This window comes from Ursus americanus, chromosome 33 (genome assembly GCF_024610735.1).
Source record: "Ursus americanus isolate L20-20 chromosome 33, mUrsAme1.1.p, whole genome shotgun sequence".
Taxonomy (NCBI): Eukaryota; Metazoa; Chordata; class Mammalia; order Carnivora; family Ursidae; genus Ursus; species Ursus americanus.
Genome location: NC_142159.1, coordinates 18,595,820 through 18,657,208, shown reverse-complemented (window position 1 = coordinate 18,657,208; position 61,389 = coordinate 18,595,820). Strand labels below are relative to the sequence as shown.

At 56.5% G+C, this 61,389-nt stretch overlaps 2 protein-coding genes across 2 annotated transcripts; one reads left to right on the top strand and one right to left on the bottom strand.

The window, feature by feature from the left end:
• Positions 1 to 2,387: 2,387 nt before the first annotated feature.
• Positions 2,388 to 22,880, top strand: PADI6 (peptidyl arginine deiminase 6). Its single transcript, XM_045804259.2, has 16 exons — positions 2,388 to 2,527; positions 3,329 to 3,512; positions 5,254 to 5,326; positions 7,763 to 7,830; positions 8,287 to 8,401; positions 9,205 to 9,330; positions 12,855 to 13,033; positions 13,283 to 13,386; positions 16,455 to 16,566; positions 17,828 to 17,935; positions 18,151 to 18,305; positions 18,856 to 19,012; positions 19,125 to 19,248; positions 20,315 to 20,385; positions 21,488 to 21,649; positions 22,411 to 22,880. Exons 1-16 carry the CDS (start codon positions 2,436 to 2,438, stop codon positions 22,654 to 22,656), a joined length of 2,076 nt encoding a protein of 691 aa, XP_045660215.2. The 5' UTR covers positions 2,388 to 2,435; the 3' UTR covers positions 22,657 to 22,880.
• A 1,253-nt stretch (positions 22,881 to 24,133) lies between these two features.
• On the bottom strand, positions 24,134 to 49,864 carry RCC2 (regulator of chromosome condensation 2). Its single transcript, XM_045804257.2, has 13 exons — positions 49,681 to 49,864; positions 48,353 to 48,641; positions 42,858 to 42,951; positions 39,390 to 39,533; positions 36,240 to 36,371; positions 35,531 to 35,619; positions 34,180 to 34,294; positions 32,056 to 32,222; positions 30,412 to 30,592; positions 30,048 to 30,153; positions 29,084 to 29,156; positions 27,265 to 27,342; positions 24,134 to 26,552 (listed from the first exon to the last, which is right to left on the bottom strand). The coding sequence occupies exons 2-13, from the start codon at positions 48,632 to 48,634 to the stop codon at positions 26,448 to 26,450; spliced, it is 1,566 nt and encodes a 521-aa protein (XP_045660213.1). The 5' UTR covers positions 48,635 to 48,641; positions 49,681 to 49,864; the 3' UTR covers positions 24,134 to 26,447.
• Positions 49,865 to 61,389: the final 11,525 nt, after the last annotated feature.

The following is a 61,389-nucleotide window of genomic DNA, read 5'->3' as shown; positions in this document are numbered from 1 at the left end:
CAGGCACACCTCTGCTGTGTGTTTCGTGAGAAAGAAAATTACAGGAGGCACACTGGGTTCAGAGCACGTCGGCAGGAAGAGCAGCAGGGACAGTCATGGCAGCCTCGGACTTCTCGGGAGACCCCACGGGGATGTGTACAAAGTTCCGAGGGCAAAGGTGGGGCCAGGAATTGCCTTTCTGTTCGTGCTGTCCTTCGAGAAAAAGGCAACCGACAGCCAGTGCTAGAAATCGAGGGGGCGTGAGCGTGGGGATTTGACTGTTACGTGAGATCTATCCAGACACCTGCAAATTCTGTGTCCCTCAAGTTTGCCATTCCCATTCCAAGCCCCGAGATAGGGCTTGTTTGATGCTGTCCCCAGGGTGCCTAGAGCTGGGAGTGGCTCATAGCAGGAAGGAAACTTACTGAGGAGCCGAGGGGGACCGTCTACACCGAGCAAACATGCAGGGAGCTGTGGGAGTCTAGGTAAACTTGCCTCCTGGTCACAAAGCCCTTGGTTTGCTTGGAGAGCCTGATGGAAGCCCACTGGGGTATCTTTTTGAGGGGTGTGGAGGTCATGTCATTTGCACCCCAAGAATGTATTGAGCACCTACCATGTCCAGGACCCTTTTGTGGGTGCTGGGGATTCAGTGGTGAGCAGGAAACCCCCTGGAGAAGGAGCAAGACCCACTCTAAATCTCTCCAAGTCCCTTCCACGCCCAGAGGGGTCTCCATCCTCCAGGTTGAGAGTGCTCCTCCCCCACTGCGCTCACAGCCCTGAACAAGGCAGGGCTGTCCGAGGTCAGGGGGGACAGAGCTCCCAGACTGTTTGGCTCCAGAAGCCAGAGCCCAGCCCTCAGCAAGCCCTCCCCAGTCTGACCGTCCCCTCCCTCCAGCCCACCTCCGGCGGCTTGTGTGCGAGCAGCGGGGCAGGCCGGTGGCAGGTGCGGGCGGAGACCCTCCAGCCTGCTTAATATTTGTCACTTTCAGCCCAACCAGAAGGGCTTTTCGGGTCTTCCTGGCCGACCCGCTGTCTCCAAGGGCCCCCTAAGTAAAGCCACCCCTGACAGTTATGTTGAAGGCTTAACGCTTCCAAGAAGGGATAGTCCTACTTTAATCCCGAATTTAACAAGCCTGGCTGAGCAAGCAGACTTCACTCAGGACCCAATTTACGTCCCCTGTGCGGTGACATACTGGTTACCCATCACAGCGTGGGTGTCAGGGCCAAAGACCGAAAACAAACGTGTCTACATATTACGGCGCTGCTCTGCTGGGAGCCTCGTGCAGCCGTTTTTAAAAAAAGGATAGGATGCTTTTCACATGCTACCGGGAAGAATTTCTCTCCAAGCTGTACTAAGAAATGCAAACAGCAAGATACAGATACTACGCAACCTCTGTGCCACTTACCAAAAAATAAGGAGGGAGGATAGGCATACGTGTTTGCTTGGTCATGCATTACGTGTCTATGGAAAGACACAGAAGAAACCAACGACACTGACGGCCTCCTTAAGGAACTGGGGGGTGGTGAGAGACAGAGCAGGAGGGATGCTGTTGCAAGCCCCTGTTGAACTGGGAACCATGGGAATGTGGTATCTGTTCAAGAATAACCATAAACCCTCATAAAATTAGCACTGCTTTCAAGTTAGCTGGTGGGTCCCTTGGGCTGGAGCCGTTCTCATTTCTTTGCCCAGTGAGCTCAGGGACGATGGGAAGCAGCTGGTGAACTGGGCTCAGCGGGGGCTCCTCCGCTCATTCATTCCACCAACACTCACCATGCCCTCTCTGGGAGCTGATGCCACCACGGTGAACAAGGAGTGCCCCCTAGTCCCCTGAGGATGGGATGCAGGTTCCTGGACCACACCCCAGACCTGCCAGGCCCAGGAATCTATAATGTTAACAAGCCTCCCGATCCGTTTTGCAACCACCGCGCGTGGAGAACCGCTGGTCCAGCACTTGGCCTGGCTCAGTGCCCGACGAGGCTGCCACGCTGCCATCCTGACCCCCACCCCACACGGCCCCTGCAGGTATGTGCTCCTGACAGCAGCTTCCAGCCAAGTCAGTCCTACAGGGTCATGGCCAGGTTGCCCAGCCGCCCCCCGCCCCCAGCTCCCCAGAGCCCCTCTTGCTCCCAGCTGAAGGCCAGAGGCCTGAGCAGTCAGCCTCAGATGGCCCACATCTGCAGGAACAAGCTACCTGATAGATTCGTGACCCCGGGGCTCAGACCCTACCTGCTCCTCCGTACCTCCCCCACCCCCACCCCATGCCAGCAAGTCTCAATGGAGAAAATCAGTCACACCTGGGCAGCTGCTGAAGCCTCCTTAACAAGGGGGTGGGCTGGGGAGGCCCTGAGCCCATAAGCGGGGAGGGCGCACGTGAGTCCTGGGGTTATTTTAGGCTGCCGTGCTGAGTCAGGGGCGTTGCGCAGGTCTGAGGGTAGTCAGCTTGGAGGGCCGCGCCATGTCTTTCCAGAGCCTCGTCCACCTGTCCCTGGACAGCCCTGTCCATGCCCTGTGTGTGCTGGGCATGGAAATATGCTTGGATCTCAATGGGTGAGGAGCTGGGGGCTCTGCTGGGGCTGGCTGAGGGGGCGAGGCTGGGCAGGGAGGCTGGCGCCTGACTCCCATACTGGGGTTGCCCCTAGGCTATGGGGGGGGCTCGGGGGTCGGCTCCCTTCTCTGCATCTGTGGCTCCTGCCTCCTCTCCAGGAGTGTGGTTGGGGTCTCTAATGGGCCTCCCAGCCCTGACACGGCAGGAGTCTGACCTAAATCCTGCCTCTGGGCTGTGGGACCTTAGAGAAGCAAATGCCTTGCTGAGACTGTCCTCTTACCAGTGAAGTGGGGGTGAGGCTGGCTCTCTAGGAGGCCATGAGGATTCGTGGAGGGGGCTCCTGTAAATTGGAGCCTTAGTGGGGCGGGGGGTGACTTGTTCCTGAGGCCGGATCTTCCCCAGGGTCTCTGCATGGACCTCCCGAGGCCCAGGTCCTGTTTCTCCCTTCTGGCTCAGACAAACAGCTCCTCCCTCCATGGGCTTACAAATAAGATGTAGCTTTGGTAACTTCTGGGGCCTCGGTGGGAGGGCGGGATCTGGGCGAGAGCTCAGAGTCGGGGGGAGGATCTGGCTAGAGCGGGAGCCTTCGTGGGAGGGACGACACGGGGGCTTGGAGAGGGAGAAGGTAGGAGCAGTCTGAAGTTGTGTGAGGACCACAAAACTGTCCGGACCAGCTGGCCTCTGGCTCAACACCTGCAGGAGAGCGCCGGTCAGGGCCCATCCCCCACCAAGCCAGCTGCCCCATGGGCCGAGAAGGGGAGACTCTTGTGCCCTAAAGTCTGTCTCCTCGTTGGGCCAACCAGGTGTGCCCCGGAGAAGTGCAAGTCGTTCACCGTCAGTGGCTCTCCGGGGGTCTTGGTGGATATCCTCCGCACGGTCCCAGCAGTGAGCAGGGAGGAGGCCGCCCCGACCCGATGGCCTCTCCAGCATCCCATAGATGTGCTGGTGAAGATGACCTCCCCCAGCTCTGCCATCGACAGTGACAAGGTAAGCCCAGGCATGGGGGCTGGGGGAGGGGGCGATACAACCCGAAAGCTGTTATTTCCCGGCCCCAAGTCTGTGAAATATGCAGGTGTTTTGCCTGACGTTGAATGCTCAGTGCTTTGCACTGAGACCTTGAGGGGGGCGCTCCGTGACCCCAGGATACAGACAAAGAAGCAGGCAGGGAGGGGATGAGCATCAGCGCCAGGATTTAAGCGCGAGGCCCGTCTGTCTCCTCCCTGTGCTCCTGACCACGACTCCGGGCTAGCTTCCCAGCAAGCTGCTTTCCAAGTCTGGCTCAAAGGTTTTAGCAGCAAAACTGAGATGGGCCTTTTGACTAAGGCTGGTCTTGGGGTGTGGAGATCTTAAGGACACTGAGGCGCTGACGTGTAGGGAGTGCGTATGCTGCGTATGGGGTTTCTGGAGTTAAGCTTCAAGAGGGCGGCCTGACCCCCATCTCCCATCCGCGGAAACTGAGGCACAGGATGGCGTCTCTCAACCTGAATGACGGCACTAGAGAGGGGGCAGATCTAGGATTTGAGCCCAAGGCGTGTCCTTTCCCCCGGGCGAGCTGTCTCCCTAATGGGGCACCGGTGGTAGTGGGAGGGCGACCTCCGGGTAAAGCCGGCTCCTGGGTTTGGCGTGGGTGGTGGTTCTGGGGCGGCAGCTGATCGCTCAGACGGGGTGATTGGAACCACCGGGGACTCGCACACGCACCACCCAGACCACACCTCCTGCCAATTAAGTCAGCCTCCGGGGTGGGCCCCCGGCTTCTGTGGCCCAGAGCGCTCTCCAGCTGACTCCAGTGTGAAGTGGGGGGGAGAACACGGAGGCTCGTTCAGGACGAGGGCACCGGGCCGGCAGAACCTGCTGGAATGGTCTGCTGGTGACAGGCAGGTGACAGATGGGTAGCCCTCGCCCAGGGCAGGTGTCTCCCTGGGGGGCAGGTAGCTCGCTGAAGAGCGGCAGAGCTCACAGGTAAGACTCACAGCTGTGAGCATCCTGGCTGGGCCCAGAGGACCGGAGAAGTGTTCTCTACCCGGGGGCTCAGCCTCCAGCACGGTGGGGAGCGGTCCCCTGAGGGAGATGCTGGACCTCGGAGCACAGAAGTTTCCATTGAGGAAGAGGCGGTGGGTCCCATGCCTGAGAGCGTGGCCCCAGCGGCTGGCTAGTTCTCTGGTTTGTGACGAAGGCTTTGCGGTCCAGGCCAAGCTGCTGAAGGGCAGGCCTTTGCCTAAGGTCTAAAGGCCTCTGGAAGCCCATGCGGTGCAGGACCCAGGAAAGACTGCGTTCCGATTCCAGGCCCCACCCCGCTGTCCTCCTTGCTTTTGAGTGAGCAGCGGAACCATGGGGACCCCCCCTGCTTCCCCACTGCCCATCTCCGGGACAACAGGTGGGATCCCAGGAGCGCAGGGGTAGAGTGGGGAGGACGTGTAGCGTGGTCTACTCTTGACCTCTAGAGCCAGACAGCCTGGATCTTAAATCTCGTGTCACCCCTTCCTGGTTGAATGACATAGGGCAAGTGCCTTGATCTCTCTCTCCCCTTGGGGTAGAGCCCACCTGGGAGGGTTGTGGTCAGGCCTCCATGTGGGGGACCCCGCCCCAGCTCACAGTCCGACATCAGAAGCTCAGAAGCTGTAACGTGAGACCCACAAGTCCAATGGCCGGCTGTGGGTACTTAGTCCAAGGTCCTGTTCCTGCCCCCTCAACCCCCCACTGCCACGTGTGCTGGGTGCTATCTCCACAGGTTTTGGTCTCGTACTATCTGCCTGACGAGGACGTCCCCGTGGCCACGGCTGTGCTCTACCTCACTGGTGTTAGTGAGTGTCCCCCCTACCCCGGGAGGGAGGGGGGGGGGCGCTGCTGCAGGAGGAGGAGCTGAGGGGCTCTCCCTGTAATCTACCTCCTGGGTCCTGCCCATTCACAGTCCCTTCTCTGCGCCCTCACTGCTGACCTCGTCCCCCGAGAGCAGGCATGGGAGCTTCCCTGAGCTCCCGTTGTCCTACCTACTGACCCTCGGCCCCCCTGCATCCTGCCACCTCTGTTGTCACTGGTGCTGTGTCTATGCAAAGTTAACCTCCTCACATTAGGTCCTCTCCCCTCTCCTTCAGAACCTTCCTTTGGCAACTTGCTGATGTAGGAAGCCACTACCCCTCCCCCCCTCACTCCTTTTCTGGATCTTTCCAGAATAAGGCAGAACCTCTCTTCTTCTAATAGGAGCTCGCTTTGCTGCTTATCTAAGGAACAAGATACAACCTCTGGTCTCTTAAACCTGATTCTGGATGGTCTTTGACCCCCTACTCCCCTAACTCTGCACCCTCTGTTCCTCTTCCCTTTCCCTCCTACTGTCTCAAATCAGACCCTAGCGGCACTGCCCTTATGGAAGACCCTAACGGCCTCTACTGCAGTAAGCCCAGGGTCCTCGGGTTTCCCCTGCCCTGACCTGGCCGGAGTGTTTAATACAACTGCTCACCCTTTCTGGATGCATTTTACCCGAAACCTTTCAGGGACCCTGCACCCATTTTTCCTCCTACCCAGCCGGCTGTTCCTTCTTGGGCCCCTTTGCTGGATCCTTCAGCCCCCGCCCCCACCCACCGCACCTGCTGGAAGTGCTTCAGGCTCAGGCAGCCGGTCCTGTGGCTCTGCAGGGAGAGGGCTCCCCCAAACTCTTCCATCCAGGCACCTCCCACACACTTGACTCGGGTATCTGCTGACCCAGCATAACTTCTTAGGTGTCTAACCAACGTCCCCATCTTCAGTATGTCCCAAACAGAGCTGGCTCTACTTCCGGGGAAGATGGCTGTGGAGTAGGAGGACCCGAACTGGTTTTCCTTTCCTCCAGCGCCTACCTTCCTGATGGTCTTCCCATTGCAGTGGACTGTGGTCCGCCCTTCTAGCTGGTCAGGCCTAAACCCTGGGTGTCCCTCTTCCCTCTCCCTCCACCCACGCCCCTCCATAGGTCTTGTTGCTGTTGCCTCAAAGTCGCCTGGAATCCAGCCACAAGCCACCTTGATGTTCTCGGCTGGTCCGAGCCACCGTCCTCTTACCTGGGTCACTGCACAGGTTCCCCGGGGTGGGGGGAGTCCCTGCTCTGTGCTTACTGTTCTACCGTCCACCGCTCCCAGAGCGGCGTGTCTTTAGAAGGATATCTGATAAGGTCTCCTCAGAGCAAAGCCTACACACTTGGATTAAAGCTGGTGTCCCTTTAACCCACAAAAGCTACGTGAGCTGGTCTACGAGCTCTGCCCATGGCCCGTTTCTCTCCTTTCTGTGCTCATTCTGCTCTGGGCACGCTGGCCTCTGGACCCTTGACCTTGTCCCCTTGCACTTCCTGTTCTAATTGCTTTTACCCCAAATATTAACACCGGTCACTTTTTTGCCTCCTTCCGGCCTCTGTTCATATCGCAACTCTCTAGAAGACTCCTCTGGTCATCCGAAATGGAAACAGCCCTCCCCATCCCCTTCCCTGTTTCCCACGGCACTTTTACCGTTGGACGCAATGTGCATTGTACTTATTTCTTTACCGCTCGCCACTGTTGGGTGTGTGCGTGCTCACACGCTGCTCCCTAAGGTTGAAGACCGGGCCTATCTCGCGTGCTGCCGTATCCCTGGGACCAGAGCTGTACCTGGTTCACAGCAGGGATCCTGTCCCTGAGCTTCCGTACTAGGTGCTCGGTACATGCGGCGACTGTGGTCTGTTCTCCTGGCCCCGGCGTTCCCGTTGGGATAAAGCACATCAGGTGATAAGCGCTCTGAACAAAAATAAAACCAGGGCAAAGCCGCACGGTGGTCAGTGTGCGGTGGGGAGGAGTGGAAGGTGGAGCATAGAGACTGTAGGAGGAGCCTCTGTGCGGCGACTCGGGCAGAGCCTGGATCCTTCGGCTCTAAGGGGCTTGGAATTGCCATGGATTGAGCCCTTCTGAAGTCTTAGAGTGCCAGGAGCTCTCCAGAAGGCTTGAGAGCTGGTGCCTCCAGGCAGGCATCACCTGGGTAGAGTCCAAGAGGCACGAGCTGGCATCAGGACCCCAGTGGACTTGTTTTGTAAATTCCCAGGGGGTTGCGGGGGACCCGCGGATATTGGGGCCTCTCCAGGCTTGCTCAGAGAAGCAGTCTGCCTTGGAGAATCTTCGAAGCTGACAGCATACCTGGAAGGCTGGGCATCCCTGATCCCAGCTTTGGGCAGCACTGGGATTACCTGGCGCTTTGAGGCTCCGTCCAGCTGGTGTGCGTGGTGGAGACCTTCCCTCTTGTTTCAGTGGTCTCCCTGGACGTGGACATCTACCGCAGTGGGCAGGTCGAGATGGCGAGTGACAAGCAGGCGAAGGTGAGGCTGCCTGGGGAAGGGCACGTGCCCACGGACTGTCTAGATTACATAGTGTCTCTGAAGTCCAATGGCCCCAATACAATCGGAACTGATGAAGTCCATGTCTAGCTCTTTAAAAAAAAAAAAATGTCTGGTGACGCTAGGTCCCCATCTTAGCCTGGCCATGCGGTCAACCACAACCGGCCCCCTGCGTGGGACGGGTCTCCTCCTCCTATTTGCCTCCAGCCCTGCTGCCCCAGCACTGAAACTAGGTGGGGAGCTCTGACGGCACCCGCTTCCTCCCTGCCTCTCCACCCACTCCCCTAACGTGGCCTGCTTCTTTTAGGTGCTTGAGTTCCCCAAGAGGTCCCTGCCACCCTGGAGAGAGCCTCGGCTCCGCTCCTGAAGTGCCGTAGCATCTGGGAAGCAGGATTCCCCTGGCTTCTTCCGTAATCAACGTTCCTGTCTTCTTTGCAGAAAAAATGGGTCTGGGGTCCTAGCGGTTGGGGTGCCATCCTGCTTGTGAACTGCAGCCCTGCTGACAAGGGCCAGATTGTAGACAAGAAGACCGCAAAGGTGTTCTTTCCAGAGGGTAAGAGCTGGCCACTGTCCTGGGACTGTTGCCGCTTTTTCCCCGCGATCTACCCCTCCTGGAGCTTTGCTGCCACACCCCTCAGCAAACTTGGATTCCAGGCCAAGGTGTCCCCGCTCTGAGCCTAAAGTCTCTTGTCAGAGGCTTGAAGCTTGTAACTAGGAAGAAAGAGGCCACACGGCTCCGTGGGAGTAGCGTGGGTCCTGGTGTCGGATAACAAATTTATTTTCCTGGCTGTGGACTCGAGCGTGTTAGCTTCGCTGGTCTCACGTTGCCATCTGTAAAGTGGGGACGATCTAGCTGGCTTCACAAAGTAGTTGAGGAGGCCAAACATGAGGGAGTTGCGAGCATCTTCCTAAAAACCCCCTGGTGACCTGGGCCAGGAACCCTGACTGTCTTAGGCAAGAGCAGTCTTGGATCTGGTCCTCACTTGTGGTTGGGACCAAGGTTCTGGGTCTTAGCAGTATAAAGGGATGTCCTGGCTCACACCAAGGCTGGAGGGGGACGTTCCCTGAGCTGACCGTGCCGGGCCCTGTTCTCCGTGTTTGGGGGGGCTGTGTACTCTCCCCAGCCGTATGGCGTAAGTGCCGTCCTAACTCCCAGCAGACCCTGGGGATGGCACGTTGCCTGTGGCCGTGTGGGGAAGCAGGTAGCAGAGACCGGTTGTGGGGCTGGGCCAGAGCGGGAGGCAGAGGGTCCCCGGGACCCCCATATAGGAGCCCCACCCCTAGCCCTACTGCTTCTCCCTCCACCCCTGGAGTACTGGGCTTTGGAGGCCCCTGAACCTTTATTTTTTTGCCCAGAAATAAAGAGCCTGTCCCAGATGACCCTGAACGTTCAAGGGCCCGGCAACACTTTAAAGAAATACCGACTGGTTCTCCACACCTCTAAGGAGGAGGCCGAGAAGGCCAGAGTCTACCGGCCCCAAAGTGAGTGTTCCTGCAGCAGCTCCAGCTTTGCCCACTCCTCCAACGCGCCAGGGGGAGTGTGGCCACGTCGTTCCCAGCAGGGACCCTGTCGGAGGCCTGCTGGGACCTGGGGCTGCAGGTGGGGGCCTGGTGTGGCCACACTTGCGTCCCTGGGACTGTCTGGCTGCCACCTCCACTGACTAAGCCTACACATGAGGGTGAGTCACTGTACCTCCCAGCCACTTCCCCGGTAGGGACGACAACTGTGCCCATCCTGCAGGACTTTCACAGCTGGGAGACAAGGAACGCATACAGGCGGAAAGCTCTTGTCTTTCGCAGACCAGCCAAGCTCTCCTCCCAATGACTCCTGCCAGAAGGGGCCGTCTTCACCCTTCTACAAGGCCCCACCAGATGGAGTTTCCAGAACTTGGGGGCCAAGGGGCGGTGTGCTGGTTGTGCCAACACGTCCATCCTGGGCACCACACCACACCCGCCCCTCTGGAGCCCTAGCCCCCTGGGAGGCGGCTGCACATTCCTGTTCTATAGAACAAGGCACGAGGGCCGTTGGTTTAGGAAGTGGAGGTGGACGTGTCCAGCAGAATGTTCATGAACGAGTACGTTTTGGTGTATCTAAACTGGCTTAGTATTCAGTACTTCTGAATTCCTCAAACTGACGTCGGATGCTGCTTCTGGAGGCATGTGCCATGCTCCCTTCTCTTAAAGGCCAAGTTCAGCTTCAGCTGGGCGACCAGGGAAGGCTCTGGTATAGAACGACCGTCTCGGTGTCCAGCGCTGGAGAGCGTGCCCCGGCTGCTTCCGCACCTGTGCGTAGGGGCCCTTGTGCCGTCTTCTGCCCTGTCTCTTCTGCAGACCGCAGCTGAACTGGGGAGTGAGGTGGGACCAGCCACAAGAGGCAGCCCAGGCCTGTCGTACGCGGCCCTTCCAGGTGTGGGCTGGGAGTGCGCCTTCGACCCGTGGGTTAAGCCTCTGGTTCAGCCGCGAGGATGCTCCGGGCCAGCGTGGCCCCTTGTGTGCAGATAACAGAGGCAGGGACTTGCGTAGCTCGATACAGATGTTGTACCTCACCCTTCTCTAACTGTCGGGTTTTTTACTTAAAAACGAAAACTTAGAGGGGCCTGGTTGGCTCCGTCAGAAGAAGATGGGACTCTTTTTTTTTTTTTTTTTAAAGATTTTATTTAACAGAGATAGAGATAGCCAGCAAGAGAGGGAACACAAGCAGGGGGAGTGGGAGAGGAAGAAGCAGGCTCACAGCAGAGGAGCCTGATGTGGGGCTCGATCCCATAACTCCGGGATCACACCCTGAGCCGAAGGCAGCTGCTTAATGACTGCGCCACCCAGGCGCCCCGAAGATGGGACTCTTGATCTTGGGATTATGAGTTAGACCCCTTGGTGGGTGTAGAGGTTACTTAAAAATTTAAAAACTTAGGAATACAGGACAGCCAGGTGCCCTGGCCCAGTCAGTGCCACATGTGACTCCTGATGGCAGGGTTGTGGGTTCGAGTCTCATGTTGCAGGTAGAGCGTAATTTAAAAATTTTTTGACTTATAAAAATACAGGGCAGGGACACACAGCGCACTGTGTTTTCACAAGCCCTCCAGATGATTCTGAGGCAGGCTAACGTTTGAGAACGCTGCTCTGCAAGATATAGCAAAGGAGTCCGAGGGGAGATTTCCAGAGGAAATAGAAAGCCAGAGGCATGATCTGATGGAGGTGAGGAAGCGCCCCTCGGAGGAGGAAACTAGGGAAGAGAACTTCCCACTCAGAGGACCCGAGAAGCAGGGGCGCTAATGGACGGGAGTGTGACAGTGGTCCCTCCCGAGTAGTGGTGACAGCAGCTGAGGTTTGGTCCCCTCCTGAAGTGGGGTGTCTCAGCACGGTGGTTGCCCTGGCTGCTTGGGTACAGGAGAGCTCTACAGACTTGGCTCGGTCAGAGTGGAGATCTCGGTGTGGGGGCAGAGGGCGTGTGTGCAAGAGAGGAGGCGTGGCTGTGGCTACAGTCAACCGCAGGGCTGAGGGGCTGGGAAGGGGCCCGTGGCAGGCAGACCCGGGCTGCTCTTGCCTCCCACCCCCACTCCAGGGTGAGACCCCTTGGGCTGGAGCGGCCATGAGGAGCCCAGGGCCCGGGCACAGTTGAAGGTGCTAGATGCTTTTGGGGTCCCAAGCGGTGGCCAGCACAGTCTAGTCTGGGTAGTTGGGAACCCCACAATGCTCCAAGCATACCAGCTGTGAATCTCTGCGGCCCGTTGAAAGGGCTGTGTCGCTGTGCTGGGCAGCTTCGGGGGTCCTGGTGTCCAGGTTTATCCCTTCGAGGCCTGGCTCCGGGCCAGCGAAGAAGCCTTCAGGCCGACTACAGGCAGGAGTCCCCGGGAGCTTTCCTAGCTGGAGCCGTCCAGCCGGTGCAGCCCATACGTGGCCAGCAGCAGCCGGGGCCCCCTGAGGCCGGTACCCGCAGTGCCTGTAAGGCTTTCCTTCAGAGAGCGCCTGGGAGCTAGCGTGTGTCCTGACGCACAGCCCCCAGGCGGGCCACCGCAGTGCTGTAACCCAGAGCAAGAGGCCAACGAACCGGAGCCGTGCCTGTGCCCTGGGGACGGCAGCAGCCCCAGAAGCCAGCTGCTGGCATGTTGGAGGCCGAGGCCCAGGCAGCTGGCCCTGCTGTGCGGGAGGTTTGCCGAGGATGCGGTGACCGGATGGTTCGGGGCCTCGGTGGCCCAGGGAAACCTAGACCGGAGTCTCCCAGAGCTGGAGTCCGTCTGGAGGCTCTAAGTAGGAGCAGCAGTTATCAGGGAAGGGCGGCCACACTAGGAGTGGCTGGGAGGATGAGGACAGTGGCAGGAAGGTCAGCTGGGGAAGCGTGGTGGCCTCGGGTCAGGATGATCTCTGCAAATGGACAGCGAACGGATCTGGGGTTGAATGAACTAGAGACGACCTCAGGGTGTGGTCAACTTCTCTTTTCTGTGCATGGTTTTCTGTTTTGCGACCCAAGAAGCCAGGAGCTGGGCTCTGCACACCGGATAAGAACTTCCCTGAGCTTCTCAGGAAACCCTCTGCGGCCTGCCCCGTCCAACAGGCGGTTCCCACGGATGCCTCCCTCGCCCTTGCTTGAGCAGGGTCTGGCTTTTCAGACGAGGCTGCCAAGCCCACCTTTGCACAAGCCCAGCTTCTCCCCTTTGAGGCTTTCTATGATTTCCTCCCGAGAGCTGGTCCAAGGGTAGATCTGCCTCCCTCAGGCCTTCACCCTGGACGGAGCGCCTGGAAGGCCGGCATCTCCATCCGAACCCCCACCCTTGATGTGTGCTAGGTCTTTGAACAGCGCTGGTGAGCTCTGGCCATTGTTTATGAACAAATACTTGATTGTCCCCTAAGCCCTACACACCAGAAATGCGGGGACAGAAAAGCTGGCTTGGCTTCTCCCCTGGAGCTCGAGCCTGGTCTCTGTCCAGAGGAATGAGCTGGCACCCCGACCGTCCGACGTGGTGACAGGCACTGAGCCACGTCAGCAGCTGGCCCGTCCCTTCTGTCCTCAGGAAACAGCTCGAGCACCTTCGAGATGCTGCTGGGGCCTGGCCGGCACACCTATACATTCGCCCCCCTCGAGGACCCCCTGAAGGAAACCTTCTACGTTGAAGCTGTGGAGTTCCCGTCTGCCGACTTCTCAGGCCTCATCTCCTACTCGGTCTCCCTGGTGGAAGAATCACAAGACCCGGTATGTCCCCCAGGTAGACCAGCAGCCCTGGGGCCAGGGGCCGTGTGGGGAGGAAGCCTGTCTCATGGGGACAGGGACGGGGAAGACCAGGCCTGCTGCAGCTAGAGCTCGAGTCTTGTGCCACCTGTGAAAACACTGGGCAGAGGAGAGGAGAGGGCCCAGAGGTGGGCAGGGCTGAACAGCTGGAAGGCTGGGGGGGAGGGGGGATGTGGAACCAGCTCGCTGATGGGAGCCTGTGTGACACTGCAGTCAATTCCAGAGACCCTGGTGTACAAAGACACGGTAGTGTTCCGGGTGGCCCCTTGCATCTTTACTCCCAGCACCCAGATGCCTCTAGAGGTCTACCTGTGCAGGTAAGAAACCCTCGGCCTGCCCGCACCAGGTCCTTCCTGGTATTTGTCTGCAGGGCAGGAAGCAGGAGTCAAGATGACTAGACTTCTTCCCATGCAGAGTGAGCTCCTGCTGCCCGAACTGTCTAGTCCTGTCCCCAAGATAGTCCTTGCTGGAGTCCTGTTTAAAAACGTACGGTGCCGGGAACGGAGCAGGGAATGTGACCGTCCCTCCCCTGCTCTTGTGGGGAGGTGGATGACAACGTGGCCTCAGATAGTGGCCAGTGCTGGAAAGCAGGGTGAAGGACGGAAAGGCAAGGACACCCACGTGCTCCGGGGACAGCAGGGAGGCCCAGAGAGCCAGGAAAGAGCGGGCAGGAGCAGGAGGAAGGCAGGACCAAGGCAGCAGGGCCTCGGGGGCTGTAAGAGACCCCAAATGCAGTGGTTTGAAGTCCCCGATCTCCCACCTAGAGGCCCACAGGTAGGAGGCTTGCATTTTCGGTCATGGAGGGGTCCTGGCCCATTCAATGGCTTCCCTGGGGTGGCATCTCCATCTTTGTGACGGGGGCTGGGCCCAGGCACATCTGCGTCCCAGCCCTAGGAAAGAGAAGAGTGAAAGGCGGACAGAGCTGTCCTGTGTCACTGCTGAGGTCTGGAAGTCTCCTGAGCCACTTCTCGTGTGCTCAGGGCCTACAGAGGGCCACTCCCAGCTGCAGGGAGGCCAGGACTGGCATCCTATCTAGGTGGCCACATACCTATGAAGAAAGGGCAAAGGACGCTGGCTGGTAAAACCCATGGGAAACCATCAAGGGTCCCAGCTGTACAATCACTCTGGCCAGCTGAAAAGCCAGGGGCTCGAGCAGATGGCAGGACCCAGTTCAGCTGCTGCAATGGTGTGAGCCCGACGCAGCAGTGGTGCAGGGTGGGGGCGGGGGGGAGGGAGCACAGTTAGATTCAGGGGTGCACTGAAGGCAGACCTCCTCCCCCTGACCTGGGGGAGTGGTGCATGGGCTATAAGGAGACAAGACTGTCCCCTGGGTTTGGGGTCCGCAGTAAGATGAGTGGTGGTGCTGTTGCTGAGGGCTCAATGGGGCTCAATGGACAGTTGGGAAGCTTGAGACGAGTCTGGGTGCCCCGGAAGGTGGAGGACATTCAAAGCCACAGGACTCGCTATGCTCATCTGAGGGGTAGCCTACACAGGGAAGGTAGCTGAGCAGCGAGCTCTGGGTGATCGAACCCTCAGCTCTGGACAAGAATGTAGCAAAGGCAGCCGGGAAGGGAGAGTGGAGACCCGGAGGTTAAGGGAGGGGGAGACCAGGTGAGGGGCCGGCTGTGTGATACCCCAACAGGAGGACAAGATGCCCATTGGGTTTGGCAGGATGGCGGCCACTCACTGTGCAGAAAGAAATCCCACGTGGTGGGTTCGGAAGCCCGAAAGGACGATTGGGAAAGGGGAGTACTTTGCAAAACTCCACAGAAATGGGAAGCAAGGAGCGGGTAATGGGGCCAAGGGAAGGGTGTTTTTTAAGGTGGGAAGCTGAGAATGATGCTGATGGAATGATCCAGCAGAGAGGAAGAATCAGAAAGGGGAGAGACAGCTCTAGGAGCCAAGCCGGTAGGACGTGTCCACAGGTCCTGTTGATAGGTACGAGCACTGCTCACCAGCAGCTCCAGGAGGGAGAGTGGAGCAAGGTGAGAAGGATGTGCTGGGAAGATGGCTGCCTGGTGCTAAGGACCAGTTCAGGTCGTCCCCAAGGGCTCTTTTCCAACTATTTCCAGTAACTTGAGTTCTAGGGAAGAGGAAATGTGGAACTGGGCTAACCAGGGTTGGGGTTCTGCCAAGCACAGGGGCGAGGGGAGAATTATGAAGCTGAGTGAGAGAAAGGCTAAGAACTGGAAAGATGGGGATGACCGCAGCTGAGGACCAGAGGTCCAGGGGGAGGGGAAGGGGGAGCCAGAACTGGAGGCGTCAGAACCCGCTGCCAGGCGGAGATCTTGGAGGTGGTGCAAGGAGGGGAATTCTACCCTCCTACAGGCCCACTAGGGGATAGAAGAAAGATAGCCTTTCCATGGGAGGGATCCCGGGAGAAGGGTCCCTGAAGGAACACCAGGTTTCAGAATAAGGGCAAGAGCTTGAGGGACTTTGCAGATAACAGATACCCAGACGCCAGATTTTTCTACTTTGTCTTTTATATCTGAAGACTGAGTTGACTCATAGGCGGCATCTGTTGAAAGCCTGGTCCTCTAGGACTCTCCCATAGAGGTGGTATGGAGGCACAGCTTGACCCAGCTTCACCACAAGCCTTCTGCCAGCACACATCCTTAGACTGTTCTAGACCTTGTCAGGCTGGTCAGCTAGCTGCAGCCTTGTCTGTGTTGACCAGAGAAATAGGTTCTTTAGGAACCCTGAATAACAAAGCAAGTCTTAGACCTGGAACCCGACTAGAATCTCAATTTTGATACTTCCCAACAGTGTGACCTTGCTAGCATTCAACTCCTGGGGATCTTTTTATAAAATGAGTGGTCTTAAAGAGGCATGTTTGAGGCAGACATTATCTCCAACAAGGAACAGATGTACGTCCTGGTCCCGTAAGCCTGCTGCTGTGCACGACAGCACGGAGATCCCCAGGGTCCAAGCCCTGCCCCCTGCAAAACACATAAATATGGCAACCTCGTTGGCCAACCCAAGGGCGGGGGCATTCGGCTGCTTGGCTTCTTGGGAGAAAAATATAGCCCCCTCTGGGTAGGCCGAGGTGGTAGAGCCTGGGGTGGGGGTAGAAGACATGCACGGGGTGTGACTGCAGGGTAGGGACAAAGCAGGGTCCTGGGGAACCAGAGCAGGGGCTGACCCTGGCAATTCTTGACCTGCCTCTGCCATGAGCTGAGTGCTGCTGAGCGAGACACACTCTAAGTACCAGGTTGGGCTCCATGGTGGTGGGGGGGGGGGACAGCAGCTCTGCTTACCTTGGGGCTGGGGGCATGATCTCTCCTGACCAGAGGGAGATGCCTCCTGCCCCTGGAAGAGTGAGGCCTTGACTGGGGTGCAGGGAGCCTCAAAGGCCTCCCCAGAGTTGGCTTCTCTCCTATGGCAGAGAGCTGCAGGTCCAGGGTTTCGTGAACACCATCATGGAGCTGAGCGAGAAGAGTAACAGCCAGGTGGCTTCTGTCTACGAAGACCCCAACCGCCTGGGCAGGTGGCTCCAGGTAATGCCCCACCTGGGGAAATACACCTGTTGGGGAGGAGCTGGGAGACTTTGCAGGTGGTACGTCTGTCCAGCCTCACACGTCTGCTCCACCTGCCCAGCAAAGCTCAGACGAGCGAGAGGGGTCTGTTTCTAGAACTTCACTAGACGCTCAGGTGGAATGGCCGACGCAAGTCCTAGCCACTAAGGCGTAGCTTAGAGCCCGGCTTCCTCCCGTTCTAGGATGCGCCTGCTCGGGACCACAGAACACGTAGGTGCTAACGGGTCTGGCACCTCCCCCTCCTGGCTGTGGGGGCAGGGCTCCCCCTCCAGCGTCCAGCCCGACCTGGCGGAGTCCTGAAGTCTGGTGTTCTGAGGAGCACACGCTGGCCACCGTTCTAAGTCCTAGAGCTGCAGGACGGTGGGACAGACCGTACTCCCGCTCTAGCAAGGACACGGGGCTCTCAGTGCTGTGAAACAAGATGCCATAGGGAGTCCCCCAAGCAAGGCATGTTGGGGTGGTCAGGAAAAGCTTCCAATTCAGGAAACCGAGCTGGCCATACAAAGGTTGGGGTGCAGGCGCTACATTAGACCTCAGAGCTCTTCGGGTGGGGGCACAGCGGACGTGAAGATCCGAGTGTGGGGGTGTACTTGGAGGGTCTGAAGAACAGAAGGGCTGGTGTGGCCAGAGCGGAGCAGAAGGGCCAGAGGTAGGAAAGAGCCGGATCGTATATCCGGGGTCTTTTAAGCCGAGGTAAGGGGTAGAAAGGAGTTCACAAGGTGGGATGACGTCAAAAGGTGTGAAGCGAGAGTTAGATGTTCTGATTCAGGTTTTAAGAAGCCCCCTCTGGCTGAGAACTAGCGAACTGGTCTTAGGAAGGGGCAAGAATGAAAGTGCCCTGGCCGCAGGGAATGTGGTGATTTGGGGCAGAGAGCATGGTGGCTTCCCCCTGAATGGTGACACAGACGAGTCCCCCTGCAGCCCAAACCACCAAGGCTTGCCCACGGACTAGGTGCGGAAAGGAAGAGAAGGAAGACTCTAGGTGACCCAGGTTTTAAAAGTGATGCATATAGGAGAACGGGTCTGGAAAAGCCCCCAAAGAAAGGGGTGTCCGAGCGGAGCGTCAAGGGCCAAGCAGGAGTTGGGGTTCCATTGCCCAGTCCCTCCCGCCATCACCTTGGAGGTAGCCTGTGTGCGGGGGGGTGTGACTGACCTGCCGGACACGGGCAGGAACTCAGCCGATGGTGCAAGGAGACTCAACTGCTTTTCCTGTCCCCTCCAGGATGAGATGGCCTTCTGTTACACCCAGGCTCCCCACAAGACACTTTCCTTGGTCCTCGACACCCCTCGGGTCCTCATGCTGGACGACATCCCCATGAAATACTCCTTGGTGTGGGACTCGGTTTGGCTGATCTCAACTCTGTCCAACGTGCCAGGCCTGGCGCCTGCCCAGAAGAGATGGGGTGCCAAGGGGGAGAGGGAGGGCCCAAGTGGCCTCTTGGGGAAGGGGGTGTGGGAATCTACCCGAGAGTCTGGATCAGGAGTAAGACTGGGGCTTAAAGCCCATCCTTCCTAACACCCCTGCCCCACTGGGTCTCCTTCCAGAGCCCAGGGGTCGGCTACATGATCCAAGGCACCAAGGACCACAGGGTGGCCAGCATGGACTCCATTGGGAACCTGATGGTGTCCCCACCTGTCCAAGTGGAAGGGAAAGAGTACCCCCTAGGCAGGATCCTCATTGGCAGCTGCTTTTACCCCAGGTGAGGCAAGAGTCCAGGTGGTGGCGTCTAGGATGAACTGAAGGTCTAGCTGAAGGGACCTGGTAGTTCGCCGGGCCCCACCTGACTCCCCCACAACTCAGCAGGTTATCTGCTCTGGACCTTTCTTTCAACTGCCAAAAAAGGATTTTTGAGCCTTCGATTGCTGTAGGGAGACTACAGGTAGAAAAAGCAGATGAACTGTTTCATCCTGAGTGGTGATTCCTGGGTTTAGATTGGAAGGATGCTGAATTTGATGGCTTAGGGACCAGCAGGAGTTTATCTTACAAGCTGCGTGGACTTCTTGGTGGCCGTTAACCTAAATCCAAGAGATACTTATGTCCCCGGGTTCAGAGTTGATCTAGCTAGAATCCCTTGGCTCAGTCCAGAGTTGGGCCAGAGGAAGGGATTCTTAGCCACCCCATCCTTTATGGACCGGTCCCTTGAGCCCAGTGGTTACAGACAGTTAGCTGAAGGGAGCCTGACATGGAGCAGGTGGCGGCCAACCCACGCCGTGTTGGCTCCAGGGCTGTTCGTTCCGTCTTACCCTTAGCAAGGAGGGCCGAGACATGGGTAAGGCCCTCCGGGACTTCCTGTACGCCCAGCGAGTCCAGGCCCCGGTGGAGCTGTTCTCGGACTGGCTGATGGTCGGTCACGTGGATGAGTTCATGTGCTTCGTCCCCATGCAGGACAAGAGTCAAGGTGGCAAGGTCTGTGGGCGTGGGGGTGGGGCAGGCTGGAGAGGGAGGGGTCTCCCCCCTTTTAAAGCCCATTGGAAGCTTCTGGAGGGGAAGCTGGCATCTGACCCTAGTTGTTTCCCAGGGCTTCCGGCTGCTCCTGGCCAGCCCCAGCTCCTGCTACAGACTGTTCGAGGAGAAACAGAAGGAGGGCTATGGAGACATGACTCTGTTTGAAGAAGTGCAGGAGGACCAGCTCCTGTCTACCGGTGAGCAAAGCCCCTGGCACTGGAGCAGACACCAGCTCCTTTCCCTGATGTCCTTTCTAGAGCGAAGGTTTGCCTTTTTACCTCCTGGTGTGGAGTCCCAGGTAAGCATAAAGCCTAACGTGCAGCACACGAGCACATCTCCTGTTTCGGGGCTCTTCTGGCCATGCTAGGGCTGCCTGGGCCAATCGGCCAGAAGTGCTGGGGATGGCAGAGGGGCCGCCAAGTGTATGGGAAGGGGACTCCGTGGGGGGCAGCGGGGAGCAAAACCAGCTGCTACCAACACTCCTGTCTGCCTGCTCAGGGAATGCGGAGTCAAGCGCCTGGGTTTTGGGGCTTCAGGGGTCCCCGGGGCACCTTGTGGAAAACCTACGTGGACAGGCAGAGATTGTGAGGCTGGGGCACAGTCTTTCTGTCTGAAAGTCCGTGGGAACCCAGGGAGGGGGTGCTGGGAAGCTTCTAGACCCTGTGCTCCTCCGAGTGCGGCTTCAGGGTCACCCGGAGGCTTGTCAGAAACACACGATTTCAGCCCACGCTAGACCTGCTGCATCAACCTTTGAGGTCAGGCCCAGGAATCACATGGGGTTCTAGAAGCACTTCTAGAAGGTGACATTGACTGAGTACGAAGGTGTATCACACCCCACACGCCCGAGACTGTGTTACCTCAGCCGTGGCCCGAGCGGGCCATCCCTGCCCTAACGCAAAACAACTGAGGAACGCAGTTAAATAATCTGGTCGAGGTCACAGGTAGGAGGTGGACGGGAAGTTCGGGTCACACGATGCACAGAGCTGCCCCGGGGAGAGGTGAGTGCGGGCTGGAGGGCCCTGCTAACCTGCTCCAGGCTGTCTCCCCTCCTATCAGGGCCAGAGAGGCTGGGGGCAAAGTCCTCCCTGGGCTTTAAGGACCCTGATGTCAGTCCCCAGATGTGACAGGTGACCTAGGTAGGTCTCTGGAGACTGGCCGGGTCACCTGTCAGTTACCGGGGCCACAATACACCCAGCTGGCCCAGCCCTGGGCAGACCCGCTCCCTGGCCTTACCTCCTGCCTGCCCTCTCCTCCTTCCTACAGGGCGGGAGGCCAACAGCATCAGTCAACTTCTGGCTGATGAAAACATGAGGAAGCAGAACAACTACGTAGAGGTAGGGGACGAGGCGGGGAGGGGCGCTCTCCAAGAAGTGGGGGGAGGTATGGACAATCCAGACAAGGTCCTAACTGAGCAACTACTTAGCCCAAGCATCATGAAAGATATCGTCCTTGCTAACCTCCTGAAGCCTAGGAGGAGAGTGAGGCTTAGTGCCCAGGTATGAACGTAAGCCGAGAAGTAGGGGGAACTGGGTTTGATCCCAGGTCTGACCCCCAAAGACATGCTCTGTGCCACTCAAGTTGCCTAGCTTCTGACCAGAAAATAGAGGAACCCCCTTCCCCCACAACTCTCCTAAGCTCGAAGTTCCAGAGACTTGGACCAGGGTTGTCTCAATACTTCCTGAAGTGGCCCATGGAACTGTGTTCTGGGCCACTCAGCAGCTCAGGCCTCGGTGTGAATCACGGGCTAGAAGAGTGCCCAGAACAGCCTATCCAACTTCCAACAGGGAACATTAGTCTGGAAAAGGGCAACGACTTGTCCAAGGTCACAGGGACAGCACAAACCTCTTTACCCCCTGGGGCTCCTAGCCGAGGGGCATTCTGTGTCCCAGTGCGTGGTGCTGACCTTCGCTGAACAGGGAAGGCCTCCTGGCACAGCAGGGTGGGTACCGGCCAGGTATGGGGTCAAAACGGCATCTCGGCCCCATCCTGGTCTGACGGTGGAGGTCATGAGCCCTGTATCAAGGCCCGAGGAACAGGTGGTCAGAGCGGAGAACTAGCTCCAAGGTTGGAGGGAGAGGGGGCACAAGAGCTCACGTTCCTTCTGAGGAAGGAAGCAGCATGCCCACGAGGACTTCCTCTTGGCCTGGCTCTTCCACTCTGGCCGGGACCGAGGGCCAAACGCCCCCCACCCCCGCCCCCATGCTACAGTAGAATCAGGACCAGCAGCCGCCCCACGCAGACTAGCTGTGGGATCCTGGCCTCTCCTCCGAGCCCTACGCCCCTCCCCCAAGGGGAACCGTGTGCACTTCATCGGAGAGCAGGCCTGCCAGGAGAGGCTGCCCGCCACTGTGAGGGGTGGACACAGAGTGGCTGTCCAGGCCCTGGCCCCGGGCTTCTCCACTGCCCACGAACTCCCGTCTCCTCCTTGCCCCGCAGAAGTGCATTAACCTGAACCGTGCCATCCTGAAGAAGGAGCTGGGCCTGGTGGAGAGGGACATCATTGACCTCCCGCAGCTCTTCTGCTTGGAGCAGCTGACAAACGTCCCCTCCAACGAGCAGATGGCGAAACTGCTCGCGAGGCCCTACTTCCCTAACCTGGTGAGGCGCGCAGGGGCTGGGCTGGGCGGGGGTCTGTTCTGCTAACTGGCTGGTCTCCTGACCTCCATGATGCCGGGCTAGAGGCTGGGGCTCAGCGGACCTGCCTGAGGGAGGGAGGTGGAAGCTCTTGTCTCCCTTCTCGGTTAGGGAACACCGCTTCAGGGAGCGGACTGGCAGGTCCCAGGACACTGAGTCCTGGGGACACAAGCCTGGCATTCATCAGTCGCACATGGGAAGCTTTGAATTCTAGAAGACCAGGGGGCCCTCTGGCACAACGTGGCCCTGGGAGCAGGCGTGGGTAGCAGCGGGGGAAATGTGCTTGAGGAAGACAGGTTGGAGTTGAGAAACGAGAACTGGACAGAGGTCAACCGACAGCTGGGGGGAAGGGCATTCCAGGGGAGGCGCCCAGATTAGGGCACAAAGCAAACTTCCTGTCCAGAGCAAGAGAAGCGCGGTAGAGGAAGGAACCGGGAAAGTCTGCAGAACGGGCCCACGGCCTGACGGGATTTCAGTTTTGCTGGAACACGTCAGGGCCACGAGCAGGTTAAGCAAAAGTGAGCTGGCTCTTGTGGAGGCGGACGGGTGGTGTCCGCAGGGGCGCAGCCTCGAGAACGCTGCCCTGCTTGCGGCGTGGGGTCGAGCCTGGCCACCGAGGCGGCCGTGTCTCCCCTTGCGTCAAAGCCGATGGCACCTAGAAGAGGGACTGAGGGGGCTTTCTCCCACGTCTCTGACCCCCACCTCGGCCTTGTCCGTCCTGACAGCTGCAGATGATTGTGATGGACAAGCACCTGGGCATCCCCAAGCCCTTTGGGCCCCAGGTCAAGGGCACCTGCTGCCTGGAGGAGAAGATCTGCCAGTTGCTAGAGCCCCTGGGCTTCCAGTGTACCTTCATCGAGGACTTCGACTGCTACCTGACTGAAATCGGGGACTTCTGCGCCTGTGCCAACGTCCGCCGGGTGCCCTTTGCCTTCAAATGGTGGAGGATGGTGCCCGAGCCCCAGGCCTAGCCCTGCCCGAGCGTCAACGGCCCACTGCTCACCCTTCCACAACATTCCGATGCCCTCCCTGCCCGGAGAGCAACACCCCCCTTCCTCACACCGGCCACCCCTGTCCCTCAGCGTCCTGACGGGGTGGCAGACGCCGCCAGCTCGAGCCCCGTCGGCAGACGGTCTGCAGCTGAGAAGCGGTTCCTCAGTCTCCATTAAAGTTCTAGCCATTCTAAATGAGTCTTGGTAGCAGCCGCCTTGCTTTGAGGCTGGGGACGACCGCTGAGGAGGGAAAGTTGAGTCCCTGGGACTCCTGGGGGCAGGCTGCGCCACGTGGGCAGGGACCGGGGCAGGGACAAGGCCGGACTCGGATTCCTTCAGTGTGTCTCTAGTGCAAGCACCTTCCTCGTGCTGGGTCTACGTGGTGGAGCGCAGTGACGGCCTCCAGACTCGGGGAAGGCAGAGGGCTCCCCGTTGGGCCTGGTAGGAGCTCCGGGGGCAGGGGGAAGGGGCACCACATCCTGTGGGCAGCCAGCTTCAGCCCCTGGGGTCTGCGGGGCAAGACACAGCAGGGGCAGGCCGGGGTGGGGGGGGTTGCCTTTGGTAACCTCAAGTGTCCAGGAGAGAAGAAATGCCCATCCTGGGACCCAAAGCGGACTCTTCCCCCGTCTGCCAACCCCTGGGTTGAGGGCACAAAGATGCTATTAGGGTAAGTGCTTCTGAGGTTTAACCACCTCTGCCGTTCCCACCCTGCCCCTCCTCCGGCTGATGGGAAGCTCTACTGGAAGGGGGCGGAGCCAAGACTAGGAGGGGAGGGGAGGCTGGTCTGAGGACCTGGAGCAGCATCTCAGGCTCCACACGCACTGATGGGTGTTGGATGCTGGCGATTGCGCTGGCCGCTGGCCGGGTAAGAGCTCAGCCAAGTCAGCGGGGAGCAGCCTGGGAGCAATGGCTGTCAGGGCCGACACCGACACCGCCATGTGCCTGGGGCTTCTGAGCGCCCGGCTGGCTCCTCGGTGCCCCCTGGTGGGCAGTTCCCTGCACAGCCGGAAGGGGGCTGGCAGGGCCTGGAGTGCCTTGTTGATGGGAGGGCTCGGGCTCGGGCTCGGGCTCCCCTGGGAAGGACTGGGGGGGGGAAGGTGGGGGATGAAGTCGGACATCTCTGGGCACTGTTCCAGTGCTTTCTGAGCCTGGGCGTTCACCCTCAGCACCTCAGTGTGGCCAATCCAAACCCCTTTGCTGAGTTGGGTCAGCTAAGGGGGACCTCCCTGAGGGTCACAGGTCTCCAGGGAGAGTTGGGCGCTCCACTCACCTTCACCCCCAGGTTTAAGCCTAGAAACTGAACCGAGCTCCCCTGAAGCCCATCTTTCTCCGGGCAGCCTAGACGTGGGCAGCAGGCGGGGGAGGCGCCTGCAGGGAGCGGAGAAAAACGGAGTTGCTCCGCGTTCTTAACGTCTTATATGCTGGTTCTACTGAAAAAGAAGCACAAAAGCCAAAACAGAGTAAACAATGATGTCGTTTATTTAAAATGTTTACTCCAAGAAATATATATATAAAAAAAAAAATAAGACAATTACAGCACTAAACCAGGCACCTTCGACCAAATCACAACCTCTTCTTGGGTTCGCTCCCCTTTGCCCTGAGCCCCCTCTTCCAGAGACTCCTTCCAGAGCTGGAAGGCAGGTCAGAGGCCCGGGGGGTCAGCACAAAGTGCTCTCTCAGCCCGGGGCCAGGGCCACTCTGTCTTTGTCTTGGAGTGCAGGACAACCCCCTAATTCCTTGTCACGAAGGATTTTTCCCCGTTAGGAAGTTCATTTTAAAATTCTAAGCCAAAAGGAGTGATTGTGGCGGAGAAGAGGGCCGTCTTCACTGGGAAGCTCCGAGCCTATGCGGCTCTAGCCCCTGGCAAGGGGCCCTGAAGTAGGCTGGTGGCGGGTTTCAGACTAGTCCCCTGGAAGACTGGAGCCCCGCCTGCCCCAGGGCAGCTCCCGCAGAGGGGACCCCGGGGCAGCTGTGCGGGTCCAAGGGGTGCATGCGCCGAAGCCCCATTCCAGGAGAGAGACTTGTGTCGGGGAAAACGGGTGGGTGCCCCGCACAGGAGAGCCTGAGAGGCGGCTTTGGGGGTGATTTGGACTAATTAGGTTAGTTTAGCAGAAGCTTCTCCCCTGGACTACGGACTGACACAGGACAGCAAAGGTGAGCGTGAAGTCAGACTAAACCTTAGGAAGACGCGGGCCGCTCTCCTCGCGCGAGGCCTCGGCACCAACCAGGACAGATCCTGTCACATGCCCTGGAAAGGCAGAAGCCGCCGTAAGGTGCGACAGGGGACGGGCAGGGAAAAAACCAACGACGACTCGATCATTTTTGGCATTTTAACATCGAGACAATGACAAGTGGTAACAACAGCAAAGCAAAGAATAAAAAAAGACCCATATTCACCTTTCCCATCCACCCAAGTGTCACACCGAAGTTCCACCCCCACCTTCCCCCAGAAGCACCACGGAACTAAAAAATCTATTTTAAAGCACCCAAACCAGTCCAGACCCTCTCGAAACCAAGAGCCCCAGCCAGAGCTGTCGCCTCTCCTGGGTCCAAGTGAGCGGAGGGGTCCGGGAAAGGCACCTCGTAACTCACGCGGAGCAGCGCAACGCCGGTGACGAGCTCAGGCAGAGGGCACGTGGCGGGGAGCGGGGTGGCAGTCACAGATCTGCGCTGACACGCGGGGAAGGGGGACTTCTTCAGGAATCCCAACTATTTGGTACCACAGACAAGCAAGGCGACCAGAGAGCTGGGTTAGCAGAACGGGACCCCGTGTCTCAGAGACAGGGCCCGTTCCAGCAGGATCCGGCGGCGGATAGGGACAGAAGCACAGAGGTGATAAAGGCTGGTACGGAAAGGGCTGATCCTTCCTTGCAAGGACTCCAGAATGCACTTTTTTTTTTTTTTAAACTGCTGGCTGATCGATTTCTAATGGCGAGTGCTGGCCAGGTGGGTCTGGCTCGTCAGAGGAGCCTCAGAGCCGCCTGTGAACCCGACATGTTGTCCCCACGTCTGCCCGCCCCCCAAGTCCCCACTGGGTCCACAATCACCTGATTTTCATTTGGACTTCTTTTACAGCTAAAGTAGATAAAAATGGCTAAACACATACCCCAGAGCCCCCACCAGGGGGGAAAACGGCAGACTCTAGTCACGTGGCAGCCAAAAGGCGGTGGGGCTTACAAGCAGCCAAGGAGAGGAACAGAACTGCCAGCCTCAGCTGGTCAATGAGGGGAAAAAAGCGGGAAAGTGACCCAGATGCTTCCGAAGCAGGCGGGCATGATTTCGGATGGAGATCCACCACCAGGACTGTCTCTGATCCAGCCACTGCCGGTTCCCAGAGGGACATTTCTTTCTGCGTCAACGGGGTCTCCTCTCCCAGGGAGCACCCGCTCGGATCACAACGCTAGTTACAACTGGAAAGGGGTGTTCTGAGAAGTGTACTTAGGAGCAGGAAGAAAAAGAAAAACAACTCGGGCGGGGGGGAGAAACCACCTAGGTTGCTCAAAGTTTCTGCCTCTTTTGTAGGAATGGTAAGTCAACTATGAGCAAATATTTTAATTAAACATTAAGAGAAAAAAACCCACTTTGGAAAGCATACAGAAAAGGTAGTTGACGTTGAATCACTTATAAAACGGAACCTCAGGGAGTCTGACAAAAATGCACCTTCGGTCAACTTTTGCTTTCTTAAATTCCTCGTTCGACGTCCCGTCCCAGTGCACGTGGAACTGACAGCTGCCGCGGGAGGTGTGGAGCTGCGGGTGGCTCCAGGACCATCAGAGGGTCCGGGGGTTGTACTCTGGCAGTTTCTTGATCTTCTCTTTCTCGGTCTCGCTTTCATCCCGAGCTATCACCAGGGAGTGTGCGTAGCCCATGGCCACCTGGGGGAACAGATCAGAGCTGGATGTGCCAGGGCCCGTCACGGAGAGCGGAGCCGACAACGGGCCCCCGGGTCAGCTGACCTGGCACCGGGCGCCGGGACCGCTTCCACACCCTTTGCTCAACAGCGCTAGTGTCCACGAGACCCGTTACTGACGCCCCGCCAACCAAGCCTTCCAAGCTGCCACCAAGTAGGGATGGCGTCAACGCTGTCAGCAGAGCCTGGCAGGGACGTGGGGATCCTGCCCCCGTTCCCTCTGCCTCTCTGGACCACAATCCGGCCTTGTGTGAGGGCGCACACCCCATCTGTGCGTCGGCAGACAAGGGCGGGCAGGACAGCCGGGTGGAGAGAAAAGCAGGAGACTCGCCACCCCCCATCCGCCCCACAGCCTAATGATGTGTAGTCTCGGCTGAAAGTACAAAGCAGATGTGAGCAGAAACCTTGTCCCCAGAACAAATCCGCCATGGCTGGACTGGAGCCAGTGTCATTCAGGGTAAGACAGCCATCGAGCCTGGCCGGCTTGACCCCGTGCCACCGCGTCCTGATGGCCGTTCCCCACCACACCTCAAGACCACACAGCAGAAAAGCTGCTCAGGGAGACGAGAGCAGCCTCAAACAGGCTCACAAGCCCAGGAGCGGGGAAAAGCAGGTGCGGCTTGGCACGGCCCTTCTTCGCTCCCCTAGCTTCTCGCTGGCCCGGAGGCCCCGCTCACCTGCTCTGTGAAAATGCCGTCGAGCGTCTTCACCTCTTGAGCGGCGGTGGACGACTTGGGCTTGTGGTCCCCATAGCCCTGGCAAAGCGAACACACACACAGACCTGGGGTCACCGCGGTACAGTCCAGAAAAAGGAACATGGTGACACCTGTGGGGACCCCGCTATCCGGGGGCCAGAGCCCCGCCATGCTTGACATTGACAGCTGGCCTGGGGAGCCACCCTACCCACAGAAGTGCTGCCTACAGGGCACTAACCCTCAACCCGAGGAAGATCCTGACACTGAAGTGTCACCTGGGGGGGTTTGTGTGGTAACGGGGGTGGTCACTGGGGAGACACCATCACGAAGCACACAGGCCGTCCCCACTCTCACCCTGCCGGCTGGAGACTGAAGAGCCCCCATCCCCCCACCAGACTCCAGGACCCCAGAGCCAGTGGGCTCTGCCAGAGAATGCTTGGAGGGAGTCACACAGACAGGGCGGGGATGGGGGCTTCCAGGGCCAGCAGACCCTCCCTTCCCAGTCCCATCTGCCGCCAAATGCCTCCTCACACCTTCCCACACAGCGAGTGCTTCCTCCCAGACGCCCTGCCATCTCCTCCTCGCCCCGAAGTCCCCCTCGGTCCCCTCTGGTTTCTTTCTTTCTTTTTTTTTTTTTAAGATTTTATTTATTTATTCGACAGGGTAGAGACAGCCAGCGAGAGAGGGAACACAAGCAGGGGGAGTGGGAGAGGAAGAAGCAGGCTCATAGCGGAGGAGCCTGATGTGGGGCTCGATCCCGTAACGCCGGGATCATGCCCTGAGCCAAAGGCAGACGCTTAACCGCTGTGCCACCCAGGCAGCCCTCCCCTCTGGTTTCTAAATTGGTATTTGGGAGTCTCTCTCCGATAGGCCCTAGAAACACCTTCCCTTCTCTGAGAAGAATCCATAAAAACCAGGCCAGGTTCAGTCTCCTAATTTCAAGGCTGCCTCTGAGGGGCCGCTGGAGTATCTGCGGCCCGAGGGCCCCTGCAGATCCCCGAGGACAAGGCCACCAAGTCCCAGAGACAGCTCAAGGGACCGAGAACCCCTCCCTTCCCTCCTCTCCATCACCTCTCAGCTCCCACCCACGAGCGAGGCGGGAAGGGAAACAGACCGCCTTCCCCACAGGAAATAACAAAGAGGCTGGGGATCAAATCGCAACTAGAACGGGCAGACCGCCCGCCGGGCTCCGCAGCCAAGCTGTTCTCGATGAAGAAATTAAAAGTTAAAGACTCATCAAGCACCAGAACTGAAGAATCAGACAGCTGGTTGGGGAAGGCCAAGTATGGGTGAGGAATTGAGGGCCATCGATTCTATCAGTCAGGCAACGGAGATTAAAAGCAGGCAACAAAGACTTTGACTTATTTAGGAAAAAATGAGGGAACTATGTCCCTGAGTGACGTGAGAGGCTGGCCCCGTGGCGCAGGAGAAAACTCGGGAGCTGCACGGGGCCCGACACCCCACTGCTTCGGCTCACAAAGCCCTCCCGGAGGGGAGCAGAGAAAGCACCCCCTTCCGCATCACCAGCACACCTCAACCACGCTGACAAAACCACAGGGAAACGGGATCTGCAATCTCCCTGTCCCCGTGTTTCCAACGCAGTCGTGAAGGACTGTTGCCGTGACTTGACGGGCACAGAATCCCCTGAGAGCCGGGGTGACCCAAAGACTGGGGAGCGTCACAGCCTCGCATGCAGATGCCCGTCTCCCTTCTGCCCATTTTTTTCGGGAGGCAGCCCCAGTGTGCCTGGACTGGGTCCCGCCCCCTGCCACGCCCCCCCCCCCCCCCCCCCCGCGCTTACCAGCTCCCCGAAGGTCGGCGACGGGCCCCAGCTGATGGTGCTCTCGTCAGCGGCCACGATGATACTGCTCTTCCTGCAAACAGGCAGGGACTGTCACCAGCGCGGCCGGCACATCAGCAGCCCCGGCCACCACGACGCCTCCTGCAGGCTGCCTGCTCTAGAGCGGGTGTGACTCGCTAGCATGAAGATCAAGTCCGTCCCGTTAAAAATTCCGTGAGGCACACATTTCGCACAACACACATGGGGCATACGGGCTTCTCCGAAACCCTCATCCCCGTGCAGGCCCTGAGACAGAGCCCGAGACAACGGCAGGAACCAGGCTCTCTACCCCAGACCTTCCCACCAGGAAAAGAGGTCATGGAATCAGGATGGAGAGCTCATTCCAAAGGTGGGGGGGGGGGTAGGCAACAAAAAATACCCGGGACAGGGCTAGACATTCCAGCAGAGATTAAAGCCATAGCACCCCTAGCCCAAGACGCTGTCCCCCTGCCCACCCCCCCACCCCCGGCAACCTGGCAGTTGATTAATATAACCAAACTCCTCCCCAGGAAGTATTAGAGCTCAACAGGTGTCCTCAAAATAAACTGAAAAGCACAGGCTTAAAGACAAGTTCTTCTTTCCAGCTTATCAGAGTTACTAAAATCCTACCACTATGTTCAGCTAAAATCATTTTAACCCGCAAGATGAACAGAGCCCACCAAGCCTTTGAAGAACAGAAACCGTCAAGATGACTTTCCTTCTGTGACGGCAGGAAGACAAGCCATCATCTGTTCTAGAACGTACCAAGCCCTCTTGCCCCTAACAGTCCCTCCCCTCCTGAACTCTCATGCATCTGATGCCCCGCTGGGGGGAGCTGGGGGGGAGGGGGAAATGGAGCCTCTCAAGGGAAGAGGCCCCCACCTTAGGGTATCCACCAGCCCCAGGAAGGGGACAGACGTCCTCACCAGGAGACACTGTCACATACCCACAAGCCAGGCTCCGGATTCTCCAGCCACAGAGGTCCTGCACGGCCTTCGGGTACATAGTGGATTCGCGGGACGTGTTGGTGGCCCCCCAGAAGAACAGGCCACCTGGGGAAAGACAGACACATTCCACATTCCCACTGTGACCACACATGCCAAGAACTGAATTCTCCTTTACAGCAACAACAAGAAAAGCAAGACGCCGCACGCTGGGGACAACAGAGGAACATTTTGTCCGACAGAACACCGAGGTTTCGGTCTGGGAACGCGGAAGCACTCTGTGGCTCCCCACTCACCAGAGCCCTCATCTGCCAGGGGGGTTCTGCACACCCCTCTCCCGAGGCCCAGACAGGGGAAGTCACTAACCCACTTCACTGACAGCGAAGGAACAGGTGTAGCCGGCGTAGATCTGGGACGCCCCGCGCCCGGGGAAGTCGAACAGCTTCACCAGGCGAGGGACCATCTCATCCTTCTGCTCGGCGTGGCCCAGGCGGCCATAGCCACCGAAGCCCCAGGAGAAGACGCGCTTCTGAGAGTCCAGGACCAGCTGCGGGCGGAGAGAACACACAGCGTGGGGATGGGCCCCCAACAGGAGGGGATAAGAGGGGCATCGCTCTGTTGCAAAGAACAACATGGTAAAAGGCAAAAACACTGCGGAGAAGCTGAACCTGCCCCCAAGCTGGGGGAGGCGACGGCGCATTTCCTCTTTCCTCTGCCATGGACGCTCCTTTCCATCCTGAATTACTCCTTTTAGTCCCAAGTCCCCCTGGTTTCTCATCAGAAGCAAGAGTGGGAACCTCCAGAGGGCAGCTCAATGCACTGGTTTCCCCCACCCCGGTGTAGACGGCACTGCAGAGAGAACCGAGGGAAGGCCTGCCTGCCTAGGACGACTCTTAGACACCCCCCACCCCACCCCGTTCACAGGGGACCTCCATCTGGTCACGTGGACTGAAAACAATTTAAAACTGGATCTTCGGGGAACCTGAGTGGCTCAGTTACACATCAGGCTCTTGATTTCAGCCCAGGTCTGGTTCTCAGGGTAATCAATGAGCTCAAGCCCCGCGCTGGGTGTAGAGCAAACAACTTTTCCTTCACGGCATCTCCGACGTTCAGCATCTGAGTGGTGTGAATGTACGACCTGTTGAAACCATCTGACATAAGAGGTCTGCCCAAGATCCACCTCTGCTTCCCTGGACTGGACAGAAGAGGACCACAGACTTCAGACTCCAGGAGACCGCAATCTCCTAGCCCCGTCACTGAGCACTAAGTAGACAGGGCGTATTCCAGGGACGAGGCCGCACCTGAGGTCACTTGACTGTCAGCTGCACACCAGGCAACCAGCCTGGTCTCTGGACTCCCAGCCCAGTGCTCTCTCCACAGAGAAGAGAGCCAACTTTGACTCGCAGGCATTCTCGGGCAAAATAACTGCAAAGAGGCAACCAAGCTCCACAGGCACCAATACTGGGGCGCCGGCCGGCTCAGTCCGTGGAGCATGCGACTCTTGATCGCGGGGCTATGAGTTCAAGCCCCATGACAGGTGTGGAGATTGCTTAAAATAAAAATCTTACAAAAAACCAAACAACACAGCATATACACAAAAACACTACTGCCACCTATTTCAAGTGATCTTTAAGGGAACAGCCTTCGCAGCTGAAAACCACTCAACACCCTCCATATGGGGGATCGTCTGTGGACCTAGAAAGGGGTCTGTGGTGCTCTGGCAGACAAAAGCCGACCCAGAAAGACACTTACAGTAGGATTCTGACCTGAAATGTCCGAATGTCCATCTTTTCGCTATGTCTCCGGAAGTGAGAGAAACTATGAAAGTAAGCGCCCTATGGCCAACCGAATGGGACAAAGCCTTGGGGGGGGAGGGGGGCAGGATGTCGCGGATCTCCGGGATGGGTTCCCGGCCAGAGCCAAGTGTTGGGACACGGGAGCATACACACACCCTTCTCTGCAGAAGGTGATGCTCGGGAAGAGGAGAAGCCAGAAACCCTCAAGCCTTACCGTGTGGTTAGCGCCACAGGCCACATCTCGGACGACCACGTTTGGGACCGGCAAAATCTGCCCGTCTTTCGTCTTCTCGATGAAGATGGCCACTCGCCGGGGCACCAGCTCGCAGTCATACTCTATCCGCTGCGCCCTGGCGATGAACTTCCCGTCTGAGTTGTGTCCTGGGGCGACCAGAGCCAGCAGTCAGCGGCAGCCGAGCGCGCGCGCCCCAGCCTGGCCCATTGGGGCCTCGCCGGGACACGTCTGTCAACCAACCTAACATCTTCCCATCTGGGGCACAACCCCATCAGTACCAGGAAATCGATTTTGGGGGATGAAACGAATTCTTTTTAAGAAATGAACGAGACAGAATAGGAAACACCGAGGATACCGTCCGTAACAAGGATGTCGTTTTGTAAAAATTTCTTTATATGTGCCTCTAACGTTTGGATCAGGCCATAACACAGACCACAGTTCTGACTGTGAGCCACGGTCACAAAAGCCAGAGACCACGGATTCAAAGGAATGGCCTACTGAGTATGGTCTGGGCCCCACCTGGCCCCTGGATGGGTCAAGAAGGGACAGAAAAAGTTCAACACACAATCCCGAGACTTGAGTTTTTAGGACTTACTAGTAACCTAAATATATCATCACGGGTGTTAAAATACAGTTAACGGCACTCGCTCGTCTTTGCCTTGCCTGACCCAGTAAAATGCGTCATGACAGAGAGGGGGTGGGGGCGAGCGCGTGTGCTGGGGATACACTTCCCCAAGGTTACATTTATACGTTCTAATTCTAAAAGGGATCTGTCTGGATTTGGACAGTGAGATTCCAGGTGGGTTTCAAAGAAAGCCGAGAAGTAGGACTGATCCCGCAGATACACGTGAAGCCAGCACGTCAAACTCCCGTTCAGCAGGTACACACCGGGCCCCCGAGAGTCTGTAGGAAGCGCTCAGAGTGCGTGGCACACGGCCCCTGCTCAAGGACCAGCCACTGTCATTACTACCAAGGTCATGTAGTTTTCCCCAAAGGAAAATCCCCTGCCCGTCTGCAAATGCAAGGCAGCAAGGGAGCCCCACACACTCCCGGAAGGAGACCGGAAACACACTTCCGGTGTTCTGCCCGGGGTTGGGGATGGCACCAGGGCCTGTGGCCATGGAAACGGTTTCTCCAACAGTCTCTGGCAACTCCCTGGCAACCAACACTGCATGTGCGTAAGGGGCTGTTCGTTCTTATTCACTTCTGACTTGCGGTATATTTAGTTTCACAAAGTCACTGTTCCCTGAAGTCTAAGGCCAGCGCGATGCTCCTTGTTCTATTTATACCTCCTTCCATCTGCCTGCTCTTAATGACGTGGGGACCCGGCAACCCAGATACGGGGGCCGCGGGGATCCGGAGTGGCATGCAGCTGAGGCGCCAGCAGAGGGCGCCCACTCCTCACCTCCTACTCGCCAGGGGCTGGGCTGTGGGAAGGCGCCAGAAAGGAAAAAAAAAAAAAAAGAAAAAGAAAAAGAAAAAAGAAAAGAAAAACAACACACTTTGGTGTCAGATGGGAAAAGAAAATGGAGACCTTGTAAAATCAGGATCGAGAAACATTTTCCACTTACTTTCTGAGCTTTCCCTTTCTACTCAATGAGAAAGACGTGAATGTGTTTCTGGAGGAGGGCATTCTGCTCAAGGACCGGAACGGGAGGGGTCCTGGTCGCAGGGAGGGGGGCCCAGGTGGGCACCAGAGGGGGTCGCCCAGCCCAGGGTCTGCACTACAACCTCTACCTTGTGTAATGTTCTCACTTCCGATAAAGGCAAATTTTTAAATATGAAACCGAATGAAGGTGGTTTAATTTTTTTTCTTACAACTCTGAAATCCTTTTACATATAAATGAATTCCCCTCCCAGAAACAAGAATCCTTTGTCAGACTCCAGCCCCAGACTTACTCATTAAGGCCAAGCCATTGTAATGCTCTACGGCCCTGTGATTTAGGACGTGCTGTCCCAGGAAACGAGAGATCCACTTAATGGATCAAGGCTATTATCTGCGATCAATTACCCACATTTCCAACACGTGTGTGCGGGCCCACACTGACTTCTGGTTCCAGATATGCAGTTAGATTACAGAGCTTTTAAAAAACGTTTGCATACCCAGCTGACCATATTCAGGGCACCCAAAGGAATAGAGGTTCCCTTTGCAGTCCATTATCATACTGAATTCAGCCCCACAGGCCATTTTGGTAATTGGTTGGCCGTTGTACATTATCTGAAAAGACAAGACAGGAGACGCTCAGACATTTTTAAAAGATTGATAAAAAGCCTCCCCCCACACCCTTGCTCTGCAGATCGGTGTGAAACAATTATTAAGATTGCAAAGGAAGCTGAACAGACCCAGGAATTCTGAAGGCCAAAGCCTAGAGTGTACATGAAGAAAACACCCTGTGACCCCCACCTTCTCAGCAGAGTCAATTCCCAAGATAGGGCACATGGTGTGCCCAGCCCCGCATCCCCCAAAATGCCCAACACCGCGTCCGGTCAGCACAGACCTCAGCCAAGCAGCCCGGGCAGGAGGGGGAAAGAAACAGCCGAGACCACACATAACCCCCAAACCTCACCCCGTCCCTGGCAGGCAGTTCAGCCTCAACCTGGACCAGAGAAACTTTCTCCCGTTCCCCTTGCCCTCTGCAGACACACTAGCCTAACTAGTCTTCACGGAAGGTGCGGACAGGACATAAAATGGTTCGAAGTCAGGAAATAAGAGAGCCAAGGCCCCCCGACGAACTCGACGTGGGTTCTGGAAACACGTCAGACAGGCCTTGGAAACTGTGCTATTATCTCACCCAACAAGCGTGAGCCCTGGGCCCTGCCCATCGCTCCCAACTTCCTCTAGAAACTGTCACTTCCTCCTTCGTGCAAATGGCAGACACAACAGGGACATTTCAAAAATCCTTCAAACCACAGGTAAGCTTGCCCACGGTCTCTTTTCCAGACCAGGAAATGGGAGCCCCGCCTTCATCCTTCAACCTCACTGGCACGTGGTTGCCTTACATCACTGGCCACGCTCAGGTGTGATCCCCACCTCTCTGACGTAGGCACACATTCCTCAAGGATAAAAGACTGCCGACCTCCTGTCTGGGAGCTCAGCCCTGGCAGGTGACGCCATCCAAGGTCAGAACTCAAGAATTATTTGCAGAGAAAGACACATCACATCCATCCAACATTTCTCACTTTCTCTGGAACAGAACAGGCTTAGAACAAAGCCTCTGCAGCAAATTCTTTCAAGGAGCGAGAACTGTTCTCGGGAGGTTTTTTTTGACCGTGGGCACCTAGGAAGCATACTTTAAAGACTACAGCACATGACTTCCACTCTAAGAACTTAGACCGCTTCCACAAGGCCTCGACTCAACTACCAGGAGCAGTGCCTGGTCTCCGCCCAGAAAATCGAGCGCAAAGGCAGAGAGAGACAGAGGCCCTGGAGCCCAGAGAGGGGCGCGGGCGGCACCTGCGCGGGGCTCGGGACGGCATCTGTCTGGTTGCCGAGGCCGAGCTGCCCCATCTTGTTCTCTCCAAACGCAAGCACGGAGCCCGTTTCTGGAAGAAAAAAACAGTATCACAAAAGGGAAAAGAACACTGAGGGTTCTGAACTCGAGTTGGGATCAAAGGCTCCGAAATGATAATAAACAGGTCCTTTGCCAGGAAGAGCACAAGGGAGACGGCACCGCACACGGAGGTGGGGCGGGCAGCTCGAAGCAGAAGCCCTTCACCGCCGAGGCCGAGCGTGCGGGGTGACACTGGGCACAGCCCCGGGCCACTGCCTCCTGGTCTGCCTACAGGTGGGTGAGGCCGTCAGCAGCTCGGAGAAGCACCCACTGGGGTTCCCTGGGCACCTTTCTGATCCTGACTAAGAGCCACAGAGGCGACTCCACCCCAAGACCCAAGGTGGACCACGCGGCCTCCTGCCCGGTTCAGAAGAAACCAGCTGTGGGGCGCCTGGGTGGCACAGCGGTTAAGCGTCTGCCTTTGGCTCAGGGCGTGATCCCGGCGTTATGGGATCGAGCCCCATATCAGGCTCCTCCACTGTGAGCCTGCTTCTTCCTCTCCCGCTCCCCCTGCTTGTGTTCCCTCTCTCGCTGGCTGTCTCTATCGTTGTCGAATAAATAAATAAAAAAATCTTTAAAAAAAAAAAAAAAAAGAAACCAGCCGTGCCTTACCCGTCAACGCCAGGGTGTGGTTCCGTCCGCAGGCCGCAGACACAATCACTTCTTGGCTCAGACCCTCGATGAGCTTGGGGGCTTCTACCCTCTTGGTGTCACCGTGTCCCAGCTGCCCCTTCTCATTTCGACCTGCAGATCAAGAGCAAGATACAGTGGGAAGGAGAGAGGGTGGCCGGAGCAGCGGCCTGGGAAAGGCAGACATATCTGGGTCCCCCCGAAAGCGCCCTCCACACACAAACAGCCGAGAGCGAGGCGGATGAAAGCCTCTGTCAATGGCCAACCTCTCGAGGCCTGTGAGAGGGGCCGGGTGACCAGGGTAAGATACTTGGTGCCGTCCCCAGAGACAGCTCTGTGGGCCAGTGCCACCTCCTTCACCTTCTGACCTGCTTTTCTGGGTCAGCGGCTGGGACCCAGCCGGGAGCACCTTCTGTGGCCCTGTGCTACCAAGGGAGACAAGCAGTGCTCGGGTCGCGCTAGGTGCCCCGCACAAGCAGATGAGCTCATGGAAACTCCCAGGTCTCACTCCGCCTGCCTGACAACAATTCCCACGCTCCCTTCCCTCTGAGATGGATTTTAAGAAGGGGAGCCATTTTCGACACCTGCCTCACAGAGTTTAGTTACCTCAGGGCCCTGGGTATCTTCCGTGGACCATTTGGTTCATTTCTAATCGTCGTTTCTCCCCTTTTACCTGCCCTGGAAACGATGCCCACAGAGCAGTGCCAAGCCCACCGGCTGCGGACCGCCCTCCACAGGACCCTCAGCCGAGGACAGGACTGCTCGGACCACAAGCACTTCCTGCGAGGCTGCCTCGGCCTCTGGAGCCGTGCGGGCTGGGAGCCCCGAGGCACAGGGCTTCTGGAAAGGCCCTCTGGCTCCACGGCAGGCAGGGTGGGCCAGGAGGAGCCCCTGCGGTGCCCCTGGTTTTCAACATGGGCTACCACAGCTCTCAAACCAAACAGCTCAGCAGGCTCCTCACAGGTCCCCCCGGCCAAGGGGACCACCACACAGCGGTTACCAAACGTATTTGGGAGATTTTATAAGGCCAAAAAGTCAGGGCACCTGGGGGCAGGGGAGGGGAGCAGTTCACACCCTTCCCTGACAATGACCTTCTGACCTTCCATCACGAGACACATGGAGAACAGAGCCACAAGGATGAGGACCAAGCATCCTGAGGCCCAGAGAAGGAAGGGAACGGCCAGCTACGAGAAAAACCATCCTCAAGCTCGCGCTCGGACTCCAGCCCTCTGGCAACAGCAGCAGACGCGAGTTTGTACCGGGAGCTGTCCAAGTTCACCGGGAAAGGCCTGGTTTCTGGAACCCCCGAGAGGCCCAGTGGCGGACAGATGCAGACCCCTCGAGAGTGACGTGCTGTAGCACTGAAGCTTCCAGACACCAGACAACAGCCCGGGCCATTTCAAGTAGCTAACTGTGGCACCGGGACGCGTCTGTCATTGTCCCCCGCCCCCCCCCACCCACCAAGTCTGCTCGTGGGACACATGTCTTTGCTCGGGGGCCAGGCTGGCTGCACGGCCCTCTGCACCACTCCCTGCCCACAGGGCCAGCACAGGGCACATTTTTAGAAGCCCCACGTAAATGCAGTCCGGTAAAGAGATCAGAAGGAAGATATTTCAAGTTGGGAGCTCTGACAGACTGCTGTGTTCAGCGTCGGAACACTAGGCAGGAGGGGGTGCGCCGGGGGAAGGACACCTCTGCGCCAGTTGGGGAAAATGAAAACCGTGGCAATGTCAGCATGTCATCAAGAGACTATAAAGTTTAAATTGGGGCAGACACACTTGTTAGCTTTTTTTTTTTTTCCACCAGCATTACAAAATTAGCAGAGTGCAGCGAAGACAACAGATGTTAATATATTTGGACTTTGGTACAGCAGCTCATGAAATTGCAAAAAACGGTTCAAACAGACCGAAATAAAAAAAGCAGTCATATGGACTAAAAGCTAGCCAAAGGACCAGAAACAAAGGGCGGGGACAGCTGCCAACATACCCAGCTGGAGGAAGAGTCCAGGAGCTACCAGAGGGCGTGGGGCTAAACAGAGCCTTAGTCAGTACCTGGATCAACAATCTGGAAGGAGGAAATGGGCAGCGGTGCGTGGGAGCCCCGGCGAGGGGACCCTGGAGCAGGAGGGGACCAAGGGCAAGGACGCCACCTCCCAGTGACCCAGGCCAGGGGGCCAGCAACCGGAGACCAGCTCCACTCAGAAAAAAGTAAACCCGGGGCACCTGGGTGGCTCAGATGGCTAAGCGTCTGCCTTCAGCTCGGGTCATGATCCCAGGGTCCTGCTATCTAGCCCCACATCGGGTTCCTGGCTCAGCAGGGAGCCTGCCTTTCCCTCTCCCTCTGCCCTTCCCCCGGCTCATACTCTATCTCAAATGAGTAAATATAATTAAAAGAAAAAAGAAAAAAAAGAAAGAAAAAAGTGAACTCAACTGTCGGGAAATCTAAGAAATAGGCATCGAGCAACCAAACCTGCAGACAGGTGTGATCCCCGGAATCACAGGGACAGGATCGCAGAGACATGGTGGCCGAGGCTGTGACGTGGCCGGTGGCATTTAAAGTGGCAAGAACAGAGGTCTTACGTCAACACTGTGCCACGAAGCAAGAAGGGGGGACTGTCTGCCCAGGGGACAGCGTGTCTAAAATAGGAATTCAATTCTAGGTGCCTCAAGATCAGAAAGATCCAGATTCAGTCAGAACGTTCAGAAAAAGGCTGCTTAAAAAAGAGGATTCAGGGGCGCCTGGGTGGCTCAGTGGGTTAAGCGTCTGCCTTCGGCTCGGGTCATGATCCCAAGGTTCTGGGATCGACCCCATGTCAGGCTCCCTGCTCAGCGGGGACCTGCTTCTCCCTCTTCCTCTGCCCCTCTCCCACCTGTGCAAGCGCTCTCTAATAAATAAATAAAATCTTTCCCCCAAAAAAGAAGATTTCAAAGAGTTCGGTGTACGAGCAAATGGCAGAAGGGTGGAGGAAGGGGATACACTTGCAGGGAACAGGCAGGACCAGCTGGAAATCGGGGAGAAGAAATACGGCTGCAAAAAGGCTGCCCTTCTAGGCAGATGGAGGAGAAAGTCAGCCCCACGGTGTTGGGGGGGTACCCCCATGAGTTGCCCTGTCCCACCCGACCCCAGACTTACCCCAGCTCCACAGCTTCCCTTCCGTGGTGATGAGGAGGCTGTGGGCAGCGCACGAACCTGAGACCACTGTCCGCACCCGGACCCCCGACAGGCAGCCGTATCTATGGGGCCCCCATAAATTCTGACCGAGATTGCGGTAGGCAGCTGCAAAGGGAAGAGTGCAAATCAAACACCCACAATGACGGGGGGAGGTGAAAAGCACCCCAAAAATGTCAGTAGTCACCAGGGGTCCACTCTCCTCTGACACAGAAGCCCCGGGGTGCCACATGAGCCTGGCAGCGGAGGCTGCCCAAGGCGAAAGTCTGCAACTGAATCAAACCAACTGCTGTCGGCCCACTTGTCTCCGGCCCCAACCCGTGGGGACCTCAGACTCTCGTGCACCGCCTGAGCACGCCCACATGCAGGTGGCCACAAAGGCAGGGTGCTCTCCCACCTGCTGGGAGCCCAACCCAGGAAAGCTGGGGTGAACCCAGTATTTCTTTCCCCACACCCCTTCTCACCTTCCCCTGCCTGCCCTCCACCCACCTCGGCCTCGCCCCTGCAGCCAGAGGCTCCTTTCAGAGTGAAGTCTGAGTGTCCCCATCCTACCCAAAAAACACCTGCTCCCCCCCCCCGCCCCATGCACATCTAACAGACCCCGTGTGGGGGGCCCAGCTGACACCCCTCCCCTGCCACACAATTTCCTCCTTTCTCAGGGGTCCCACTGTAGTGGCCAGGTCATGGCCCCATGCTTTGCCATGCATCCCCTCCCACAGAATGCCCTTCCCTGACCCTTGCTTGTTCTTTAAAACTCATGTCAAGCACCCCCTCCTCCAGGAAGCCCTCCACGCCCACATCCCCTTTTAGCTCATGGCTTCCCGCACACCGTGAGGCTGATTACAGCACTCAAGCCTACTAAACTCATGCTCCTTCCAGGCCCTAGCAACCCCAGGGCCTTGCCAGTGCCAGGCACCCAGGAAGCACTCAGGAACACTGGAAGGTGTGTGGGTGGGAAGAATGCAGCTGCCTCCTTCCAAACTCCCTCTCCTCCCCATTCATGGACAGGGCATGGGCCACATTTGGCTTAGTATTTTCAATTTGGAGCTCTGGAGGACAGAGACACGAGCCACGTTTCTAGGCCTGCAGGGACCATTATGAAATGCTAGCGGCTGCCACGTAACCGTGTCACGTTAATCTGGATGTCCGAACTGATTAAGAGACTGCTCCGTTACTGGGCTCCAGCGGAAAAGCATTGGTGCAACTCTTCGAGGCCAGTCCTGCCCTGCCCGCGCCCCACCAGCAGAGGGCGCCCAGGTGCGTCCTCATTCAGTTACGGGGCTACCGGTCCAAGGAACACTGGGCAGAAGTGTCAGCGGCCCACAAACAGCAACACCGAGCTGCTCCACCCTGAGATATTCCACTCTCCTCAAAGGCGGAAGAGGACCCGACGATCGTCTGGGAAAGAGCACCCCGAAGACAACGGCCTTCACAGGTTCTGTCCACGGCTGTTTATCACGAAGGTGGCAGGACTGACACATGTCATCTCTGGGGACACCGCGGAGGGAACTCTCCCAGCAGACCTGTCTCACAGGTGGCCGGATGCCCTGCTTTGCCAAAGCCTCATCCCTATGGCGGCTCCAGGAAGATCAATGCCCAAGACGCCAAGAGCCTGAGGGGCAGGATTTGTCCCGGCCTCCGAGGAACCGTCCGAGTGATCCAAGTCAGATTCAGTGCCCGGCAGCAGCGGCTGCTCCTCGGGCAGCCTGGCGGTCAGGGGTTGGAGCAAGAGCCACTGCGTCGTGCTGTCAACAAAGTAGGCATCACGTGGATTCCAGGAGCTTCGCGGAAGTGGGCACCAAGGGGCTGGCCGGCTCCCCCTCCCAGGGTGCGAGGAGACTGGGAAGGGCCAGGGCAGGAGGAGAAATCCTTCTTCCCTTCGGCTTGCACCAGTGGGACAACAAATCCTTCTCCTCCTCCTGTGGTCTCCGGGCAAGGTCATGGAGGACTGAGAGTTATTTTAAAATACTTACAAAGAAGGCTTGTTAATTACATAAAACTTCATTCGCAGGGAGACTGATCAGGGAAGCAAAGATCCGAATGGGAGAAGACAAAAACGCACTCTTAAAATGCGCCCAGCATGTCTTCAACCAGAGTGTGAAAGCAGATTTTAAACCACAAGGTGGTTTTCCTTCCTTCGAGACCTCACCGGGGTGTGGGGAGCCCTGCCTGGCCTCAGCGCACCCCACCCTAGGTCCGCAAGAGATGGCCCATGCTCTGCCCGCTTGCTTTCCTCTGGAATTTACTTCCCCGCTCTGAGCGTGTGTCACCGTGCGCGGGCCACTCACTGAGAACAGCTCAGACACATGATGTGGTACACGCGTGGGGCCGGCAGGGAGACGGTGGCCATCACACCCTGGGAGGGGCTTCCTGGACACCAGTCCCGGGGCAGGTGGTCCTCTCCACGACAGGAGGCAAAGCGCTAGGCCCCCCTCTAGCTCTGCCGCACGCCAGGCGCTGCTAGAAGTCCTGCTGCCTTCACGGAATACGATGATCTCCTCCGCCTGGCTTGAGGCACCAAGGGAGTGTCCGTGCGCAAATATTTGTTCGCTGGGCAATGCTGGAAAGTACTTTGGGAACCTTTCCAGATGAAATCAAGAGGCCATAAAATGTGGCGACAGGCCAGCTTCACTTCTCTCAGATGGGCCAGTATCCTCCTGAGGAAAGATAGCGAGTTTCTAAAAGCCACTGGGAACACAAAAGCTCCTTCTTGGGACTTCTGTGCTCCCTCCACTCCACACACTGCTACTCGCTCCGCCCGAGCAGTTCCTGCAACAATTGGGCAGCATGCAAAGAACCGTGGACTCCTCTGTAACGTCTACCAAGCTGGACGTGTGACATGTGACAAAAGTCTTCGACACTCTGACATCCCACAGGACCAGCCTCTTCGTGTTCACGAAAGTAACAGACGTGAGAAGGAGGATGGGAAGAAGGTGTCCGTGTTACCTGTGACTACTTATACTTTTCCCGTTTAATCCTAAACGGAACTGGGTTTTTAAAACACAGAACTGTGAGGGGCGCCTGGGTGGCTCAGTCGGTTACGCGGCTGACTCTTGCTTTCGGCTCAAGTCATGATCTCACAGTCATGGGCCTGAGCTCTGAGTCCGGCTCTGCGCTCAGCATGGAGGCTGCTTCGGATTCTCTCTCCCTCTCCCTCCTGCTCTCTCTCAAATAAATCAATAAAATCTTTAAAAATAAACACACACAGAACTGTGAAATGAGAGACTGGTACAAGCCCAGGGTTCGAGTCCTGTCCTGTCCCTAGAGGGGCTGTGTGGCCTCAGGCAAGTTGCTTGGCCTCTCTGAACACCTCTGTCAACGCAGAGAATACCTACCTGGTGGCTGCTGGCGGCAACCACGCGGGCCACCTAGTGCACAGGAAGCACCCGACAAACAGTAGCTTCGTACGGTTTCAGAAACCGGGTCTCATACCTTGCTGTTTAGGCACTTCTTTTCGACCAATCAAGTCCCAGTTGGTTGCCCCAAAAATCAAAAGCTGCCCTTTGCACTTAGACCCTTCAAGTTTCTACAGAGAGAGAGAAAAAGAGAGAGAAAGGATTAGCTTGCAATGCTGCTTCCAGCTTTTGCCGTCTGCCCAATGACAGCCAGAAACAAAAGAAAAATCATCACTCGTTATTCGCGCCTCCCCCGGTGGCTCGCACAGTGACGGAGGCCCAAAGTGGTACACCATCAGGGTACGTAATCCCCAGGCGGCTGGTTGGTGAGGCTCAGGCTCGCTTTTATCCACTGACTTCTCTTGAAAATATCTCTTGCAAGACACTAAAAAGTCAGCCACATACATGGAGTGTCCCTCCACTCCGCAAACTGCCTGTAGAGGTATTTGCGAGAGGCCTGGCGTGGCGCACGTGGAGTCTTAAAACGGCTGACCTTGGGGGCCAGCACAGCGCCGCACACGACTCCAAGCCTCCGGAGCCCTGCGTCACCCGTGGCTTCGGACTGTCCCTCCACGTGCTGCCCGCTGTGCCTGGCGCCTTTCGGGGGGGTGGGGACATCATCAGAGCACCGTGTGACATGGGGGATCCCGGCTGGGCCTGTCCCCGCTGCCCGCCCCTTGGGTGGAGAGGCTGTGTTCCCCGCCCCAGGACAGTGTGTCCAGACCCTCAGGCTCCCAACGCAGAACAGCGCCAGGACCACACACTGCTGGGTGGTCAAGGGGAGGACACGCCACTCAAAAAGGCCACTGTCCAATCTGGGGTGGCACTCGGTAGAATATTCGCAGCAGTGTGCTGTGTTTCTGCAATGCCCAAACACGCTTCTGAAAGTCGACCGCCAGGCAGAGACTCGCTTCTGAACCACGCACCCAGGTCCCTGCAGGGGCCGGAGAAGGGGGACTTCCCTCTCTGCCTTCGTCCTTGACCTCACCACCCCAAGAGGCCCAAAAGAACGGTTTCCTTCTGTTTACAGAACTGTTCTTGGAAGAAGGCCTGATGAAAAAAAAAAAAAAGCCACCCGGCCCCCGTCATTCTAACCTCTAGGCACCTGCCCTGGTGCACAGTGAGTGCATTTTTAAGAGGAACACATCTCCACGGGGACTCTGTGTGACCCAACCTGAGGCCACGGGCACCCTAGAGAACACGCCCCGTCACGCTCACCCACGTTTCCGTGGCTGCAGGCAGCCAGTCCATCTACAGGGCACGTCCTGCAGGCCACACGCGAAGGGGAACCCAACAGCCAGGAACGGAGAAGGACCTCACCACGTGTAAATTATTTAGAGAACGACCTTGATAGGAGGGCAGTCCCACCCCAGAGCACCCACAGACTCGGATTACTTGAATGGGAGCCTAGTTTCCCTCGGTTATCTCCCCTTCTTTGTGTAGCTGGCGGGCCTGGCTGGAACATTCTACAGATCTGCAACAGAGGATGAACCACAGCCAGTGTGTTCTGTCAAGTTCCCCAAGGAAGGAGCGTCCCTGGGTCTCTGCCCAGGTCCCCAGCCGGCCCTCCACGGCTCCTCAGGTCTGTGCGGACAGGGCAGCAGATGACCCCCGGGGGCGACGTGACCGCGACACCGCGACACCGATCGAGGGGCATCTGCTAGAGCAGCAGCTCACAGGCGGCCACCGTGCCCTCAGACTGCCAGGGCTTCCGCGATGGCCCCGGGCAGGAGCGGGTTTCCTCTGTGACCCGAGGTGCCAGCAACTGCACGAGGGAGCAAGGGCCTGTGGGTACTGGGTCAAGGCAGCGGAGCGCTTCTCCAAACTCCGACCTTCCTGATGCCAGGCTTGCGGCAAGCCGTCGTCAACGGAGTCTACCCCAGTCACCGCCGTGGGATTCCTCCAAAGAGGAATTTAAAACACAAAACTGTGAGGGGCGCCGGGGTGGCTCTTTCTCAGGTTTTCCTGTCCTGGGCCTTCTGTTCTCACCCACCAGATAAAACTAACTGACTAGGCGTCATGCTATGATCTGCACAGCTGTTTGCCAAGGCCACCTACTGTATTTCTCCCTAATGTAATTCTTCCCTCTACCTTCTAGGAAAGAGAAAATTCAAATAAGGAACAAGACTCCTAACACCCTTTCGATCACAGCCCATGTCCCTCTCAGTCGCAGACCTGAGCTGGCCCGTCACGTGGGAAAGACCCTGATGTCTGCTGGCTCCGCCCAGAGGAACCCCAGGGATGGCTGTCAGGGCTGAGGGCCAGAGGCTTTGTGACCCTTCGAGGTCTAATCCAGCCTTCTCTGATGGGCCAAGAGAGTGCTGTGACTAAAGGCTATGTGGCAGTGAAGCCGGTCCCACAGTCTCCCCAACAGGATGAGTGAATTTCATTCCACCTGCTGTCCCCCAACGCCCCGGTCACAAGCTGGTCCAAATGAATGGCCAAGACAGAAAAATGCACTGCGCTTTTTCAATCAACAAAACGGCATTTCTTGTTCAAAGCGATTTTTGAATTATTGCCCAAGAGCAAAGAGCATGTTTATGAGGCTGGGAGACCACCTTTTAACTTACGTCCTTTTAGAAAACCGTGACCCGGGCACCCTGATCCCAGGACCCTGCTCAGCAGGAAGCCTGCTTCTCCCTCTGCCCCCCCCGCCCCGCCCCACCCCATGTGCTCTAATAAATAAATAAAATGTTAAAAAAAAAAAAAAAGAGAAGAAAAGAAAAGAAAACCGCTAGCCTCGGCAGAGGGAGGGCCGCTCAGAGAAGTGCCAGCAACGACAAATTCCCTAACAGGCTATCAACTAGAACAGACTTCAAAAGCTCGCTTTTTGGTCGTATTTGTTTGACCCTTGCAGACGGGACAGACTTGTCTTGGGGTCCACAAGACTTTAGCACTCCAACACTGAAGAAACCACGAAGACCCGGAGTGCTGGTGACACTCCCATTTTCCAGAACTCTGCCAAGGCGCCTGCATTACCTCCAGGGTCGTGGAGCTCACTCGTCCTTCGCCCTGGACCATCATAAAATGCTCATCTGACAAAACCACACGGGGGAGAGCATTTCCTGAGGCTGAAATCCTAAAAATGTTTTACAAAATACACACCTTTATTCAAGGCAACCTGGCCCCTCAACCCCACGAGTATCTGGGTTCACCTTTCACAAGCCCCGACTTCGGCTTAGCTCCAGACAACGCCAGGCAGCTGCTCTCACACACCTCCTTCAAGAAGCCCTCCACGGTGGTGAGGCTTGCAAAATTCTTCCTCAAAAAGCCTCTCCGGAAACAAGCTAGGGACTGCGGGCCGCCCGGGACAGGCCTGCCTGGCAGGAGCAGAGCCGATGCTTCCCTTGGAAGCCGGGAACCTGGCGGGGGACTCACCCGGGACCTAGGCCTGTGGGAAAGCAGCAGGACAGCACAGCATGGGCCTGGCCTTGACTCTGGACCAAAGTCAAAAGATGCTAACAAGAACTGAGAACTCCAGGGGAGCACTTTCCCGGGGCATCCAGACGCTCAGGCTCCTGGATGTGCTCACTAGTCCAAAGGAAATCGCGCTACTGCTTCACAGGCCCTCGTTTTTTAAGGGGGTAGGGGAAGGTACGTACAGATGTATCTACACGTATCCAGGACGTACAAGGTAAGCGGGTCGTAAATACAAAGCAAATGCAAACTGCAAGCACTGCTGGGTCTGTCTGCTCCTGGGGAGCAGAGGACTCTCTCGGTAAGACTAAGAAAGTGCCGTTCCCGTCAGACAAGCTTCCCGTCAGACAAGCCAGCCGCGTGCAGAGCCGCTGCAGAGCTGGGCGTCCCTCTGCACTCTCTCTGGGACTACATGCTTGGGTGAACCTCAGCGCTGGGGTAAGGAGCTCCTCCTTCACTTTGGGACATGAAAACGCGCTGCTCTAACCGGGCGGACTGCAGCCCTGCAGCTGACAGGCGCTCCCGCACAGAGAACACAGCAGAGGCAGAGACCCGCTGGCCATTCTGTTCCGCTTCCCTCCTAACACGCAGGGACTGAAGGGCAAACGGCTGGAGTCCCGCACAGAGAATTAGATCTGTCAAAGGAAAACCATTCCCGCGCTCCAGCTTCTCAATTCTGGCCAGCTCCTGGCACAGTCCTGGTCCCAGGCCCCAGGTTCAGACATTTCAGTGACAGGGGCTCTCCTCCACCGTCTGCCGTGCTGACCCTTTCAACGGGACGGCAGTTAGGAAGCATTTTCACATGAACACTTTGCACAGGGGTTAAGGACACCATCAGAAGACACCTGAGCCCATGTGGAAATTGACTGCCATGGGATGCTGGGACAAGCCCTTAAACTCTGTGCCTCAGTTTCCTCATCTGTAAAGCGGATGAAGAAACGCATTCTTTTTAACCATTTAAACACTGTTTCAGCGCCTTCGGAGGAAAGCACTCTGATACTGCTAAGCCTCACACACCCTTTGGTGACAGAAAAGGGCCACTCGAGAGTGTCTACACCCTAAATGGAAGTTCTTATTCTTCTGGGGCTACCTGAAACCTGGCCAAAGCTCTGATCCTTTCCTGAACACACGTCCCACACGAAGCCCGTGGGTTTCGAGGATCGCAGACCCCGGGCTAAGATCTCTAGCTCTGCAGTGTTTTGCAGGCACCGGGAGTTGAGTTGGTCACGACCTTAATTAAGATCTGCAGGCCCAACTCCAACGAGTGAACTGAAGCCCGCTCAAGGGACGGGAGATGCTCCCCACCCCCCGGGGGGGTACACTGAGCCCTCACCGAGCACCCGCGCCCTCCGACCGCGAGCGATGAACAAAGCCCCAACACCTCTCAGCCCCGGGGGCTTCCCGACCTCAGGGGGAGGACTCTCCGGAGCATGCGCCCTCGCACCCCGCCCCGGCGCCGGCCGCCCCCGCCTCCCCGGCGGCGCGAGACGGCGCAGGGCCGTATGGGGCATGCGCGGCGGCCGCCAGGCCCCGCCCCCCCGGAGCGCCGGAGCCGAGGCGGCGGGAACCTCAAAGCCCCGGCGCAAACCGCCGCTCCCCATAGCGCCCCGGCGGCCCCCTCCCCCAGCGGCGCCCCGGCGGCGCAGCGGCCGTGGGGAAGAGGAGGGGGACTGGGGACGGCGAGGGCACCGGGCGCCGCGGCCCGGACCCGGCGCGCGCGCATCCCCTCCTCGGGCCCGAGACAACTTGCAAAAGTCTCCCTTCCCGGGGCGGGAGGGGGAGGGGAGGCGGAGGGAGTCGGCTCGCGCGGCGCCGGGGGCGGGGCCATGACCCCCTCTCGCGGGCGGGCGGGCGCGGGCTCCGGCCGCCCCTCCCCCGGCGGGGGCCCGGGGCGCGCGCCCCAACGGCCAACCGCCGCGCGGGCGGGGGCGACGGGGGTCGGCTAGGCCGCGGCCTGCGCCCGCCCCCGGCCCGCGCTCTTTTGTTGGGCGGCGGCGGCGATGATTCAGCCCGCGGCCTGCGCCGGCCCCGCCGGCCCCGCCGCCCCCGGCCAGGACGCGCAGTGACGCGCCGCGGCCCCGGCCCCCCGACCCCCCCCTCCAGCCCCGCACTCACAACGCGCTCCTTGGTGTGCTCGGGCTCGGTGATGATCACGGCCGCGCCGCCCGCCTTGGCCGCTGTCGGCCGCGCCGCGCGCTTGCCCCCGCCGGGGGCCCCGTCGAGCTCCAGGCCGTCCTCATCGCCGCTGCTGCCGCCGCCGCTACTGCTGCTGCAGCGCTCGGGCCGCTCGCGCTTCCTGCCGGCCGGGCCGCCGCGCTTCCTGGGCCCGGCACGGGCCGTGCCGTTGCCCGAGCTCGGCTCCTCCCAGGCCGCCGCCGCCGCCTTCTTCCTGGGCATGGTCGCGCTGGAGGAGACACGGGGCAGCGGCGCACAATGGACGGGTTATAAACTGCGCGGGGGGAGGGGAGCGCAGCCGAGCCACCGGCCTCCACTTCCTCCCCTGCCCTCCCCAAAGTGGCGGCCGCGGGGTGGGCGGAGAGGGGGCGAGCCGGGAGGAAATCGCGCCCCTCCCGGGCCCCGGCGCGCCTCCTCCGGGGAATCCCGCACGGGAGCCCAAGTCTCCGACTGCAATCCGCTTAGGGAAAGAAAAAAAATGGAGACCCCCCCCCCCGGCCCATCCTCGAGTTAGGTTTGCCTACATCGCATCACCATCGCAGCCTGGTCCCCAAAAAAGTAAAGGGAAAGAAAAAGGAGGCTTCGATCCCCTAGCTTCTAATTACAGAAGGCTCCGGGATACTTCAAAGATCCCCCTTTGAAACAGCTCCCCCCTCCCTGGCCGCCCCACCTGCTGCTTTTGTCTCCGCGCCCCCCTCCCCGAGCCCACTCAATTAAATGCAATTCTCTCTGCCGCCCCCTCCACCGCCCGAGCCCCCAATTCCCCGCCAGCCTGGGGGTTCCGACCTCTGGCTCTAATTAGCCTAATCCCTCGGGGTGGGCTGCCCCCGGCGCGGGGGGGGGGGCAATGAAGTCGGCCCCCAGCCCCAAACACCTGCTCGCACAGACACGAAAAATAAAAACTTTAATGGTGTCCAACTCTCCCGGCCCCTCCCCGAACGTGCGGCCCAGCCTGTCGCTCCGATCCCGGCTGCGAAGTGCCCCGCTCCGCCGCTACTTTCCCCCAGCGTCCCTGCGCTTTCGCCCTGTCTGCCTTTTTTTTTTTTATTGATTTTGAACAATGGGATCTCTGTCTGTCTCCGATTAAACCACGTGGATCCGCCTTCCTTCCCCTTTTTATTCATTCAATCCCCCAACCCCCCTTCCTTAGGTTTTTTTTTTTTTTTACCTTTTCTCCTTTAAAAAAAAAAAGGGGGGGGTAAAAAAAAAAAAAAACTTTCCCAGATCCCACAAACTGAACGTTGTCGATTTTGATTTTCAGTCCCTACCTGGTTGGAGTGATGAGAAACCGGAGAGAAAACGGAAGAGGAGCAACTAAAAGATGAACCGGAGGGCTTTTTTTCCCCCCTCGGCCCAGACCAGGGATCCAACCCACTCACCAGATACACTTAAAATGTAAATACGAGCTTCCAGAACAAATGCTACAACACAAAACAGAAACACATGTGCTGCCGGGCGGCAAGCGAGCGCGCGACGGAGCGGGCGGCTGAGGGCCCGGGGCGCCCGCGCCCCCTGCTGGCCGGCGGACCCCGCGGCGGCCCGGCCCCGCCCCCGCCCGCTCCGGAGCCCGCGGGACGGCCGGCCCACCCGAGCCTGCGGCGGGCGCCACGCGGCCAGACTCCAAGCGCCCCGGTCCTGCGCGTTCCGCAGGCTGCGCCGCGCGCCCCGGGCCCCTGCGCAGCGCGTCCCGCGCGCCCCATATTTCTTCGGGTTTAGGAGAATGTTAGATTGTTTTTCCCTGGGCACGTCTAGACAGGTCACCTGAGGACACTCGCCGGAAAATAGTTACTTTGCTCACGCATCCGCCAACAAGGGACGTGCCCTAATTGAGTGATTGGAATGAAAGATGAATACAGTGTGAATAAAATTTTCTCTTGTGCCGAGGGAAGCTGCGTTTTATTTGCCTATGTGTCCCCAGAACGTAGCAAGGTGCTGTTATGGTAAGAGTTACATAAAGATTTGCTGTATTAGGGAGTTGGCTCCTAGTTAATATGCAGGCCCAGGATGCACTAGAAGCTAGTTTTGATGGAAATTTTTCATAAATATTTACTGAGCCCCCAGTACCTGCGAGACACACAGTGCTAGGTGCTGGGGATCCAAAGCTAGAGGATGAGATTCCTGTCCTAGTGAAACGCACGCTCTAAGGGGAGACACAGATCATGAAGCAAGAAATTTCAAGTGTGATAAGTGATGGGGTCAGGACACGCTACTCCAAAACAGGCACCTTGATGAGTTGAATATTGTAAGCTGAAAGTTTCCAGAAATCCTGCAGAAGTCCGTTTAAGGTCACTGATAAGCACCACCCCCATCTCCCAACCTCCCCCAACACCACCTACACCCCTTCCCTCCCAACCCTTCTTCCCTAAAACAGGTTCATAAAACCCTCAGGTGAGAGGTGCCTGCTTCATGCCAGGAGGAAAGGAACACCGTTCTCTCTGAAGACAAAGGAACACCAAGAAGAATCCTAAAAAATGACCCTTGCTACATGTCCCCCGCGTCCTACACCTACCTCTTACTCTTTGACCTACGCTAGTCCTCCAGGACTGTCCCCTCTCCATCAAACATAAGAGAAAAATGCCCAGGCCTTTTTCTTTTGGTCTTCATTTCCTTATGAGGGCTCCCATGTCACATAAAACTTAATTACATCAACTCTTATGTTTGTCTCCTTTTAATCTGTCTTTGTCGGTATGATTTTCAGACTCAGCCAGGGACCCTAAAGAGCATTGAGAAGAAAAGCTTTCTCCTGTCCTACAAAAGCATTGCAAAGTAATACCTGCGTGGGACCTTTACAGCAGTGGAATTCCTCCCGTTCTGGGTTCAGGGAAGGCCTCCTTTGGAAAGTGAAACGGAGTGATTTTCAGGATGGATAAGACCCACCAGATGAAGAGTGATAAGAAGACTGTTCCAGGGCATGTGGAGGAACAGTACATACAAAATTCCCGGGACCTTGAAAGACCTGCCATGTTGAGGGTAAGTGTCCCATGGGGCCGGGCAAGAAGAGCAATGTGCCCAGCACTGGGGAAGTAGGCAAGAGCTAGACCATGCAGTGCCTAGTGAACCACATTAAGGATTGATTTTTCTTAGAAAATCTGTTTGCTTGTCCTGGGAGATGGATGACTTACTGGTCTCCCCTCTGACGTTATGATCTGAATAACACGTGGTCTCCTACCAAAGATTTTTACCTGCTTCCTTTTGTCTTAGACAGACTGCCACAAGAAGTTCCTTCTTTAGACAACTTCCCGAAGATGGGTAGAGTTCTAGGCTTTTTGCAAAAATTAATTCATTCCTTAATTGTTAGAGCAAGAAGCAGGATTCCGGAGGCAACAAATGTCTAAAGGAAGACAGAGACACCAGGGGTCCCAAATCTAAGGTATTTGATCAGTGCCAAGTCTGTGTGTCCAGGGAGCCAAGAGCACTTATGTAAGAGAACTTTAGAAATGAGAGATCAACTGGCACTTTCCAGAGATTTCCAGATAGGTCAAGACCGAGAATAGAAAAACCCTTTGAAAGTCTCTTCTTAATAGACCTGCATTAAAAAAGATTTAGGAGCTTAAACCTTGATGCTTTCAAATAAAACCTAATTTGAACCAACCAGAAAAGAATTTTGCCTAACTATGCCATCAAGTCCCCTTCAGGAAATGGCATGCTGATGCCTGCCAGGCCTCCGTGGTTGGTTGGGTGTTTATCCTCCAAACACCCTGTGTGGCCAATTAGGAGAAGTACTGATAGTACTTGTAGATTTCAGCCCGTGAGTCTTTTTCCTTTTTTTTTTTTCTCCTTCCCCATTATAAGGCTTTTTGCCAGCGCAGAAGACACATGCGTCAGAAACACTGATGCAATTGAGACGCTAATATCAGATTGCATCATGTGATCCTAGGTGTGGTGCTCCCGAAACTGGTTTTTCTTGAGGTTGTGCTGCAGTAGAAAAGCACTTTGGGGATAACACCCAAGAACTGGCCCTACTTGTTAGATGGCAGAAGTAATTTTTGCATGTACATGCCTGGGTTCCCCACCACTATGCTCCTAGGGAAAGGCGGTGTGGCTTTCCTGGCTGAAAGGGGTGTGCTGGAGACACTCATCAGGTGGCGTGTCACGCTGCCGCTTATGTAATGAACGGTACCTGGGGAGGCGCACCCACCAGGCAGGCTGGAAATGACACTTCCTCCTCCGAAACGCGCTCAGAATTGTATCTCACTTTCATCGAGGAGCAGCGCCTCTGGGGACAGACCGGTTCCATGCAAAACTGGAAGGGGAGAAACAAAGAAGGTGGTTGAGATTTCTCGGGCACTTCCTAGGCGGCTGGCCCTGTGTTACAAGCACTTCACACGAGGAACTGTGGAAATGTGGGTTCCAGCTGCCAGCCTGCCATCACCGAGCCCCACGACAGGCTGTTTGGCCTCTTCTGCTGTTGGGCAAAGTCGTATGTCACGTGAGATTAGGCAGCATTGAAGGTCCCTCCCAGGAGTGGAATGCCATTGGCCTTGGCTACGGAAAGCTGGAATTCCAGGATCTACAGAAAACTGATCGTGGATCATGAGAACGATGCTACTGACCGATGGAAAACTAGTCCTGATGGTCTGTGTTTGCACAGTTAGGTTAGGGTGGGGTGCTCTAACTTGGATCTCCCCTTCACCGGCAGACATGGTAGCCACGGGCTATACTGAGGGCTGGAAATGTGGCTTAATGCAAATTAGGGTGTGCTGGGAGCATACCGCCACCGAATTTCAAAATCTTAGTACCACAAAAAAGAATCTGAAATATCTCATTAATAATTTTTTATCATCCTGATCACATGTTGAAATGATCATATTTTTGGCGTTAGGTTAATGGAGAATTAAAATTAACATCACCTGTTTCTTTCTACTCTTTCCAATGTGGCTACCGCAAAATTTTTAATTACTTACTTAAAATTTTGTGGTTCACATTTTATTTCTGTTGGACGGCACTGCCTTTGAAAGCATAGCTGGAAAATGGGTAATTTGCTCTGGACCCAACACTTTCTGCCTCTGTTCTTGAGTGCTCCCACCTGTTAAACGGCAAGATAGAGTTTGTACTAAATTTCTTTCGGGGTTACTTCTGGAAGAATAATCCCTGATTCTGAGAACAGTAATTGGTGGGGGAAGGATCCTTGCTGTAGTGTCTGGAAAGGTGTTTTCTGGGAGAGGAAATTCTTCTAACTCTATTTCTGCCCGTAGGATCTTTAAATATTGTCGTTGGAGTTTTAAGCCTCCCAGGCTTGGGCTTTATTCACCTTTGTGTTTCCAGCAAGCTCCAGGGGCAGCCTGACATGATCATGCTGTCAGTTTATGTGTGTTGACCTATGTAATACTGGGGTGAAGAATTGAAGCCCAGAGGGGCTCTGAGACCCCCTAAGGCCGCACAGTGGCTGTTAGGTAAGCTCGTTCATGAAACCCTTGGTGTGGTCCCTGCGCCAGAAGCAGCTGCATCATTTGGGTGTTTCTTTCTTTTTTTTTTTTTTAGATTTTATTTATTTACTTGACACAGAGAGAGACAGCCAGGGAGAGAGGGAACACAAGCAGGGGGAGTGGGAGAGGAAGAAGCAGGCTACCAGCGAAGGAGCCTGATGTGGGGCTCGATCCCAGAACGCTGGGATCACGCCCTGAGCCGAAGGCAGACGCTTAATGACTGCGCCACCCAGGCGCCCCCATTTGGGTGTTTCTTAAAAACACAGACTCTCAGGCTGGGCCCCAGATCTATTGAACCGGAATCTGCATTTTTATCAAGATACCACAGGTGATTTTTGTGTGTCTTATTTTTATACATTTGTTTATGAGAGAGAGAGAGAAAGTGCACATGAGCAGGGGGCTGGGAGAAGCAGAGGGAGGGGGAAAAGCCAACTCTCCACGCTGACCAGGGAGCCCGACGCAGGGTTCGATCCCAGGACCCCAAGATCATGACCTGAGCCGAAGGCAGACACTAAACCCACTGAGCCACCCAGGCGCCCCTTGTGTGTCTTAAAGTATGAAATGTCATCCCCTTTTTCTCAAGGGAAGCCTCGCTGTCTATGCCCCGTAGGAGTTATTCACAGCCTCATCCCAGGGAAAGAAGACAGAGGATGCTGGACACCAAGCCTCCCATGCTGGCTGATGATGAATTTAGGGAAATTCAACAGGTATTACTGAACCTCAGTTCTGCCCGGCACCTGGAGCCGATGGCCCTGCTTCTCATCCTGAGGGCTTGAGGGGCTTATGCTTTGTAGCCCCAGTCACCGGCACCTCAAGGAAGAAACAGCCCCTTCACGATCCCCCCCCACCAACTGGTCCCAGTGTTCCTACTTTTACACAGGAGTCCAGGAGAAGTGTGAAATGGAAAACAGCAGTGTGCCTGGGGGGGGGGGGGCGGCTTTTCAGACCCAGGACAAACAGGATCGAGCTCAGTTTTGTGAATGTCTGCGTGCGAGTCTGTACCCACCAGTCCCTCCGCCCCGAGCCGGGTGTTTGCGTTCATGTTGTTTAGAACCGTGATAAAGCCACACTTTATAGAATCAGTCTCTAATCAATAGCTCTCCAGTCATTTTTTGAAGACTGCCCCTCCTCCAAGCTTGCCGATAAAAGCCACATTCTGCAGAGATACCATGCGCCTCGGCAGTGGGCACTCTGGTTGTACGGTGTCGAGGCAGAGAAAGAGATAGAAGGACAAATGAATCGCAGGTCCTAGAGATGTTCGTCCAGCATCCGCTGTGTAATGGAGCCTAGAAGCCAGGGAGCTTTCTGGTGAGGAGAAGACACAGAGTCTGAACGGACAAGAAAAACCCCGGCTTTGGGCTCAGGGACAGAATGGCTCATTTGCCTGGGTAGCTAATGAGAAGGCAAAGGAGAGGAGCCTGTTTTGGGGGTCAGGTGGTGCTGGTGGCTGGGGACCACTGCGTTTCAGGCCACATCACGTCCTGAGAAACTACGACTCTCGGGAAGGTGAGCAAACGAGCCAGCGTGAACCCCGTAACGCCAACACCTAGGCTGTCACGTGACGCAAAGGGGCCTTAAACCGAACCAAGATGCTCTGGCATTTTTTGAGCACGTACCGCGTGCCAGCCACCAGGCCATATGCTCCCACAGAAATGCCGATTTAATCTTTAGAATTTCCTTACAGCGTGGATACTGTTGTGGGTCCCTGGGTTAATCTGCGCGGGGCTGTGTGACAAAGTACCACGGGCCCCGGGCAGGGAGGGGGGCGGGGGGGGGCTTAAACAACAGACCTTTATTGTCTCCCAATTCCAGAGGCTAGAAGTCCAAAATCATGGTGGCAGCAGAGGCAGTTTCTTCATTTGGTTAGATATGTCATTTCTTTGCTTGACTTGTAGATGGCTGTCCGCTCACTTTGTTGTCATTGGGGCTTCTGTCTGTACCTGTCTGCGTCCTGATCTCCTCTACAAGGACACAAGTCACATTGGATTATGGCCCAACCTAGTGATCCCATTTTAACTTCCTTCCTTCCTGGAAGACCCCGAAGATCCATTCTGAGGTACTTGGGGTTAGGACTGCAGCATTTGATGGGGAGGGGAGGGGAGACAACACTCATCCCACAACGGTCCCATTTTACAGATAGAGAAACTCAGACAAAAAGAGGTCCCCTGAGTTGGTCCAGGTCTCACAGGGGGATGTGGTAAAGCCAAGATTTCCCCCAAGCAGGTGACTGCCAACCTGGTCCCTCTTGTGTGTGGGATAGACCCAACATGGGGCCTCAGGCAGGACAAACTCTGTGAACCCCAGGTCCCACAAATGTACAGCAGAGGTGGGCACGGCCACCTGGCAGAAGGAGACGGGGTTCCACGCAGGACTGTGGTCCAGCAGGCAGCATGGTCCCTGGTGTGCGGAAAGAGTGCAGTGGGGTTCATTTCATCCCCCTCCCACTGCCCTCTCCAGGGTGTGGGCTCCTCAGCTCTCAGGGGGCTAGCGCTTCCTGCCCTGCCTGCTCCCAGGGCTGGCACATTGAAATGTTCCCTAAATTGCGAAGCGTTGTTCCCAAGAATGGGAGAGCCTTGGAAACAGGGGTGGGGGGGGTTGGGGGGTGCGGGGATGGCGGTGTGGTGGCTTTAGTGGCTTTAGGCCAATGTCGCGCTCTCTGTGTCTCCTCCTTGACCCTCTCTCGGGAGACTCGGCAAGAAAGACACGCACTCCACTGTGTCCACAGAGCCTGGCAGAGTGCACCTGTTCATGTCTCAGTTTCCCTGTCGTGCAGTCATTAGCATAGCTTAACTCAGTACCTGTTAGTGCTTGGACAATGACTTGATGTCTTACTGTTCACTAGCATTCCACGTGAGATGTAACAATGTGAAGATAAAATATAATAATGTAAGGAATAACGATATAACATTTACAGAACTTTTGCCTATTTTCAGAGACGAAGATGAATTGTTGCTGACCCCAGGGGCTCCACCCAAGCCATTCCTGTACCCACTCCTTTGTCACCCACTAGCCCTTTCCTTGCTCTGCCCCCCACCCTGTGCGTGCCTTTGTTTTCTTGAAGCCCCCCTCTTTCTAGGACCCCTTGTTTTTTATGCCTTATCTTGCCATCCCTATAGGAGCTGGTTCCGTGGCTGGAAACCGCAGGTGGACGGTAGCAATAATGCGTGTGGTTCTTCAGGCTTTGAGCCTTGAGAAGAGGCGCCATCTGAAAACACGATCTCCACTGTGGGCCACGGTAGTGCTGGGCATGGAGCCGGATAGTGCTGGGACCCAGCTTCTACTCCAGGTCCGTGCTATTCGGGGCGTGGACTGTGTGTGCTGGCAAGTGTGCAGTGTGGGCTGAGGCCCTGCTCTGTGCAGAACCCTCCCAAGGCCAGGCCTGTCAGCCACCTTATCATGGCCTTAGATAGAGGCCCCTTGGCCCAATCAACACGGAGGCATCGTGACCGCAAGCCTCAGCTTCCTCTCTTCGTTCAGTGCATCAGGCAGTAGGAACAGCATGTGCAAAGACCCTGAGGTGAGAATGCATTCTGTTCTCTTGGGCAAAGTGGAGGAGGAAGAGAATGACTATAGACCCGAGTGCTAGGAAGATGCCAGCTCGGTGAACGGTGTTCTATGTGGGTAGAGCAGTTAATTTCATAACGAACAGGGTAAACTGTGGCTCGGAGAGGTTCTGGGGGTCAAGATTGCTCAACCGGTACGTTCCAAGGTGATGGTTGGGACTCTGTGATTTGGAAACCCACTCTCTCTTTGCCACAGGTCAGTACTCCTCCACCCTGAGACCCGGGCCCCTTCTCAGAATATGCCTCAACAACGGCTTCGGCTGGAAGCCTGGACCCCGGGCGTCCTCACTGCAAAATGAAGGGGATGGGTCTGTGCTCCAGGGACATGCCCCTCAGACACGCCCTTGAATGTGCTGTGTGGACGCACACCACGGCCAGACCCTAGAGGTGGGTCCTCTAGACACAGGCTGTCGGCATGTGCCATGGATGTACTCCGTGGATGCACGCCGTAGACGGGTACCACGGATGTGCACTGCAGACACGTACCATTGGCATGCTTCCTGCACGTGCTCTGCGGATATACACTATAGACATGCTTCGTGGGCGGGCACCGTGGCAATGCACCTGGAGGTGGTTTGGGCTGGCACACAGATGAACATTTTAAAAATTCCAATTGCTACAAATTTATTTCAGGGCAAGTTAGAGATACGTGTATGTGTGTATAATGAGCAATCAAAGCCATGCTTTCAATAATGAATGCTGTAGAGTTTCTTTTTAAAAATTACTCATTTCGGTTTAAAATAGGTGTTGATTTAAAGCGAGCTGCTCAATCAGGTGTTATGTAGATCTTGCAGCAAGTGGTCCACAAATCCCTTTGTCTTGAGAGATCAGGATTCTGTGCTCTCCCACCTCTAGTGTTCTTCGGTCTGGGATGCACCGTGGATCTTGACGATCTAGAAACACTGGGTAGTGGCAGAGAAAGCAAGCCTATTTAAATGTACGCACTGAATCACACAGGTCTGGACCTGATCCATGGAAGACTTCTTGGCTTTGCATGTGTGACCAGGTGTGCAACCCGTCATCAAACACCAGCCTGATTATGGGGCTTAGGAAGCAGGAAGCTGGCCCCCAAGGAGGAAGAGCCTTGCAGGTGGGAACCTGATCTAGGCGTGTCGTGTCTAGCGTGTATGTGTGAAATATAGTCGTTTCTATGTCTATTAGGTTGCTCTGGAAAGTATCATTTTCTAGCTGGAATCCAGTCCCCTCCTTTGAGGGATGAGAAAACGGAAAGCCAGAGAAGGTGAGCTGTCTCCCAGTCTGAGCCAAAAAAAAAGCAGGGCCCTCCTCCCCACCACGTGGCCAGGAGCCACCTTGACAACTAAACCGCTCATTATTTTTTATCTTCTGGATGGTTTGAATAACTATTATTATGCCCACGTTTTTTCAAAAGAGCGTGTTTATTACCAAACCTCATTAAATGGCCTGGGTCTTGGGCTGGTTCCCCTTCCCTGCCTCGGAGGGCAGGAAGGTATTTGGCTGGACCCAGAAGCATTCTCCTCCCACACCATTACCTAATGCTCTGTGTCCAAAACAGGGTGCTAGGGATCTCTGGGCAACCAGTCTGACAGGGAGGGAGTTTCCAGATGACTCATGGGGTAGCCGGGAGCACAGGTGACCCCAGGAATGCAGGCGGGGCAGAAGAGGGTGGACCCCAGTGAAAGACAGCGAGGGAGGGACATGGGGAGCACAGACTCTGGAACCGGCCTGCTCAGGTCTACATCCCAGCCCTGTTGCTTGCTGTGTGACCTTGGACAAGTTAAAGAGCCTCTCTGGGCTTCACTTCCCTCCTCTGAAAGTGGGGATTTTAACAATAAAATCTACCTTAAAACCTCATTCTGTGGCCCGAGTGGGCTGGTCTTAGAATGGTACCCAGCATGTAGCAAGTTGGGTTACTCATATCCTAGATCTTAGGAGGGTGGCTTCTGGATCCATAGACCCCGGTCAGACCACAGCTGCGATTGTACTCAGGCCAGGACCTTGGGCCATTTCCTGCGTTCCTCCGGCCCTCAGTTACCTAGGGTAAAATCAGGGCGATGACGGCGCTCACTTGGTGGGACTTAGGAGCTGTCAAGGACACGAACCCAGAGCCTGGCCCAGAAGGAGCCCTCGAGAAAGAGGAGCTTGCGTTAGCTAAGATGTCTGTCCACCTATCGTGGGGATCCTGTGGACCTCACACAAGGAGCGCTCAGGATGGACCCACAGGAGTGAATGCCTACGGCTACATGGGCAGGGAGGGGGCGGCGGAAGAGCAGAGTGGGAAAGACCCAGGGTGAGGAGCCAGGAGCACTGGGTCTGAGGCTCCCAGTCCCTCCCTCTTCCGGGGTTCTCTGCTGCAGCAACCGTAGAGAGAGGAGTGGAACCTCATTGGTGGTCTTCCCATGAGGCTTCCTTGGAGGTGCCCAGTGCCTAAGCTCCCCCAGCCCACTTCGATCAGATTTTTAAATTAATACTTACACACTTCTGTTGGGCCCATAACCACCTGCCAAGTACTTTCTATGCATGTGTGCATTAGCTCAGTTAATGCTTACAAATTCCTGAGGTGGGGACATGTTACAGAAGGGGACAGGAAAGCACAGAGAAGTGATGCAATCTGCCTGAGGTCACGCAGCAAGCTAACTGCAGAGCTGGGATTTGAACCCCATTCTGAGTGACTTCTGAACCTGGACATTTACTTATTTATCCTTTCATTTTGAAATCATCATAGATTCCTGGGCGATTGCATACATAGCACAGAGCGGCTCTTCCACATACCATACCCTTCGCCCCGTTGCCCAAAATAGTTATGTTTACACAACTAGGGTACAATATCAAAATCAGGAAATTGACATGGCAACGATGTATTGTGTCGTCCTCTGGCGTTTTTACGTCACTTGTGCAGAGCTGTGTGACCACGGCCACAGTGCAGACCCCCAGCTGCTCCCTCATCCCAAAGATCTCCTAGAGGCTGTCCTTGAAAGTCACCCTGCCTGCCCCCCTCCCCGCCTTCCCTCCAACCTGCCATCCCTAACTCTCGGCAACCACCGGTCTGTTCTCCATCTCTGTAATTTTGTCATTTCGAGAACTGTTTCGTAAATGGAATCGTACACTTCTAAGGTTGACTTTTTCACTCCGCCTAATCCCTTGTGATCTGTGCACACTGCTGTGGGTATCAGTGGTTTGTTCTGTCCTCTTCTTGCATTCTGTTCCGTGATGTGACCTGTCACAGCTCGCTTAACCATTTGTCCAATTAGAGGACATTTTGGTTGTTTCCACGTTTGGGCTACTACAGGTAAAGTTGCTACGAATATCCGTAGATTGGTTTTCGTGTGCATGTAAGTTTTTGTTTCTCTGGGATAAATGCCCAAGTGTGTCATCGCTGGGTCATAGGGTAAGTGTATATTTAGTTTTGTTAAAGAAGCTGCCAAACTATTTTTGAGAGTGGCTGTAGCATGTTATGCTCCCGCCGCCGTGTACGGGACATCCGGTTTCTCCACGTGCTCGCCAGCGTCTGGCCGGGCACTGTCTTCTGTATGTTAGGTGTTCTAACAGGTGTGTCGTGACGTCCCACTGGGGTCTTGATTTGCATTTCCCTTGAGACTGGTGATGTTGAACGTCTTTTCATGTACCCGTTTGGCACCTGTGGGCCCTCGTCCCTGAAATGGCTCATGTCTTTGGCCCATTTCCTAATTGCATTTTTTTTTTTGACTCAACGTTGAGGTTTGAGAGTTCCTTTTATATTTTAGATCTGAGTCCTTCGTCAGGTGTGGGGGTAACAATATCTTCTCCCGGTGGGTAGCTCATCTTTCCATCCTCCTAACGGGGTTTCTTCATAGAGCAAAATTTCCTAATTTTGATGCAGTCCAGTTGACCGATTGTTTCTTTTGTGGGTCATGCTTTCGCATCGTGTCCCTAGCCTGGAGCTCCCTCCCCGGTGTGTGAAAAAGTGGAGATCTGGGGAGAACAGGAGGTCTGAGGGAGGGCGGTGAAGCCCCATGCCTTTCCCACATCC

What these genes read in the sequence shown, in the direction of transcription:
- PADI6 (XM_045804259.2), top strand. Translation starts at nt 2,436, where the DNA reads ATGTCTTTCCAGAGCCTCGTCCACCTGTCCCTGGACAGCCCTGTCCAT. An exon ending in GCTCTACCTCACTGGTGTTA is followed by an intron (nt 5,327 to 7,762) that starts GTGAGTGTCCCC and finishes CTCTTGTTTCAG; the next exon opens with TGGTCTCCCTGGACGTGGAC. An exon ending in AAAGGTGTTCTTTCCAGAGG is followed by an intron (nt 8,402 to 9,204) that starts GTAAGAGCTGGC and finishes TTTTTTGCCCAG; the next exon opens with AAATAAAGAGCCTGTCCCAG.
- RCC2 (XM_045804257.2), bottom strand. Translation starts at nt 48,634, where the DNA reads ATGCCCAGGAAGAAGGCGGCGGCGGCGGCCTGGGAGGAGCCGAGCTCG. An exon ending in AGCACACCAAGGAGCGCGTT is followed by an intron (nt 42,952 to 48,352) that starts GTGAGTGCGGGG and finishes CTCTCTCTGTAG; the next exon opens with AAACTTGAAGGGTCTAAGTG. An exon ending in AGGGAAGCTGTGGAGCTGGG is followed by an intron (nt 36,372 to 39,389) that starts GTAAGTCTGGGG and finishes CTTGATCTGCAG; the next exon opens with GTCGAAATGAGAAGGGGCAG.